This window comes from Battus philenor, unplaced genomic scaffold, assembly GCF_028537555.1.
Source record: "Battus philenor isolate CCGP_79_NKW_IND1 unplaced genomic scaffold, ilBatPhil1.0.hap1 SCAF_8, whole genome shotgun sequence".
Classification (NCBI taxonomy): domain Eukaryota; kingdom Metazoa; phylum Arthropoda; class Insecta; order Lepidoptera; family Papilionidae; genus Battus; species Battus philenor.
The window spans coordinates 9363494-9435582 of NW_027181748.1; the positions used below are offsets into that span (position 1 = coordinate 9363494).

A 72089-nucleotide genomic window follows, 5' to 3' on the forward strand; every position below is an offset into this window, starting at 1 on the left:
AATCATCGTTAATAAATCCCTCGTTACTTCACAAATTGTGATTTATATATAATGATCAATACCTGATTTTATTAAATTTTTCCAATATTCCATTAATAAAACAACATTTGTTAAGCAATTTATTTTCAATTACGTTTTTTAGAATATTCACACCTTAAATTAGTTCTCATATTAATGTAACATTAAACAAAAAAATTATTTCGTAATAATCGAAATTAAAAAATTCTCTTGTAAAGATATCATAGAAATTGTTGTTTCGAGTAGTTTTTTTCAAGTTTGCTAAGGTAAGAATGGGGAATGAAAGGTTGAATTATATTATTTCCCATCAAGTCTTCCACAGTATACTTCAACGATAAAAAATATGATTGATAAAAACCAACCTAAAATCAATAACCCGATAGTACCGGCAAAATATTTTAAATTCATGGGTTCATACTGATGCGATACCTTGTCGAAAGATTGGCTTCTGAGATAGTCTGTGCGCCGATTGTAGACTTGTTCCAAGAAACCAGCCTCGACACAAATTTTTAGAACGCGACTAATTGGCTTAGCCAACGGTGAATGTTTAGCAAAGTAAATAACGGAAGGACTATTTACTATTTTCTGTGGAATTATTTGTAGTTTCCTTGTACCATTAAATTGTTTTAGGTACTCTAAAATCACCTCCTTATTGAAAGCCAAAACGAAATTTGACTCACCCTTCGTAATCTCGTCAAGGATGTCGAACGTATTGGAAAAGTTTATAGGCATCCAGTCGTCAAATATTTGACTGTCTTCGGAATAAAATGCTTTTAATGACTCTGGTCCGCCAATTGGAAATTTTTTGCTCAGTACATCATTAATACTTGTAAGTTTGTTCTCATAAGCCGAGTGCTTTAATGAGTCTTTTAGAGCAGCGAGGTAGCAGGATCTGATTATGAAACTAAACCAAATCCATAGATACACAAGAGCAATAAAATTCCTCTTGGATGGCATTCTTAAAACAGGCATTCCTAAAAAAATAGTCCACGAATAAAAAAATAAATTAATAGTAGGCGGAGAAGCGTTAAAGACTTTTCTGATGTTGTTCCATCTTCTGGTTTTCGTAAATGAATTCATAAAAATTATTACCATAAACATAAATATCAATATAAGCCGCGGGTAAAATTTTAAAGGGCGCAAAAGTTTTTCCCAAGCTGGCTTTAGTAGCGGTAATTTCGCAGACCACACGATGTCCATTGTATTATAAGTAAAAGAGATCTGAAAATTGCCATAGATATCAGACGTCAGGGGAATAGAACACATTGAAGCTGCAGAGCGGTTGTTATATACATCTCCGAGAGAACCAGTCCAATTAAAATTTTCATATGCACCCCATTCTGCTCCTTCAGTTGGTGTCACAATAACCAACGAGGCATTTAATATGTCTGTTAAAAGAGTTAACATTTCGCCGTCGATTCCGCTCGGACTTCCAGTTGAATTGTTCAAAAGCATAAATGGCGGCTGTTCAAATGTAGATACAGTTAGTGGACATCGTTGGAAATTGGCTAGTTGTTCCCTGAATATAGACTTGTAGCACAAGCCATCTTTGCAGCTTCTTTCAAATTCTATTTCATATGGCTCATGGCCTGGGCATTGTTCAGGTCGCATAAACCAATATGAATAAATGCGTACACTGTTTTCGGCATCTCCTTTTAGAAAAACAATATTAGGGATGTACAATCTTGATAATGTTAAAAAAACTTGCTTTTCATCACAAAGTTCGTCTTCCGTTGAAACACAAATAATAATAAACTTTCCAGATCTATCAGACATCGACTCCATGAGCAATTTCAACGTGTCAGATATTTCAGAAGCTTGTTGTCCAAATAAAATGAATTGTGACGTGTGAAACTGTACACGACGAGACGATAAATATTTACTTTGTTTCAAAATTACTGATTGATTGTACTTGTTCAAAAAGGCATTAACGACATACGGTGTCTGGATGTTGAATATCACTAGTGTTACGAAACGCCATTCGAAATTATAGTACCCAATTTTAGCGGCTATTTCTCCGAGTTTCATCAAAATAAATGGTACTTCGTCTATGGTAATGTTGGTACTGTTCATTTCTATAAAGTTACTCATTTCGCTTTTCACCAATGCCAACAATCAAATATTCGTATATTCATAGAAATGTACTTAGTGCTAATAGCAGTTTGCCGTGTTAAATATTTCAGCGTAGTTGTTTTTAAAATTTAATGTTATTGAATACATAATGAGACTAATCACTTAAGAACCGATTTAAGCGTATTAATAATCATTGGAATTACAAATCATTTCAAATAGAAAGAAAACGTATCATAATATGTTAAATATTTAATGGATTCAGGCGTTACATTGCGGAAGTCCATCCTAAATAAGAAAGGACCAATATCTAGCCACCTCCGCACATGCAGTGGTTGTCGTGCATGAAAGTGCACCGCCCGCCAGCCCGCTCGTAAATGCGCATGCGACAGACAATGCCAACCACACAACCGCCACCGCAAATTCACTCAACACGTGTTTCACCCCTCCACGGGGCATCTTCAGGAGTTGTGCCTCGTAACCTGTTGCTTCTGCCAATGCTTGCAACCGTTTCTTATACAGTGCGGAAGTTGCCTAACTTCAGTTTTTTACACTATAACTGTGCGGTGCCTTGCATGACGCAGAACGATGCACCCACCTTTAAAGCGGCTTCCGTCGGTGTAAAACTAATCAAATCGCAATGTATTTTTCCGAATTGATGTTTTTCTGGATGCATGTCGCTTTCAGTTCCTGTTGGAAATGTATAAATATAGAAAAGGCGTATAACTAACCATTTTTATCATTACTTTCTTAGTAGAAGAAATATACCGAACCAATCTTGTTAGTTTTGGGTTTTCCGAAGTAATTGCTATAATTGCCGTAAAAATCACGTCACGAATTAATCAGGAATAATTTAAGGACATGCCAAATGACCAGATAAATAGACAGTTCAAAAACATGTAGTCGTAAGACAAACAAAAAAATCAACCTATAAGCGAACAGAACTGATCCTGTAAATGACAAAATGTGCGTTTTAAACTTAGTCAGACCAAAGCAATATTTTTTTTTCTTTTTTATGCAGATTGCATTATAGTTCCCTCTTCCGATACTGTTGATTCGAGCAGAATAAACAATTATCTCATAAGACTCATTGTAAGTAAATACATTTTCGTAACGTTACTATTTAAGGATTTATTTTCAAGAATAATTGCATTTATTTTGCGCTTGTGAATAATCATATAGTTTTTTTTATTAATGAATCTATATCCCATAGACGTCCGTGCCTTTCTTTTTGCAATCAGTGTTAATATTTCCCTTGTTTGGTCTTATTCTTGCTTATTTACTTGAATTAGAGCTAAGTTACTCAAGTCTCTTCCTAAACTATTTCCTAACTTGAAGTTTAAACTAAAGCAATATTTATTTTTATCCGCTTTTAAATATAATTTGGTGATATTGTATTTTATTATTACAACACCCAGGCAATGTCTACGTTTTAACATTACAGTTCGTGCGACCACCTCATCCCTATTCCATATTGCCATCTTCAGGTTGTATACCAGATCTGTGGGGTAGTTGCCGATTTCAACACATTGATGAATCTTGCGTTTCAACTTGAGTCACATCCGTGTAATAAAAGCACGAATTCGTTTGACGATGTGTTACAGCTGATGTGTCTGTTGTTCGAAGAACAATGATGACTGCTACTATCTGATTATTAAAGATGATGGCTAATAATTACCTGCTGGTAATTAACAATAAGGAGACCTTACATTCTAGCTGCTGTCACTGGTATTCATCAAGGATTCATTTAAACTATAAGTACGAAAAACTACATATACTTCAAGTTTTTACTTTATTAATGAACACACAGTACTACATCGCATAAGACATTGAAAGATTGTACTTAACAAGTAATTCTTCACAAACTAATATCTAAATAACTGGCTTTTTATAAAACATTTTTTCTTAAATCGAGGCCAAAAGTATGCGTAGAACAATGGCTTTGATTTTATTTAGAAATGCGAGATCTTCCCCAGTATAATTCTAAAATAAAAAACACAGAGGATATAGTCCATCCACCGATTATAATAGCATAACAACCCGTATAATGGACCAAATTGATTGCTTTCTTTATACTACCTGATCTAGTTGTATATCTAAACTTTGTGTAATTTTTGTATAGTTTAGAAGTAAAACCAGCTTCAATAAGTTGTGTTAGAATCGCATTGATCGATGCAACTAGTGGTGAAAATTTTTTGAAAAATATCACAGTTGGACTACTGATTACTTTCTGCGGAAGCATATGTAAATCCAAGCTGTGCTTTTTTTGGAATATCTTGGACGTTTCAAAATTCATCCCTATAACAAATTTCTGTCCCTGCGAAACGTTAATCATCGCCGAAAATATTTCATTGCTCTCCAAATTAATCCATCGATCGTATATTGCAGGCTCGTCAATGTAATAATCTTTAAGCGCCGGTCCACCTCCGATTTCATAATTTGCTGCAATCGCGTCTTCTATACTTTGTAGGTCTGAGTAATACACGTTTGTTTTAAGTGCTCTTATAAGAAAAACAGTGTAAAAGGTTCGTACTAAGAAACAATACCAAATCCAAAATAAAACAACGTGTAAAAATGCACTTTTCGAAGGAAGCTTGGTCGATGGCAAACCCATACATAATTCCCATGAATAGAAAACGAGACTTCGTCGAGGATGGAGCATATTCGAGGTACGCAATAGGGACTTCCAACAAGTACTCTTTATAATAACGTTTAATAAAACAACCATTAGGAATGAGATTGCAAGAGCTATTCGTACTTCAAATTCAAACGGACGAATCAATTTTAAAGATGGTGACTCCATAGTAGAAGGATGAGTGACCCACACTACGCTCACGGTATTGTAGTCCATAGACATTTGAAAATTAGTGAATCTGCTGAGAGTGATGCTCGCCGACGTCATAGAGAAGTTTGCTAGCCCGTAATACACGTCCGCAAGTGATCCGGACCACGTTCCATCGTCTTCCAGTTTACCCCATCCAAAGCCACGATGCGGAGTCATTAACACAAGGCTTGCATTTAATTTCTCTATTATGAGACGCAGTAAGTCTCCATCGGCTCCTGACGGAACGCCGTCTGTGATTATCATGTAAGGGGTTTGCGTAAACGTCGAGACTGTTATTGGACAAGTTTGTAAATTTCTTAACTTTAAAGGAAACATTTCCAAACACTTTCCATATTTATAACACGACCGCTTCTCTTCTAATTTTACCGGTAACACATTCAAACAGTCATATTTCTGGTTAAAATAACTGTAGACAACTGGTTTATTTGACGATATTTCGGTCTTGAGGAAAACTACATTAACGATTTTGTAATTCCACAACATGTTAACAACTTCTGCTTCATGACATTGGTGTCTCGACAGACAAATAACGATGTATTTTCCATTATTATCAAATTGATATTTTTTCATCCATTCTAACATTTGGGCTACGTTTGATACATCGGTCCCAAAAAGTACATATTGGTGAGTGATGTCGGCAATTCGAGTATTAAATCGTCCATAGCCTACGATTAAACTTTTTCCAAAAGCCCTCGCAAAGAAGTCAACGCCACAAAAAACGCTCGTGTTATAAAATAGATATGTAATAAAGCGCCATTCGAAATTATTTAGAGCTATTATTGCAGCTCTTTTCGCCAATTTTTCGATGTTTGAAACGTTTGAAAGCATTAGTAGTTCATTATGTATACTTTTGTTGAACGACATGACGCCCGTGTGAAAGTAAAAGCGATTGAATATTATGTACGCTGATGCTACAGATTGCGGCGACGTAATCTCGGGTTTACATCAAATATAATGGTGCAAATGGATTATACAATGAATCATAATTGCCTCGTAAAAAAATAAACATTTATCGTTGGCTGTTCTTCTTTGAGGTGAATTCCATCACGCAAACATACATATCTCACACGAAAGTTACTAGCCATTACTGAGACTTGATTGATTATTACTCAACAATAGATATTTTTGAACAACAATCGCCCGTAATGGAAATCTGGGTAGGAAGCGTATATCCTACGGCTTAAATGATGAAAGTCAAATAGTTACTGTCAAAAGGTTAAAAGAAAACTATACGGTTAGCTGAAAAAAATTATATTTTATGAGAAATTATAATTTACAATATTACATACAGGCATCCATCGTCAGTCGAAACTTAAGCTAAATTTTCACAATCTCACGCAAAAGGTAAAGCAACGTTAGACTATAATATAGTTTTAGCATTATTTTGTCTGTCCACCGTAAAAAAAAAACAGATAATCACACCAGTACACGAAAATTCAGTCCATTATGGAAGTAATCCGCGGCGCACGCAAATGGCGGGAGGCGAGCGGCGGGCGGCCCTCGGTCGCGTCCGTAGACGGAATGTCGCCCACCTAGCTATGTAGTGATCACCCACACTTAATACTTTAAAATATTGAAAACTATAAGATCAGTCTGTACATTACTATTAGTTACAAAGGCATTTAAATATATTCGCTTTGGCAAATGAGAGCGACGGCTTCGGCCGCCGCCCGCGCTGTGCCGACCAGTGGCCGCCCGCAGCCCGCCGCAGTCGGATGTGCGTGCGTAAGCCGGACTTCGAATCAAACAATATCGCTGTACAATTGCACAAACCAAGTATAGTTCTATGTACAGGGCATACACAGAGATTGCAAGTCAATGGGTAACATCACTAGAAATATTCCAATATTGTGCGCTAAGTTTCAAATTCACAATATTTTGAGCATTTCAGACAGCTGTATCTTAATTAAAAGCAAATAGTTTTGCTATTGACAGTGTCGGCTGCTATGGTATGCATGATTCTCCAAATCGAAACTCTTAAACGGTAAATAGAAAATCAAGTTACAACAACAAATAAGTTAATACAATAATAAGTTATTTCTTTAAAATAGAAACTTTGTTTCTTATTATACATAAAATAATTAAACAATAACACGAAGCAACACACTAAATTAAGCATAGTATAAAAAAAATCTCTAAAATCTGGGAGGTCGTATCCATATATATATTTGTGCTTCAATTGTAGTCAGGTAGGAGTGCCAATAGCAAAACTTGGCACTGAGCTGTCGGCTCGATCCACTCAGCACATTTAGACCCAAATGTACAATATATTACATTCCTGTGTTAAAAGCATTTGTGCAACAAACTTCAGTATCGGTTTTTACATTTCACATTCCGCTTTACTGGATTCCTAGTAAAAAAAGTTCATATCAAATGCATCAAAAATGTTTCTTACACAACTAACATAGTAGTCAACTATACTGATATAATGCTAGTTGAATGTTACTTTTGTACGAATAATATTAGGAAGAAACCAAATATACCAGACAACTGCGTACACAAAGCCTACAGGTAAACATAAAAAGGTCCTGCGTGAAGTCAACTCGTGTAGTCGTTACAACGTCGTTAATAACAGCTATATGATCACATAATCAAGTAACAAAATTCCACTGTACAAAAGTAATGCAGTCAATAATGAAATACAATAAATCCTCCAAGCTAACATAACATACGGTAGTTCAGAAGTCGGGCGGTAGAAAGACGACCGAGGTGCGGTAGAAGATTCCAGTACTGAAGTGTTCCTAGCGTAAGTCACTCGCTGAACTATAAACACATTCGCCCCTCTCTGGTTCATCAACAGAGAAATCTAATAAACGTACGCCTCATATATCATCAACTGCGATAAATGATCAGTAAAAAATTAAATCATTTCAATGAAATTACACATAAACATTTACTTATTATAAAATGGGGTGTAAATATAGTCTTCAAATGTTAATGATTTCTGCGAGTTTGATTTATGCCATACTAAGTAACTATAGACATATATTGGCCCCAAACAGAAGTATCATACGTATGACATCCCTCGGTCGTCCCTCCAAGGCGTCCTAACTCCGAGGACCGGCAGCAAACATCTCATAATTTAAATAAATACGTAACAGTAACACTGAAGCATCCCGAAGACAAAGCCGAAAGTCCCGTCTCGACCCACAGAGATGACGTGGAACATGCGTAAGTTCATAGGACTAGTTTGTTCAAATCCGTCTGGATATAAATGTATACTAAATGTAGAAAGATATTATGGCAACAAACTTTACAAAAATCCTAAAAACAATGACTATAAGCAGCTCGCGGTCAGCCCAAGACTCCCGCGACTTTTAAAAATGCACAATTTAATAATTCACCGATACAGACACATACACAAGTCGTGAATAACCTCATCATAAAAAACATGTCAAAAAAGGAGACGCGTCCGCTCGGATCGAGAACGAATGATGTCCGGAGGAGTGCGGGCATCGCGTCCGACTCGAGATACTTGTGGGTTAAATGACTTACAAGCTAACCTTACTTTCTCATAAATTTATAGATGAATAGGTTTGTCCATTCGATCTCAGTTCGCGAATTTACACTTTGTTGTGAAGTGATGATGTTTGTGTTATACACAATCACAGATCTGTGTCAGCCGGACGCGTCGGCACCGCTTACACCAGGTTGTACTCCTTCAGGTTGGACTGCAGGATCGTGTCCTTCACTGCGGCGAACACGAACCGGATATTTTCAGTGTCTGCAATTAAAAAAAACTCAAACGTAAAATCAATCTCCAAATTAAAATCGTGTTTTTGTCTTTATATTTTATTTTTCTTTTTTATATATTTCATTTCCAGCCCCACCTTCAATTACGTTTGCGGTAGCCGGCCGTAAAAATATAAAAATCAATTATTTGGGACCCTCTTACTGAAAATCCTCACTGTTGTTCGACTTAAGCTATGTTGCAGTTAGTAGCTGTGTAAAGATTCCCATTTTTGGTACTCTTATATCATGCCTGCACTTAGCCTACAATAAATCTTCCCTCTTTCTTTCAAACTTAATATCTAATGCGCAGAGTATTACCTTAGTTCTAAAAAATAAGGACTAGTCTTTGAGGCAAGTAAATGTAATAACAAATTAAAAAAAAATGGTAAATTTGAATCTTGAAAAATTTCTTATGTATGATACATAGTAGTAGTAGTAGTTAAAATTTATCAATATGTAATATATTTAATGTTTCAGTATCGAAACCATTCAACTGTTTGATGTTTTAATGTATTGAAAATTTTTGATGTAAACATTTTATCATTATATTATATCGTGGAATGTCTGATGCTGGACATAGACCTGAATCCAGTGTTTTCCGACGACCTTAGAAGGGCAGATTACCCTCCTGTCCATCTTTTATAAAAAAAAATGTTAATATTAACGCTACTGACTCCAATGATCTACATTTAATATATGAATTTATTTTTATACGAACGTGTAATAAACTATACATTAGTTGAATACAAAGACTAAAAGCATTCCGAGTTATTACTTCTAAGTAAACATATTATAAATAGGTTATTCTTTACATATATGTTAATACTTTAAGTTACTCTAAAAATATAATGTCACGTTAGTCTATTATACATGGTGATTGGTTATAGGTGTAAAAATTTAAAAGAAGTGAATGTATAGTTCATTTGCAGTCAATTAATATATAGCAAACCATATCCAAAAATAAATGTTTTCAGAAATAAATAACGTCATATTAATATAGTAAGAAAAAGCGTTTTTAAAATTTAGATTATTTACTTTTAAATGTTATATAAAATCGGTCCCTGCAAACTTTGTACTGTCAGAAGTTATTACCTTGTCGCATTGAAATAGTGTCACTTTATGCATATTTATGGTAATTGGAAAAGATGTAAAAGCTTATTATAACTAATCATTTCATTCCGTATAAAAATGTTTAGATTTTTAACTACAAGAAACTCCTTTAAATGTTTCTAATCGTATTAAGTCGAAAAATTTGTACTCGGAAATGTACTGTACTCTTTTGAAATATGTACTTAATGTAACGATATCGAAGAGAGAATGCAGATAACACTTACTACAAAGTGGATATATATGGCATAGAGTGTGATTAAGTCGCCATAATAATACGTTAATAACTAATTGAGATTTAAAACAGTCGCTTAACAAACATCGTAGGAAATACTAGGTTCGGGTCTATCAGATAGTAATTCTGTTTACATGTCATGTTTACATATTATATATTGTCTGTGTCAATAAAACAAATAATATTCATATTCTGTATTTAGTGTTATTTACAAAATGCGTTTTAGGGTTTTTAGTAAAAGATGCATTATAACAAGGAAGTATTGATTAAACCTTACGAGTGATTAAAACGATGATCTACGATAAATATAAATAAATGGTGGCGGAGGGCACACGGCGGTAGTTATTACAAAACAGGGTCAAGAACACAAAAGTTTGAAATTTCATGTGTTTATGTAGAATATTTTTTTCATTTAAGCCTTTTAATTTATTTTCGTCAACGTATTGCGGCTATTGGAGATTTTACCGTAAACTGCTTATTTTACGCAAAATTTGAATTCTGGAAACAGTTGTGAGTTCAGAATTTTCTACTGTTAATCTTGTTTCGATGACTACGATATAATTTATATCTTATAGACTACGATGTAAGAACAAACAGCCTTCGTTATAGCTATATTTTTAAATCAATTATGATTTTACTTACAAGTAAGCAACAAAATATAGAAAATAGGTATTAATTAAAATAAAACTGTTAATGAGATAATATTAACATTATTTTTTGAGTCAACAAAGAAAGTTTAGAGTCACTTTTCTAAAAACGAAACGCTTTATATGTGCTTTTTTGGAGTGTTTACGTTTAGAAACCTAGAAAGTACAAGTTTACAGTACAGTTTTTTTGGTTTCTGACAAACCGTGATGGTTATTATGCCAGTGAGGTGAACGATGCTTAATGTGTACTAATATTTTCTAGACATTTTCCTTTTCGAAATGCAAAACTGATTCTTAACCTTACTTATCGATACAAAAGAAAATTACAAAAACCACAAAAGAAAGGAAAATAAAACATGCATGCAACTATACATAAATTTTATTGACAAATTAATACATATAAAAAAATATTATGCTAAATTAAATTCTTTCAAAGCCGACTGCATAATTGTATCCTTTACCGCACAGAACACTAATTTTATGTTTTCAGTGTCTTTAAAATGATCCAAAGCAGCATGCAAAAATAAAAATAAATAGTAGATCTTGTTACATGCGGAATTAGTAAGTTAAACATGCACTGGAAAGCGATATAAAACTTATAGGTGTTGCAAACTTAAAAACTAAAAAAAGGTTACTGCCTGTTTGAAATTAAAATGCAGAAAAAAATACACTAAAAGTCATCTACACAGACATATTCAATGCTAAAAACATCTAAGCGATTTACGTAAAGCATAGTAACAGACAGTTTAGCAATACTACGGAACAATGGCCACACCACACTACAAAAAACACGCAATATTTTAAAAAAGCATACTATTACACTTAACAAAAGTCAAATGCCAAATCACCTGTCAAACTGATGGATTGATACTTAAACAAAAAAAGTTAAAAATATGAAAAAGAATTCTGCTAATTTCAGCTTATCCTAGTAGATTTGATTAAATTGTACTCTTTGTTTAGTTAATACCGGTAGCCGCAAGGACAAAATTGTAAAAACCACTAGAAATTAATCTTGCCTCAAACCAAAATTCAATGGACTGTTATTACATGTTCATGAAACCATTTTAAAATGATTAACAAATATTGCACGACCTATATTAAACCTCATAAAATACGAAAGATTAAACAAAAAAATAAACGGCCATTTTAAATCTTTCCACATAAGAATGTATTGCTTCCGAAACACCTGTACCGCGCCTTAGGAATGCGTGCAGCCTGACGGGAGAAGAATATTGGCCGCTTCTTTCCGTTAGTCCGGTGTCAACATTCGCATTAGTGACGCTCATGCTCTTTTATCTCTGCTTTCATCTTTCCTAAGGCGTGGTACATTAGTTTCACAAGCACTAAAGCAAAGCTTTTAAATATTATAATAAGGGCAGCTCTAGGAACTGCACCGATATTCCGATTACACTGAACCATAGAGTCGTGGGTCAGTCCGCCCACTCCTGTCAAATTGGAAAGCTAGACGCGTATAGACAGGTGAAGCATCCGATGATATATAGTGACTTAGGTATTCTAAAGTAAGTCTTAACTAAGAGCATTCAACGCTCTGGTATCTTAAAACATTTAACGCTATATGAAAAATCGAGTATTTTCATTCAGGCCACGCGGTTCACCTGCGAACCATCTCTCAGAGAAGCATTTAAACTATGGGGGCCACCCTTGAGACACGTCTAGGTTTCATATTGAAGTAAACCACGTGGCCTTGTTGCCCAACTGCGGATGTCGCAGCTTTCAAAACTAATAAAGTTTTGGGTTTAGGCTTTATGATATATCATTATTTTATATTACATAATATATTATATCATTAACATATATACTTTAAAATGTAAATCTGAATAAAGAAAAACATTGATTTCCTGATTTTGTTTTTATCAGTGGGTAAAACGTGAAGCAAACAACGTGTTACTCCCAAAGAAACTGGTTCGATTATATTATCAACGAGAAAAAAAAAGATTTTCAGTAAGAAAGGAACTAATATATATCTACTTCCGCTATGCAGCAGTAGTCGTGCAATGAAGTGCACCGCCCACCAGCCCGCTGATATATGCGGCAAACAATGCGAATTACACAACTACCACCGTTTATTCACTATAGTAAATATTAGTCCCTTCCTTGCTTAGGATGGACTTCCGCAAAGTAACGCCGAATCTATTAGAAGATTCTCCTCAATCTGGAGGAGGCTTTATATTCAAGAACAATGTGGATAAATTGATAAACAAGTACTCACCTGTCGCACAAGTAAAGTGCGAATAGATAATTTTCTCCGCATCTGGGTTGAGATCGACAAACATCCGCAGGATGAACTCGCGCGCGGTGCTTGCGTCGCGTTGAGGACCTGAACGTTATTAGTGTACACTCACTAACTACACTTGTTCTAGCATGGTCTTCATTGGTTTATAAAGCTTTTCTCACATCTTAACATTATCCAACTATATATTAATAGAGTTGTTAAAAAGATAACCAAAATACTTAATAAAACCGAAGCCACACAAAGATATTACAAATACTAAACAGAAGATCAGTCAGGAATGTTTAAAAATCTGGTGAAAGGATTATGTGTACAAACCAAGTTTTACATGTATCAAAAATATTAGACTGCTTTATAAACCAATGAAAACTGATATCTAGCTTATGTTTCTAGCTTACTAAATAATATTATTACTAGCCAAAAATCACACAATCGAGCATAAATTGTACGTTTTAGAATTCAACCTGTCGCTGTTGTGAAATGAGAGTAACAGGATCTGTCTGGGTCGGGGTTCTCTTTCAGATATTTCTGTAAGATATACTCTCTTGCTGGAATCGGGTCGCATTTCGGGCCTATTGATTATTAAAAACATTTAATTAAAAACATACGCGATACTTTCGTAGTGTGCTTCTGTCACAGCATTTAGTGCTTCTAACCCATCTCAGTTACTATACCAGACCTCATAATTGACATTGAAAAGAAAGTATACTATGGGTGTACAGTTTCACTTTACATAGTAAAAGTAGCCTAGAGTTCATCCTCAATCAAGTTTTGTCGCTAACATTGTAAACCTTTTAAAATTTCGGGAAAAATTAAGAAACTTAATATAATTAATATTACAAACCGTCGTATTCCGGAAAATAGTCAACCAGATGTGAATACATTATCTTCTCTTCAAGCAAATCCTTCTTGTTCAAGAACAAGATCACCGACGAGTGCTGGAACCACGGGTAGGTAATGATGGTTTTGAATAACGCCTTCGATTCTTCCATTCGATTCTGAAATTAAATTTGATATTTAATTACTTTACCAATACGTGTATTAATAATAACAATCGTGGAAAAGAAACTCTTGAGACTTGTAGTGTTCTATGCAAAGGCGATAGTACCACTAAATATAAACAACTAAGAATTCATTTGCATAATTCCTTTAACCGACATAAAAGTCTGTAAACTAGTAAGTCGTTGATAAAGTCAATTATGACAGTTAAATTTTTTTATTGACTATAGGCCTCTTTTTGACTTCTGTCTCGCCTGATGTTAATCACTTAACAACTTATTTGACAAGATCTACGATGCTACATGCTTGCCTAGAAGAAATCTATCCACTCTTGAAGACTGCTAGGTAGTAATTAGCTGGAAACTACAACGCCATTAGGTTTTTCCATACCTTGGCTTTTCGCACTACAAAAGTATTATCAAAACGCTTAGTCAATCCGTGCGTCTTGTTGTCCGATGGTAGTAAAGAGATGGGGGAATTCATTAATGTAAATCCGCTGCAAAATACAGTCTGTAGATTAACGATAAATTGGCAACTTTTAGTCCAAGCTACAATCTCTAACGCTAATAGATTAGCTTTCTTTGCTTAATTACAATTGACATGACATCACTTCCGTTCACGACACCCCTTCACAGAAATCGTGTAACGGCCCAATTCTGTTCACTTTATCCCCAAAAGAATTTATTTGAGTGTAAATAAATCTCGGAACATTAAACGAGTTTTATTACTAAAAAAATAATTAGTTTTTAATTATTATTTAATAGGACGTTCACTGTTGGACATTGGCCTCTTTCTCGATTACCAATAACACCGATTTTAAGCGGCCTGCACATAGCATCTATAAACGACCTTAACAAGATTGTCTGTGCACATCTTAGTAAACACCTTAGCTGCGCTTTCCAGTCTGTTATTTCTACTCCAGAACGTTAACGCTTTAATGGCTATTGGTTTTGAGCGTGTGGCGTGCATATCGCGCGCCACTCAAACACGCGTTGCTAGCAACGAGCTCTTACCCACGTGTCCGTCGATTGCATCGCGGCGGCGGCGGCAATGAAACGGATAAATGACAGATGGCGCCACAGTAGACGCAACAAAAGTTTGCATCGCGCTGTTGAGAGTCTCCGCGCTCATTATAAGTGCTAGCGGAGGTGCGGTCAACATTGACAAGAAGCTACAGAAGAACAAGAAGCTACAGTACTACGACCACTCCTACACTGGTGACCCCGAGTAAGGACAACGAGAAGCACCTTCTGGACCCAGCTGGTAACCACACTCGGAAGACGCGCAGATAAACCACAATATGAGTTAACCTAGTAACGACGACCGCAAAATCGCCGAGGTGTTACGCGTTGGCGTAAGAGTGCCCCCATTTTGACCTGAAGAGCCTGCCCTATGGTTCTCACAGCTGGAGTGCCAATTCAGCCTGTCTGGCATCAGTACCGACGAAACCAAATTTAATTACTTGGTAGCACAACTGGACCACCAAGTCGCCGAAGTGAAAGACATAATTATTCGTCCTCCAGACAAGACAGATAGGACACCCTCACGATTCCTACGCCACTTGGAGGATTTAGCAGGCCCATCAGTACCTTCGCATATTGTAAAATCAATATGGTCTAACGGTCTACCTCAAAACATACAAACAGTGATTGCTTCACAAATAGACCTTTCTTTAGAAAAGCTGGGGGAGCTAGCGGACAAAGTGTACGAAATCGCCCCTACCACACCGCAGATCTCCATGGCGACTACTTCTTCTGGCAACGCTTCGTCTTCAACGCTGGAGGAGCTTACCAGACAAATCAGTGAGCTAACTAGACAAGTAGCCGCCCTTACATCTCTCTACAACGGCAGAGATGGCGCTCGCTCACAATCTAAATACGAGAAGAACCGCTCCCGAAGTCGTTCGACGCCACGACAACCACCGCCAGACCACCCATACTGTTTCTACCACTACACTTATGGCTCCAAAGCGATTAAATGCAGACAACCCTGCACAGGGTTCCAGGCGGGAAACGAACAGGGCTGTCGGAAGTAGCGGCCAACGACTGCCCGCCATCCACAGGCCGTCTTTTCATTACCGACCGTGTGTCAAAAATGCAGTTCCTGGTAGACACTGGCTCAGACTTGTGCGTTTTTCCACGTTTAGCCGTCAAAACGCCCTGCACTCAATCCAAGTACGATCTCATCGCAGCCAACGGCAGTATTATTCACACCTACGGCCCTATTCACCTGCATCTCAAACTCGGTCTTCGTCGCGACTTTTCATGGAGTTTTACGGTAGCTGATGTGTCTAAGCCCATCATTGGCGTAGATCTCCCTAGCTACTACAACTTGCTAGTCGACTGCAGAAACCAGCGTCTGGTTGATGGTATTACTACTCTACATGTAGCCGCAATTTCAGAAAACGCAAAAACTACCGACGACATCTCTTCCATCAAAGCCTTTAGCGGAGATACAGAGTTCCACGAGATTCTACGCGAGTTCCCCGAAATTACGAGGCCTGCAGGCATGCGTGGTGCTTCGAAACATTCCACGATGCACTACATCAAAACCACTCCAGGTCAGCTGGTTTCTTGTAAGCCACGACGCCCAGATCCAGCTCGTTCTCAGGCAGCCAAAAAGGAGTTTGAGGAAATGTTGGCAGCCGGTACAGCTCGGCGCTCAGAGAGTCCATGGTCTTCTTGCTCTTCACCTGGTAAAAAAGAAAGATGACAGCTGGAGACCTTGCGGCGACTACAGAGCACTTAACGCCAGGACTATACCTGACCGATACCCTATCCGACATATTCAAGATTTTGCCCACCAGCTGTCAGGATGCTCCATCTTCTCCACGGTTGATCTCGTGAAAGCGTACAACCAAATCGCTTTAAATCCCGAAGACATCCCGAAAACAGCGATCACGACACCATTCGGAATGTTTGAGTTCCCGTTCATGACCTTCGGACTTCGAAACGCGGCTCAAACATTCCAACGCTTCATCGACGAAGTACTATCAGGCCTGGATTTCTACTACGGGTACGTTGATGACATTATCCTGTTCTCTCCTGACAGAGAAAACACAAACAGCACCTACGCCAGCTCTTCGATCGACTTAAACAATATGGCGTACTAATCAACACGTCAAAATGCGTAGTTGGACAGGAGGTCGTCAAATTTTTGGGTTATGAGGTATCTGGTGCTGGAAGTAAACCTTTGGATGAGAAAGTACAAGCTATAAGAGAGTTCCCCGTTCCCCAAACTGTAAAAGAGCTGCGTCGTTTTCTAGGGATACTAAATTTCTACCGCAGATTTATCCCTAAGGCTGCCCCCCAACACCAAGCGCCTTTCAATTCAGTACTACAGGGACCTAAAATTAAAGGCTCTCATCCAGTAGACATGACACCGGAGCTTCTAAAAGCTTTTGAAGACTGCAAAACTTCGCTTTCCAACGCTGCACTTCTTGCTCACCCAGATTACTTGTCAGAATTAGCGATTGTCACCGACGCTTCAGACACGGCTATTGGAGCAGTGTTATAACAACGAAAGAACAACATCTGGCAACCTCTAGCGTTCTTCTCCCGTAAACTATCGCAGAAAAAGTACAGCTCTTACGACAGAGAACTTCTAGCGGTCTACGAGGCCATAAAATACTTCAGACACATGGTGGAAACCGCGACATTTACCATCTATACGGATTATAAACCGCTAACTTTTGCCTTTGCTACCAGCAAACAGCATTGTTCGCCAAGACAGTTTCGATACTTAGATTTTATATCCCAATTCACGACAGACATTAAGTACATACCCGGATCAGACAACGTAGTAGCGGACGCTCTTTCACGTGTGGAGGAACTCGCGGTGGCACTTGACTACGACAAGCTTGCAATATCTCAGGACGATGATCCAGAACTGCAAAATCTGCTTCTGTGTGGCTCGGCCTTGCAACTCGAAAAAATGTCTACGGTACACAGCAACTTACCCATCTTCTGTGATACTTCCGTCCATCCACCGCGACCATACATCACGCCAAACTTCAGACGCGAAGCCTTCAACGTAGTCCACAACTGAAATCATCCTGGAATTTCAGCTACAGCACGGCTGGTCGCACAAAAATTTGTGTGGCCAGGGATACGGAAAGACTGTAGAGAGTGGTCTCGGCAATGCGTGAAATGCCAAACAAGTAAAGTTACCCGTCACACCCGTTCTCCGCTCTCCTCCTTCCTTACCCCATCTGTGAGGTTCTCCCACATCCACATCGACCTCGTAGGATCCTTACCGGTATCTTCATCTTACAGATATTGCCTCAATGTCATTGACAGATTTACACGATGGCCTGAGGCTATTCCACTGCAAGACATCACTGCAGAAACCTGCGCAGCTGCACTCGTGTCCGGCTGGATAGCCCGATTTGGGTGTCCAGCGCGAGTGACTACCGACCGTGGTCGCCAATTTGAGGGCCACCTCTTCATGGCTCTTACTACTATGATTGGCGCTCGACATCTTCACACCACTGCTTATCACCCAGCTGCTAACGGCATTGTGGAGCGCCTGCACCGCCAGGTGAAGGCAGCCATAATGTGCCACGACACATCGAGGTGGACTGAATCAGTTCCACTCGTACTCATGGGGATCCGGAGTTCTACGTCTACGGCGAGCCACTTCAACTGCCTGGCCAGTTCCTCGCTCCGGTGGACGACTACACTACAGCTGACGTTACCCAGTACGCAACAAGACTTCGAGCACACATGGCGAACTTGTCCCCGAAACACTCGTCTTGGCACACCAAAGTGCCATTTTACATACCACGTGATCTTAATACAACTTCTCACGTCTTTCTCCGTTAAGATCATGTACGTGGTGCTCTCGAACCACCATATGCCGGTTCTTTCAAGGTCTTAGAAAGACACCCAAAATTCTTCACAATAGAATTACGGGGCAAGCCCTCTACTGTCTCAGTCGACAGACTGAAACCTGCCTATCTGACTAGGGATGTTCAAGTCCCTAATCAGGTCATCCCTCTAATCCCCGAGTCGACTAATTTAACCGCTACAGCCACTTCAACCACTTCAACTGCTTCTACCTCAGACGGAGACAAGAGGACCCGGAGCGGCAGAAGAGTAAGGTTACCAAATTGTTATCGACCGTAGTTACGGTCTGGGCGGGGAAGTGATGTGGCGTGCATATCGCGCGCCACTCAAACACGCGTTGCCTAGCAACGAGCTCTTACCCACGTCTCCGTCGATCGCATCGCGGCGGCGGCGGCAATGAAACGGATAAATGAAAGATGGGGCCACAGTAGACGCAATCGCATCGCGCTGTTGAGAGTCTCCGCGCTCATTATAAGTGCTAGCGGAGGTGCGGTCAACATTAACAAGAAGCTACAGAAGAACAAGAAGCTACAGTACTACGACCACTCCTACAAGCGCTATGTGGTCTTCCCACTACAAGTTGCCAATCTGCTGGACTATGTTGTTTATTTAAATTCGTCTACGGATTTCCTCATTTTTAATTCGAACAAAGTTTATTACTTCAATATTATTATTTAACTATACATAATAGAACTTTATGTAAAATTTGTTTAACTATCCTATTATTCTGTCATATTGTAGAAGTAAATTTGCAACAACGACAGTGTATAGTTTCGCATTACATATTTTTATGCGTAGGAATTTGATTGATACTTTTTATTAGCCGCATGTTACAAAAGTGCCACCTAATGAGACTATATCCATTAATTTATACCTTCAACTCTATTTAAAAATTACAACTTATCATATACAAATTACCTAATAATGTGATACAAAATATTATATAACATATTTACGTTATGAATAATAACATTTTCATGTTGGCGTAAGTAAAAGTAATTTTCTCAATTATTTTACAATTGAAGTGACATAAGGCGTACATTACGGACAGTCACGAAGGTCCGTCCCCGCCTGATCTAATTAATGACGTCACCACACGATATTCAAGGCGCTCCACAACGGTGAATTTACGAATAACATACGAGCCACTCCTTCCGTAACATTATATTAAATTAAAATTGTCATTAACTAAATCTACAAATACTTAACACGATATAAATTTTTGTAACAAAAATTGTCTGTAGCCTAATTATTGAAAGTATTTTATAAAGCGATGATGGTTACAGGTGTAAAACTTTAAAGGAGGAGTCGGAAATAAAAATAGCGTAATTCAAATATAGTAAGAAAAAGAGTTTTCATTCCGGATTACTAAAAAATAATATAAAGCTATTAACTATTTGCCCTTGCAGACTACCTTCTCAAGTTATTGGCCTGTCCATTCCAATAGATTTTCAGAGTGATCACTTTATACATAGTGATTGAAAATGTATGAAATATATAAAAGCTTTATAGCTTTTTGCTGGCAAATGAACAAACAATAATTGTATATATTATATAAAAGAAAATGTCATTGCAAGGAATAAAACAAACCGATTGCAGTATGTAAACAAATAACCATGCTTAAGGCCAGGTGCATGTCTCTAGGTTCTTTCAACGTATTGTTCGCACAAAAAATCTACCCGTATTATTTATTCGTTATAACAATAAATTATCAGCATTTAATTTGAGATTTTCTTTTAAATTTACCCTGGCGAATAGTTATGAATAAACTTCATTGTTAGAAAGTAATTTGAAATACTGTATCAGTTCATTATTAATCAAGAAATAATAAAATCCAAAATAATGATGATTTTTTTTTAGATATTCAGGATTATTTTTAACTATCCTTAACTACAACTGTCACTACATAGAGAAGACACTGTGCACCAAAGAATTGAGTTAAGAAGAGAGTCAAGAAGTTGACTAAGTTTTAATAATTTTTTGGTCTTGAAGAAAAATTTTAAGGTACAATTATTGTTTTAATTATTTGTGCATTAAGCCATGTTAAATATGTACACAAAGCGTGCAGAAAAAATGGCGATTGGGGCCTCAAGGTTTTGGAGTGAAAAACAAACTGACAAGCACAATGTACCCTACATTCGACCCTCAAAGAGGTCAGATGACTTTGTTAAGATTGTGGAAAGACGCTGAATACTGGTATATGATTTCAATAGGTTCTATTGGTGGATACATGTACGACAGAGTAAGTTTTAAGGCAGAAACGATGATGATGACGAAAGAAAAGTGGTTTTCATGAGAAGTAACTTCATAACATTGCTCAACCGTTCACGTGCCGAGTTAATTGCATTGTAGGAATAGCATAGTTGGTTTATGGAAGCTCCCTAACAATTCATTTGAGCCACCTTCACCAATCAAACTTTTGAATGATCCTACTTAAGTTGCTATAGAAGCTCTTTCAGAAATAAGCTAACGTATAAAAATGTAACATTTTTTAGAGACTTTAATATCGTAAGTGATTGGAGTGAATTGTGTTCATCGTATAAACTTTAGTACTTTTTGAAATTAGACATTATACTAAGTAAAACTAGAACTTAAGTAATCATTAGATTGAAAACCTTAGTATCGGGCTCAATGATTAATAACTTGCGAAAATAAATATAAAATATTCAGATGTAATTAATTAGGTATGCCATTTAATTTATCTGTAGAAAACTGTTTACTTTTTTGGCATAATGTAACGATGTTTAATCGTTACCAGCTAGATTTAATTTTAAAATGAGCCGGAAGCGGTCAGCGTAAAAGTCTTTAGAATAACTAATCACGACGGTTACTTAGGTAGCTTCGGCTCTAGCCTATATACCATATTCCATGGCTAGCCCCCCAGCTTTACGTCGCTTAGGCGTTCAGTCCAAGGAGTAACTCGGCACTAGGGCTGCCCGAGAGAATTTATACTTGAATTGTAATTTGATTTATGTTTAGCATGGAATTTTGATTTAGGGATATTTGATAGGGGCACAACTACAGTCAATCATATTTTTCTCTATATAAACGACGCTTATAAAGCAATATTGTTTACGTTATAAAAGAAAAAGTTTCGTCGTTCCGTAAGTAAAACTAACGATTTCAAATTACAAATTTAAATAATAACGAAATATTTTCCAAAGTATTACACTGCAAAATGAAATTTTTCCTCCCTTTCTTTTTTATTTTTAAAAGAACCAAATGACACCCACAACTTGTGTAATATTATTTTCTTTAAAAAATGATTTGCCTAATCATAGGTGTATTGTATTGCATTTACTGTTTATTATGTATATTGATAACTAGTATACTACTATATATGTTAGATAGTGCAACTACAGTGTTTCTTTAAACACTTTAAACTTTATATTATTATTGATCATTATATTTGAAAACCCGACATGTATTTTTTTATATATATGTATGTATATATACATATATATATAAATATATGTATATGTATATATACACACATACATATGTATATATATACATTATATTAGCGTACAGCCTTAGACAGTAAAAAAGGAAACAAATATAAAAAAAATAAAGAATTAAAAATGGCTATATCATTACAGTCATTCAAGCCAAAAAAAGGTTTTCATAACCTTTTCTATATAAATAGAACAAATTGTATAGTTTTCATGTAATAGAATTTTTAATTAAGTAACAGTAAGGTTAAGTTATATAAATAGGAGTTGATATAGAAACTGCAGAGTCCACAGCAAATGCTGTTTGGACTGGAGGTTTTGGTGTATGCTAAATCACTAGGTGCGTTAAGTCAGTGATTGAAGGATCTCTTTGGGCATATTAAAACTGCTTAAAATATGACTACAGACTAAAAAGATTACAAGCACATTAATAGATGGAATGCTCCCGTAAGTATATTCCCTAAAGGTATAAAAATATTATAGTTACAATTACTCACCTCATTTTCGGATTCAAATAAAATTTGATCATATTCACTAAGAGCTACTAAGAATATGATAGACGTGACGTTTTCAAAACAGTGGATCCACTTCCTTCTCTCGGATCTTTGGCCCCCAACGTCTACCATCCTGTTGGGTAGTCAAAAGATTAATATAGAAAAAAAATGTTAGTTCCTAAAGAGATATTTGGTAATATTAAATCTTTAGTAATATATACAACAATGAAAACTAATTGATTAGCAGCAAATGTTTTTAATTTGGATATTTATATAAATAATTGATGTTCTAATTTGTTATAAATAGGCATTTGAAATCATTATGTTATCATTTCATTCCACAGATGAGTGGTTTTTAAACCAAATTAAGTTTTTTTTGAGGAAACATTTATTTTGAGTAGTCTAGTATTATTCAAATTAGCATATTAATAATAAATTTGAGTGGGTCTCTTAATAAATTATTATTAAAAATATAGGAAAACTTTAATTTGGTTGTGTAGGTTGTATTTGATTTAGGCATGTTTAAATCATTACATTTAACATTTATAGTAAAAAAAATATTATTTTTTAAATCAAGTTCCAAATGCAATTTTCTATTTTTAGTCTTCTACAGACATAATGTAACTAACAACATTTTCTGTATACATATAAAGATAAATTGTTCTGAAGCTTTATACTTAGTGCTTGAAAACCAATAAAACATGCTTTAAAATGCAGGTGCGGAATACTAAAATATTTGAATTTTACTATTATTAATTTTATTAATTAATTAATCTTAAAAAGCACTATATATATATATATATATATATATATATATATATATATATATATATATATATATATATATATAAAGACAGTCATAAAACAAACATTCTTGCATTTGTTAAAGATGAATTAGTATTGTCAAATAGTGGATAAAAGGAGCACAAAAGCTTTTACAGGCATTATAAGCAATTTTTATTTTTAGTGAAATAAACAAAAGAAAAAGGAAAAGCTAAGCAAGTGATTATAACTGAGAAATGTTAAATTACATTTGTATGTATCATTGTCATATTTCACAATGCAGCAAAACTACATACAAGTTTCTAAGCAAACATGAAGTTAACAACATCTCATGCCACACGGGCGGACACACAGAAATGGTTATAGGAAATACTACAATGATTGTATGGTTATTATAACAAGTGTTAAATGAAGTTTTTGACCTTTTTATGTCAATAATTTCCGAGTATTCTCACCGTTGTCACCTTAAACATTAAGAATATCTTCCGAATTACAAAGCATTGACATAAAGATATTTTATGACGCTTATTTTTAGTATTGACATCTAGCTTGAAGCTGCCTGGTTAGTACCCTAAAGTGATACATACCTAATAATGGGTTGTTTGGGTGTCAACGGAACGCGACTCTTGCGATCTACCAAAGCACGTATTCCACTACATGGTTTCCCTACTCTGTAAACATACCTAAATATGATTCCATCAAGATCGAAAGGATACTCAAGTATACCGGTTGTTGGTTGTCGAGCGCGCAGGATATCCTGTTCTGTAGGCAGATAGTCGTCTTTCTCGATCCTTTCGAGATCGCTTAAATAGCTGCAATTTATTTTAAGCAACTCAAAGCCCAATTTACGCATGCAATTTTAAAAGAATTATAAACTCCCGTTACATACTTATAAATTAAAAAAAAAAACAACATCAAACGACAATATGGACACTTAGATCCGTGGTGATAAATTTGCAATGATGTTGCTTATAATCAAGTAATTTTATTTGTATGAATTTATTACCACGGAATAAGCAAAGATAGAACATAAGACCCAATTAACAAGTACCCTTACATAAATAACATGCAAATTGAAGCGAAGCATTCGCCGTCTAATCGCCATGCAAACGCATTATTTTTTACCTAAATCGAATCTCTTCCAAGTCAAAGGGGTACTCAATGATACCCGTTGTAGGTACTCTCACGCGTAGGATGTCTTGTTCGGTAGGTAAGTAATTTGGTGCCGCCACGCGGTCAATCTCCTGCAGGTAGCTATAGAAATTTTCTTCTTTAACAACTACAACTTGTTATTGTTAAGATCCATTTAACATGCATTTTTGATATTTTCGGTTAATCCATTTTTAACAAGTCTTTATATCATGCTATTTCTTTCTAAATATTCTTAATAAAACATTGGTGTACATTTAAACTTGTTTTTGAGCCTTTATTTATTTGTGTTACCTTTCTTTGAACAATTTTTTGTGGAATGTTAAAATTTCATATATACAAGAGTCTAGTAAAACAACAGTCGTCGCAAAAACTGGTCATCGCCTACATGGTAATTGAAAAAAGTTAAGCTAGTATCTTCAAGGGATGAAAGCCATTGTAAACCAGTTTACAATAAATTTGTGTATAGTCATACTACGAAGGATAATAGTTTATATGTTTTATTTATTTTCTACATGAGACTTTTATGTTGTATTCTAAGCCTAAAAAAATACTTTTCAAACGTGTGCCAAAACAATTTTATAGCCATTCGCTATTTTTTTTTGGAATTGCGTAAAAACAGGTTTGACCGTTTTCATGTATTTATAACTGACAACTTTTTTATTATAAAAATATGTGTAACTACAACAGCTATCTAGAAATTAGCTTCGCTTTCAAAATATGCCATTGGGTTAGACGCTTCTCGGACAATAATTCATAAGTAAATTATTAAATTGGTATTTCTCATTAACTTTAGATGTGTAAACATTATAACAAACTAAATAATATAAAGCAGTTTAAATTGTTTTAAAATAGTTTTTGATTTTAGTTTATTTGGACTAAGATGTTTATGAAGTCATAAAAAAATTAGTTCTATAATAATATTTTAAAGTTTTGTTACCAATAACAATATTATATATCCAATAGTAGAGTAAGCTACAGATTTTGGGGGGAAAAAAATGTCGCGATCTTTTTCATGAAAAACTATCAGTTTTTGGAAACGCTATTAATGAGCATGGAATAGTAAAGGGCCATAGAGTTTATTAGGATATAATGCCTCGTTACCAGCCCGCATTACTATATGAATAGAATCTCAGGCTCGGATTAGTAAATCGTATGTTTTTAATACTATTGTTACTAATACTATATATTACAGTTTCACTTAAATTAAAATTATATTTTGATCGCCACGCCTGAAACCCATGCCTTACAGAGGGCGTCTATTTGTGTGAATATTTTGATAAAAAAGTTTTAAAAAATATCTATGGGTCCGTCGTAAACCTCGATTTCTCAGCATTGAAATATTACAAATCAAAATGAATACTGAAACAGCTTCACTAGCAAAGTCTAAAAATAACTGAGACATGTATTGTTTTATCTCTACATAATAAACTTCCTTTCCTAGTATTATTTACGCTATCATTTTTATTTATAACACTCACTATTTGGCTGAGTCAGTCAGTTGGTATTCTCGCCTGCGATCGTAGCACTCTTGAATTCCCGAATCAGCCCAAAGGGCCTTTATGGCCTCCACATAAGGGCTCTCAAAGGTTGTCACACTCTCAAAGTCGATTGATGATATCAACTCCGCCTTTTCCTGAAAGTTTTAAAATAATTACGGATAAAACGCATGTTTTACAAAATTGCAATGGACACCAAAATTCCAAAATTTAACGAGTTAGTTGTTACATGTCAATTTATTTAGTTATACTTCCTGTTTTGATAACAACGCGGAAGTTTGAACGCCAAATGTTATATTTAGACAACATTACTCATCTCATATTTTATAAAAACTTCTAGTAACATTTGCGTAAAACTGTTTTTTGAAGAACTGCCTAATAACTACCATTTTTAAATATTAAACATGACATTATTTCGTCACTTTTTACACGTCAAATCTTTCCAGAGAGTAATACGTCTTTGTGGACTTAATTTTTTTAATTAACAATTTATAAAAACGAACACAGGTTTCATATAGAAAAATTACAAGTGAATGCAAACAACAATTGATAATTTACAATGTGAAATAAAACTTACTACGTTGGACGGATTTCCGTATTGTATTTTGAGTAGATCCATAGCGCGTATCATACTCTGCATGGCCATGAAGATGTTCTGATACACGAGCTTGATGAAACCGCGTTTGTCATCGTCGCTATAACCCGAGCCGTGGATAATTCTCATCTGCTTGATGAATGTCGACTTGCCCGACTCGCCAGTACCTGTTGTTATTATTTTCAACGTCATACTATAGTGCATATTTTGAATTTACGACAAAAATATTTGTTCTAATATGCACAAAAATGAAGTGCTATCATTTAATATTAATACAATTTCAGCCTTTTATTAAGAAAACAGAATGATTATAAATGTACAATATTAACTTTTGAATATTTTTGACTAAGATTTTAGTTCAAAAATTTGTTAACGTTTCTTGTAAAAAATTTATTATAGAAACTATTCTGAAAACCTAATTATATTAAATTTAATTGTATTCACATAATGACATTTGTATTAGAAAAAAATTAAAATGTTACATTTTTAACCTGGTTAGCAAATATATAGTTGGATAGAAGACTCAATTGCCCTTTACTTTGACCTAGAGTAAGTGAAGCCTTTAGTTGGCTTATGGCTTGAAGACCACTAATAGGATTGCCATGAACCTTTAAACAACTCATTGGTTGTAAATAAACCTTGATAATGGACTTCACAAAGCATAATTATATTACTACAATGCACTTACATAAGTCTCTGTTTCCTCAATATTCTTAATTGAAACATTTTAATTTTTTTTTAAGTTTTAATTGCAAGCAAATGTTAAGGTATTAAAAACATATAGGAATGTTCGTCAATGAGCACTCTAATAATTCCATTATATAGTTAAAAAAGGTAAATAAGCTAATATGTATAAATATATTATGTTTACCATGACTAAAACTTTGTCTTTACTTCAACATTATTACCTGTTCTTTTAATGCATATTGTAAAATAATAATACAATCTTAACCATATATCATATTAGAATAAATATACAACACATTATATGTACATGCTTGGAAGAGGAGGAAAATTGGACACTATCAATTCAGGTGATGTTGATCAAAAAATAGCAAAAAAAAATCCATAACTTTTCAGTTACTTTAATTCAAATAATATGAGTTTGTTAATGAGATCCTAAACCGACCTATAATGTTGCTAAAACCTTTGAAATATTGTCATTTTGTGTAAATAACAATTAGGTTTTATGATAAAGAATGCACAATATATTATTTTATTTATATAAGAGAAATGTGCATGGTTAAATATTAAAAAAAAATATTATTCTTCAAAAAAATCAACTTTAAAAGATATAAACTCATTTTATACATATTCAGGTGGATTATTTAGGCAATGATAAAAAGACTGACACAAAGAAAGTCTTGCTATAAACATTGTATGAATTATAACATCCCAAAAGTGAAAGTAATATTGTGAGGTAATATATTACCCTAGGATATTAATTGCGAAAGATAAGTGATGCCTATCAAGACAGTCACGAGTCTATCAGTCTACGCTTGAGAGGAGGCCAATATCCTAACAAAGGCAACATACAAAATGGCTAAAAATGTATTATTATATAAAATGAATTATTTGAAAAAAGTGTTATTTGTTAACTATGGAATTTGCTGAAAATATGTAAATTAATTTTTATATTCAGCCAATTTCAAAAGAGCTAATACACTCATACTCAAATTGCAGATATTTTTTTTTATTAATGACTTATTAATAGTATTTAATGCATAGAAAGTTTCACCAAAGAAATTATAGATTACTTCGCCACATTGTCTGTGAACAAAATAATATTGGTAGGATTGTTGCAGTCAAAAAAAAATGTAGTTAAATACTAAGTTATTGGGGGAAACTTTTCATTACTCTTATGAGTTTCCTAAGAATAGTTGTACAACAACCTGTAGTATGAACAATGCAATGAGAACTTTTTAGTGACACAACCTTAAGTCATGAGGAGAACAATTATAAAATAAAATGATTGCATCAATAGGTGGAAGCAATTTTATGTATACTACTAATTATTACAACTTCACTAGTTCTAAGTTTATATTGTACAATAATTTCTAGTTATAAAGTATACACACAATGATCATACAGAGAATGAGGGTTCAGATGAAACATGTTTTATCTCTGTCCAATATTGCTTAATAAAAATGTATATATAATTGATTTTATTTGTATGGTCATATTCATGAAAGTTTATTTATCATAAAATTTTGTTTACTTTTTATAATATTTTATTGATATAACTGAATGAAATCAATTTATTAAAATATGTACAAATCAATTTTGCTATTTTTATTGTGCTTGGGTATATATGTGAAATTATGATAAGATAGTTATAAATACAATTTATTGTTATATATTTACACTTATTTATTTATGCCCATAATGGATATAGCAGCTTTGTCATGGTGTCATACCATCTTTTAAAAATAAATAACTTAAAAATCGGAATTGGCACAGTAAAAGTGTGTAACTTTGTAAATCACATAAAATGCTATTAATATGGATAATAAACGAGATATTCATGGCATTACCTTTCAAAATAAATGCAACAATTTTATAGTATACTCTATTCAATATTTTCTTATTAATAAAATATAGTAAAAAGATTGATTGAATGAACAACACATATTATGTGAATGTTTTTACGTATTAATAAGTATGTATGAATGCATAAAAGACATTTCAGTTAAGCTATGATAGGTTAGTCAATTGATTTGTTTATTAAATATATACATACTTGGAATCTCCTTAATTTGTATATTGTTTATGATTTATTTTAAGCACTCTATATACCTAAATTGATAGTGCTTTTACTGTGACATTCTTCATGTATTCATGCAGTTATAATTTTTAAATGTTTGAATAGCACTAGTCATTTTTAATTTTCATATTAATAATTAATAAGTAGTAAGCATAAGTTTTATAAATCATTTAACAAAACTAATTTTTTTTGAACTTTTTGCCATGTTCGTCCTGCATAGTTTTAGGTATGTTAATACTAAGCAAACCATTTTTAGGATTTAGTGCCGAACAATACCAAGTACTATATCTAATGAAGGTTTATGAAGTATCACAAAATCTATTTGACAGCATACAGTATCTAGTGGATTTAGGATATGTATATCACAATCTGTTTTTTTTTTATTATAAAGCTAATAAAACAATACATATATATGCATTAAGATTTTGTTAGGGCTGTTACTTGATTTATATGTAATTTAATAACAATTTATTTAGAAAAATGTACTGACATCTCCTAAAGAGATATATTCAATTCTAAATGTTAGCAAAAAATAAATAATTACTTAAGGTAGAGTTGTGAATCATAGCTTGTATGTGAAAATATATACAAATCTATGAAATGGAAACAAAATTAAATTAAATTTATCTAATAACCAAAATAATATTAGAAAACTTAAAAAAGTAGATATATATTATTATGCATATTTAATTTATTTTACTATAATATACTCCAAAGACAAATCTGTTATATTTAAAGGATACAAGGTCTTAGATATTTTATGTAATTAAAACAAATTCTGACACTAACCTAAAAAATAAAGCAAAGAGAAAATATATGCCTTTATTTATCTTAACATAAACAGAAACTCACCAAGCAAAAGCAATTTGAGTTCTCTTCTGGCATCGCGTTTGTCCTTTCGGAGTTGCCGCTCTATCTCCTGGTTGATTCTTTTCTGTTCTTTGGCTTCTTCTGATATGCAGCAGTCCATGTTTCCTCAAAGCGGAGGGCCGCGGGTCGTCCTCGCGCGCGGAGCCCTGTCCTTTCGGCAGGCCTTTTAACCGAGGCACACCAATCCTAAAAATTACATATTATTACACTCACTAAATCACGGTCTAAAAATCCTCTTTGTCGTAAACACATTCGCTCACAATATCACGTACCAACACGAAGGCGCGTGAACAATCATCCGAACTAAAAACTAACACTAAAACCGACAATCCGGTCACTGGGTGTGGTGACTTATGATCGGTCATATACATATACGCTTCTGTCAACTGCCGACATAAACACTTCGAAATCCGTTTATATACGAGCGTGGAACCTTGTGAAGCTATCGCATAATCTTATTAATGTAACTAGATTCAAGAAACCTATGGCTACTCTCCGCACGTGTGTATTAATATGATTAAAACTGTGAGCAAAGAGCGGATTGACGATACCTAGGTAATCTACTGATAACTAGAACGGCCTATGTCTAGGTTACGATGTTACTTCCCAAGGCATTTTGATTAATAAAAGACTCGAGACACATTTTTTTACACATTACGTACCCGAATATATATCCATAGGGCACGATCAAGTATTCCACTTCAATTTATTGCACTAACCACGATTTTAATCACTCAAGTCATACAACGTCCGCCTCTCTCAATATGGCGCTGGGAGATTTTGGGCGATGGGAGTTCTGCGCGTGCGTCGTGCGCTTACTAGCGAATAAAAAACATTGTATGGAAATTTGATCAAAGTATATAACAATTAAATAAATAAATGATTATAAGTAACTACATATACATAACAATTAGTCGAATATGAAAATTAGTATTTTAATTTCCATTTCATAATCATCAAATTAATAATAATATGACAGCAAAACTGTCAGTAGAAATAAATGTCAATGCGATCATCGTTCAATTCGATCAACTTTATTTGTGTCAGCTGGTTATTTTAATTAACCTTTTCTCCATGATCAAATGAAAAGCTAATATAATATTTTAATACGATGAATGAGGTTATTATTATATGAATGTGTAAAGAATTTTGTTTAAAAGTTGATATTGACAATGTTTTGAACTATACAGATTAATTATATATATTTAGTGAATACCAAAATTGATTACTAATTTTTTTTATCTTTGCTCGAAATACTTATAACAAACGATTTAGTTTTCTTGAATATGTTTTATTAATGGTTAAAAAGTATGAAAAGAGCATTATTTTCTTTTCATTGTGAATAAAATTATTCATATTCTTAAAACACCTTTCAAAATATCTATTAAATTAAAAATCGTATATTTTTGAAAGGTTAAAATGTTTTACATGGCCATAGACAATAATATTAATAACAAAATGATTATCACATGTTTTATAAATTACTTTATTAAATGAATTAACCGATAATTTTAAAAATGTGTTTTGTAGAGATTTTAAAGATCTCATGATTATTAAAATAGATTTAACGTAGTTCTATTATTATAAATGTTATGGCATAATAATGTTTACACGTATTTTGAGACAGTTCTTTTATTTAAACTCTACTTATAGTGTCGAAAACGCACGAGGTAAAAACATTGTAATCTAATGGGAGCGGTAACACTGATGATGATCTTTATTAATTTTTTGCTATGTGCTATTTTTTTAATTACGTACTATTTGAACTAGAAGTGTAGAACCTTGGCGACTTAGATTACTATTGACAAACTGAAAACTAGGAAGGAAGACTTATAATGTTAGCGTAATATTCATCACTACACAATGTCGTGTCGTATAGCAGTCCCAGACGTAGGGATTAACCTTGACAGGAAACTCTTGTTACTATGGTTTGAATATTGTACTGTTTATATGTAAAACATACTACAAAAATTGATAACGTTTCTAGGCAAATAATAAAAGAATGGCAATGGCGTTTAATAAAGATATAATGAAATAATATTTTTACAATCGTTGCTCTTTAGGCTGTTAAAGCTTTCTGTATAGGTAAAAGTTATTAAAACCCAAGCTGAAATAATATAGGCAATGTATTTGATACTTATAGTTATTTTAGTAGTAAATTAGTTGCTAGTAAGAATAATGAAAATCAGCCAATACGAAAAACAGGCAACGAATAATTTAATTATAGTTTTCAGGTTTCATAGTACCTCAAAAATTTTGTATTCCGAGAGCAATGAATACATATTTGTGATTATTTTTAGGAAAAAATAATATTGCAACTAAATATTTAGTAGACAAATATTTATTCATGCAAAGACCAAGCTTTATTGTTACTTGCTACAAGACGTTAGCTAAAATTAGGTTATGAGCTGCACTAGTGTGCTCTCTACTCTTCCGAAGTGTTTCTGTACTTTTGGCAGACTACCTTGAGCACATGGAGTTTACTCTGACCCTGACGGTCAAGTATGGAAACTACCTTGTCTAAGGCTATCACACAACCGGCGAGTAGCGAACCTGTCAATTTTTTTTAGGATTCATTTTAAGGAATGCGCTGTGGAATTTCAAGACCTTCATACAACCATCTCCGTTTCTCTATAGGATGAGTAAGAAGTTGGCACACACGACTACTATACTGTGAAGTTTCTTTGGAGGTGTTTTCCTGTGGAGGTGTCTTTCTTTGGAGGTGTGTCTCCTATCTCCTCAGACATGTGTATTTATAGTTAATGCGTTTCTTTTTCTACCCTTTATATTCAAATAGTTTTTTTTCGCTTACAATTTTACAATGTTTTAATATTTTTTAAGTTTTTCCAGTTACACTGGTACTTTAAAGATCTGCTTTTGAAACCAATTTCTTTGTAACGTTTGTAATATGATTAAGTTTTAAGTCGCCTTTTGGTATTCTTGTTGAAAAACCGATTTTGCATTTATTTATTTTTTATGAAACAGGTTTAATTGTACAGATCTAATATTTTATACGTTGTAATCTTTTATACATTATTTATTAACATAAATATATTTTTATTACACAAACGTACATGTATATAGTATATGTATGTGTGTGTATGTAATAAATATACATAAATACATAGGAGGATGAATATACAAAAAGAAAGAAAAAATAGGTTTCTTCAGCATTTTATTATGTTGAGTATTTGCAAAGTACTAAATAAACTTTTGCATACATAAAGTTGACTATAAACTCTAATCTATGAGATTCATGTACCGTTTTAAAAAAACTAAAAGGAAGTTGTCTTTGTAACATTGTTAACCATCCGAGACACTTTGAGCTGCAAATTCATTCAATTAATGAAAAACATTAATGCTTACAAAATGTTCTGAGCAAATATTACATTAACAAAAGGTGAGATTTAAAAACTTACGTCTTATTATTTTGAAAATACAATGTTTTATATTTCGTGGGTTATTTTTTTAACAACAAAGTTGTAAGCACGAGTCCTTTTTAATTTGATTTGTTTATTAATTAGGGGTTTTGACCATGTCCCATAATTTAAGTTCAATTACATATAATATTTACAAAAATAAAATTATTTATCTGTAACCACCAAAAATTCTTCTTCCGTACATTGGTGCATCAGTATAGCATTGGTTTCGTTAGTAAATCCACAGTTTTTGCACATTTCATAACAATATTGTAGGTATCTTCCACTACATTGCAAATTATACAGTTGGGCAAGGTAACTTTTTTCATCATGAAGACAATGCTATTTAATGGAGTATAATCAGATGTTTTTTGTCGGCAATGAAAATAATTTCTGCTGAGTGATATGTGTTCCTCAAACCATAGCGACTAAGGCAGGCACGGTTGTATCGTTTCATAACACATGCTTTTTACGAAGTATCTTTTATCATAGTACTCATCCCATGTCTTGTAACAATCTTTTTTTGTTTTAGTGAACAGTTATACCTGTCTTCGTCGCTAACTGCTTCCTACAAGTCGATCAACTTCCACATTTCCTGCTCTTCCAACATTTGAAGGTACTCACTGTATCACAAAATTTTTATTCACGGCTATGAGTTTAACCATAGCATCGTAATAGCATATCCCAATAGAACGCCTCTAATATTGCAATGAATCAAATGGGTAATTTTAGGATCTGTAGCTATTCCAAATATATTTAAATTTTTACTTTGAATATAAGAAAGAGCTTCTAAAATAGCAATAATTTCTGTGTAAATAACGGAAATATTACTTTCAATACGGACTTTGATGGATTCATTAGTTTACTAGTTTAGACGCTGTGCTACTAGTTTTCCTTCCGTAAACAATACATAATATTCGTTATAATAATTTTGTATCATATTATGCCATATTAATTGGAGTTGTATATTGTTATATTTTCATTTCGCTTTATCGACCGCACACATATTATCTTAGGGATTTTGAGACAACTCTATATTAGTGACCCATGTATCTAGGCCAAAAATTTCTAATTGTGTACTGCAGTGTATAGGTATCGATTTGTACCACTGTACGTCAGTAACAATAGCGGTTTCTTTTTACGTCTCCAAATTAAAGAATTACTGAAAACAGAAAGTTCATCCAAACAATTTAGTAGAGAATCAAAAATAAAAGATCTATCTTCAAGGCGAAATTTCCCTGCTAGGTATTTTCTTCTTATAGACAGTGGTTGTAGCTTTAGTTCTGATTACAAAGTATAAAAAGGTATGCATTTTGTAAATCCTCCGATTATTCCTAGGTAAATATTCGGTACTATATTTAGTTTTGATAAGGGTGTACTCAACTATTACCATATGGGAAACTTTCGTAGTGAAATTTATTCTGTGCATTTGATATAAAAATATGTCGTAGATGCAAAGAATGGGCACCCCATCTAGATATTTTACCTTAACCTTGTTAGCATGTTTACCACATCTCAGATTTCACTCAAACCATAATCCGAAATATTTAACACGATCAATAACTTGCTAAGATAGATTATTCATTTTAACATTTATATTTTACTTTCGTAAAAGCCCGACTTATTTATTCCATATTATTCCTTGAGCGCAGGTACAATTTTTATCCGTTAAGGAATCCTTAATGTTTAAAAAAAAATGTTTTATAAATTAAATTAACTGGCAATTAATTCCATCATAATTATTGCCGTTCATATCTGATGGTTATCCAGGTTTTTATACTTTTGTACTGTTTCTATCGATGTATTTGGAGGTACCCAGCCACCGAAGGCTTTCTCGAACTCTTGGGCGACAGCAATGGTTAAATGATCATTGTGTTTATTTGCAACGATCTGCATTCCAACAGGCATCCCATTTTCACTGAAGCCTAAGGGACACGCGGTAACTGGTAATCCTAATGCGTTAAAAATTGTTAAGTATCCAAAATTTAAAAATTTGTAGAATATCCTGTAATGCACATGGGCTGGACCGGGAAACGTAGGGTAGAACAAAACTGCATTATCAGACAGCGATTCCTGTAAAGAAATGTTTAAAATTCAAAGATTATGTTTAGGAAATATTTACCAATAAATTACATTATTATTTTTATATTCATAAAGTATCATGTTGATTTTCACGTGAAAATTGAAGATTTATTCAAAATTTGTGAATTGTCGTTTAAAGAGTAATTACTCAGTTTCTTGTCAGATTTTTCCAGATAGATCAATAACACTATGTATAAATACATATTTCAAGGCATATCATGTTAATATCTCGACTTCTAGTAGCTACTTAATTTCTAATAGAGAAAGAATAAATATTTGTCTCGTTGTTTTATTGTTTGATGTTAACTTCATCTGTGTATAATATCAATAATCAAGGTTATTGCAGGTAATTTTGCTTCAGGTATTATCAAAGCGATTTAATGAGAATGTCTTAAAATTTACATACCAGGACATTGTATTATTAAAAAGTGACACTTACTTGAAAATCATTTTTAATTCTCTCAAACAATGCCACCAATTTCTTGTAACATTCAGTGGGTAAGGCGTCAAAGAATTTCTTCGCCGGACCGTAAGCAACACACGTGAAGTTGTGTCTCGAAAATCCTAATAATTTCTTTACGACTTCCGGCCACGTTGATATCCAGAACTCTCGTCTTTCTGGATCGGTATAAATATTCCGTACATGGTCTATTTTAAATAGAACTCTAAGACTTATCTCCCACATATGTTCTATGTCTTTTATTTTCAGCTGTAAATTTAATACAGAATACAATTGTTATATTTTTATTCAATTGTAAACATTAATACCTAGCTCAATTAAATGTAAAAAAAAGTTTTCACCTAACTATTAGCCATATATTCACATGAATAACTCAGAAATACAAAACATAGCATACCTACGTAAAATAATTGCATACATTTACTAGATACGCCGAAGCGAACCATAGAGATGTTTCCTAGCAAGTGATATAGATTAAGTAAATGTAAGTAAATGGCTAAATTTCTCAAAAGAATTTTATAACTGTGAAGTACCTTTTATTATCGATTTGTACGCAGGAAACTTAAACTGATGTTAGAAGTTAGAACTTTTTGAAATAGTTTTTTAGGCTGACATTGGTGTATATACTGCGAAGGGCAGGCATATGATAAGTAGTTAGTAATATATAAGTATAAGTAAGTGTTATAAGTTTTAATACTAGCAGTTACACATTTTTTAAAAAAAATACGGCAATAACAATTTTACAGAACCTTATATAGAGGATGTCCAATATTTAGACCTCGTGCGAGTTTTTACATATGTAGACAGACAATAGCGATATACTTTTTGATTTAATCAACATATATAGTTATTAAATTTTGATACAGATTCATCGTCGCTGTCGTCGTTTCAGCCTATAGATGTCCACTGTAGGGCATAGGCCTCTGCCTACGATATTAATGGAAAGATATGCCATAATCGCTTTGCTTGGCAGGCGAATTGGCGATCGCAGTTTAGTATTATGGAACGCAGAGGAAGCTGCTGCCCATCCTCTGGAAATTTCTTTGTGACCAGAGCAAACCCATATAATTAATACGCAGTGTCAATAATATAAGATTCGCGACCTACAATCAGAAGTCTCAGTCATTATCGATCACGGACTAACATTGCTCAATATAATACAGATTACCCTAAAACATTTTTCTTCAGTCTTCTTTGTGCGAGTTTTTATTCGTTTCACATTTTATTTTTAATTTTTTTGCTTACGAAGGTATTTAAATGTTTTTATACATATTTATGTACATTCATATAACATATATGTATATATATAAAATATTTATTATGTATATAAATATATGTATATATAATATTGTTATAATGTGTATCTGACTATAGTCCCGAGCGTCCACAGCTAAAGAAACGACGTCACTAAAACTCATGATAAACTGCAACGTAATTGCAAAAAGCTAACTCTATTGACGTCTTAAAATGTACATTTCAATATGATTAAACGCAGTTTTTATAGCATGCTTTTTATACGGTTCTGCATGGCACAAACAATAGGTTTCTCAATGATCTGCAGAAATTATAATAATAACCATAATGTTTGTAATTTTAAATGTGGTTTATTTATACTTCCCAAACCATGTATTCGTATTTTTTATCTGAAATAACTAAAAATAATTCAACTCTTCAAATTTACATTACAATATTATGTACAACGTTTCTCGTGATGATTATTGTTTGAATATCATTATGGTCAGACAGTTGATTAAAGTCAAATTACGACCACTAGATGAACTGTCAACATAATTGACGTCAATTATATAAAATTTTGTATTTATGAATTATTTTTGTAAAGATGATTTTAATTTCATATGAAATAATTCAAAAATCTCTAATCACACATTTAGGAATACCGTACATACATTGTACATGTCATTATATGGCATGTAATTAAAAATTATTACCTCTTCAACTTCAATGTTGTATGTATGTTTTATGTAGCTTCTGGCTTTGTCCATTGCTTTTTTGATTTCTGGACCTATTTTGTCTGTGACATCACTTCCTTCTCCTTCCATGTAGTAAAACTTAATTTTCTTGAATTCGATCTGTAATATTTTCAAATATATTGAAGACATAGATTTGTAAGTAGCTTAAATAAAATAATGAATAATTTATTGTGCAACGATTCTTATTTTAATAGCATATAAAATTCTGATTATAAAATTTTAATTAAATATCATAATTAATGGGATTTCTTTACGAGATCGGATCAAGAATGAGGAGTTCCGTAGACGAACGAAACTAACCGACTTAGCCTAGCGGGTTGTCAAGTTCAATTGGCTGTGGGCACACCACATAAAGTTGGACTCATGCTATTTACTGCCGATCCCATTCGTAATCTATCGGATGGGCCTGTGTCTAGCTATAGCTGAAATGATGTCGATGGTACTGGATGAATACAATTAGATTATTCCATAGTTGATATTCAATAGTTCTTTATAAATTTCTATATATGAGATTCTATAAACTGCCCCTGTTTAAGGTCAGATTTTTTTTGAACGGTTATTCTAGATTTTCTTTCAATAAACTGGAAACGGTTAAGGATGTAAATATATTACTTACGGGCTTATCAAAAGGAATTTCAGGAGAGTTGACTTGTTTCAAAACTTTTAAAACTAAAGGCAGATCTTCAGCATATCTTGTTATTGGACCAAGTGCGAAATATTCCTCAAACGTGGGATCCAGACAATCAGGCATATGCCCTTTAAATAGAAATATACTAATTAAATACAGTTTTAAATTTTTGTTATACGGGTAAATGTTTGGTGATTTCTTTCTCTTATAGATGAGCGCAATTCATCTAATTAAATTTAAGCTGATTATTACTTCATAAGTTGAAGAACTAGGTAGCCAAAATACAGTAATTTGTTACCTTCTATTGACAGATATCTTGGCGTAGGTTTATGACCAAAGATTCCTGTAAACATCGGAGGAAGTCGTAATGATCCCGCAATGTCAGAACCTACTCCGATAATAGACGCCGCTGATGAAATGAGTGCCACCTGGAAGAAAAAATATATTGAAAAAAAGTTTAGAACTTTCCCTAAAGTAAGTAGAAAGAAACGAATGATGAATGGTGTCAGACGCAACATGTTTTTAGTGTAAATATAGGGGACAATAACATACATATATATATATATATATATATACATATATATATGTATGTATGTATGTATATATTAGTATTGCGATGTGTCGACCGACAACGTAATCAAGGTCGCAGGAAGTCGTTGGATGTGGGAAGCGCGTGACCGGTCATAGTGGTGATCTTTGGGGGAAGCCTATGCCTTACAATGGGCGTCTATCGATTGACATGATCATAATAATAATTGAAGCATGAATTTATAGAGAACACCACTTTATTAAATAAATAGCAGATAATACCACTCTATATAATAGGTAATTTGTACTTTAACAAATTAATTTTGCACTCTATATAATGAATAAAGCACTAGGTCGACAGATGGCGTTTGTCAGCGGAAACGTCCTTGTAAAGCCATAAAGTGAAGATTTGAATGAAGTTTTATTGTCACCTTCAGATTTATGATATCGGAATCATTTGATGCTTAAATATATTTTACATGTTTTTAAATTTTTTACTGTAACTCACTTCACCACCCGAAGATCCACCAGTTGTACATTTTAAATTATATGGATTAAGTGTCAATCCTGATACGTTGTTGTAAGTCTCCCAGTTCATACAGAGTTGTGGTGTATTTGTCACTGCTATGGGAATAGCACCAGCTGCTTTGAGTAATTTGACGATCTCGGCGTCTTTCTTAGCTGGATTCCTGTAGTCATACACAGTGCCCGCATCATTACTCATACCTGAAAATAGAAAACATATTTATGGATTACATAAATTATAGATAAATATCTGAAATTAGGACAGTAGGGCGAAGTATTGGCTTTAATACATTTCATATTGATGAATATTTTTAGTCTAGATAACAAAAATGTTATTTTCATACAAATACATAATAATTGAAAATCAAGTCTTCGTATGTATGTATGTAAATAAAAAGATTGCTAGTTTCGAATACCACTCTTTTAGACTTTTAGTTTGATTATAAATAATCATGTTTTGGCTGTGCTCACATAATAGGTTGTTACTAGAACTTGTTATTTTGTTTTTGTTGTATACTACATTTTAGTCATTGCTTATTGTTCACAAATTAGAGACTTCCGTTACGCTTTGTCGTTAAAATCTTAAAATGCCATGTTTAGCATCAATTGTGCTTTTTGTGTTAATACGATATTCTGTGTTAAAAATAACGCACCTTCAAATTAAAAAAAAATAAAACGTGGAATGCAAGCATCGTATTCTATAAAGTATTTTATTTCATAATAAAACTTAATAATGAGATCATTTACATTTGATGAATAACATAATTAATCGCAATAAACAACACAATAATTTGTAATTAACTTCTGACGACTTTCTACGTGTTATTGAAAGGAAAATGCGATATAACTAATTAATTATCGCATCACTTGACGATTGTTATTTCAATTAATAGTAATTGCGTGTATAGACACGCTCTATAATTTAATTAATACGAATATATATTTGTCTTACATTGTTAAATTACTATTAACAATATAATTGCAGTAAAAAACATGTCGAAGGTATATATTTTTTGATCTGGAAACCAGGGTTTATGCTGCTATCATTGCCGTGTTTCTTCGTGTCTTCTTTCTGTTGTTTCTGTTAAAGTCGACGCTAATAGCCTAGTTTTGTCGAAATAAGTTCGTGTAGTCAGTTCTATTGATGTTTTTGTTTAATATGTTTTATTTCTTGTGATCTATCTAAAAGAACAACCGTTAAAGACACATACATATTGCGTCTGTCTGTCTGTTGAATTAGGTGGACTGTTTCTTTGGAGCTTAGGTTCGGGGATAAGGATGCCGCCATGCTCTCGTTTGGGCGGGTCTTTGATATAAGAGCTACTTTTTACTACTTTTCAGCATTTCGATTCGAGGTTGCTCGAAAGGGCCGAACCACGGGTCGATGAGTTGTTTTTAACGGTTAGATATTACGGTATCGTTACGAGAAGAGCGTAACTTTTGCTGTAGAGCGGAAGCCCTATCCTTCTTCACGCGTAAAAGACATAAAAATGTTAAACCACCTTTTTCTCAGAGGAGGTAAAGCTCTAGTACATGTTGTCTATTAAGTTATAAATATATATAATATTTCTTGTATCATACATATTTCTTAAATCATATATAATCTCTTTTTTATAATAATATAATATGTCTTTCTTTAAAATTTTATTTGAAGAATCTTTGGAAAGTTGTATTAATGATTATTTTCCTTTCAATAGAATTTTTCTATATATTGATTACACTCTGTAATCCTTGTTGTTATTAATTTATTTAAAACCTTGCTTGGCGTCTAAATCTTTCTAAATTTTAAATATACTTTATATTTATTGTGCTTGTTCTTGAGGTTTGAATTTGAACAACTTTTTTGGTAGAGTATAAAAGTATGTTTTGAATGAACTGTGCGTTTTTATTTCCTCGACATTTTTTTTTAATATTGTTGTATTTTATATTTTATACGATTAATCAAATAATTTAAAAGGTTGTTTACTTATGTTTTCTAATAAGGATAGGGGGAGGTGGTGTAGCCCAGCGATCATCTGTTCTGCGCGCAGTGTAAACGCCTAGACTGGAGTGTAGCGATGGTCATCTGCTCACAAGTTGGACAGATGACTTAGTTAATGTCACCAGAAAATAGCGGACGCGTGCGTGCCGCATTACACTTAGTTCTATTGTAAGTCTATAGGGGAAGCTTATATCCAGTAATGAACGTCCTATGGCTAAAATGATGACGATGATAATATAGATATCTTAGAAACCTTAGTAGTCAATAAAAAGCATATTGTAAATTTTACCTTCGACTGCAATACTTTCTTTGACTGTTATGGGTAAGCCCAGGAGAGGATAATTAGCCGCCAAAGTTTCTGTAGATCCAGTATAGGCTTCAAGCATTTTGTCTACAAGCCGTGCATCTCTCAAAGCCAATTCGTATCGTGGTTCAACGATTGCATTCAAAAAATGGTTTACTTCTCTACACCTTTCGATGTAAGCCATTACCAGTTGCTCTGATTTAAGCTGAAAATATACATGACAAATTACTTAATAATTTTTGTGAGTAGTCATTTATTTCTACACTTTTATTAAGTTTCAATAAAAGTCTTCATATTATTTCACTTTATAGCGTTGATGGGGAAGTTTTTTTTATATATAGTTTTTTTTAAACAAGTATTTGATTAAAGTAATATTCAAGATAAATAGTTTCTAAAATAAGATTGTGACCATTTTTTGTCGTCAATATTAATAACAAGAACTATTTTTTTTTAAACGTGATTCAAGATATGATAAAATAAAACGCAGATAACCTGCTTTTTACAGACTGAAATACCTATTATTGAGCTGTTGATTTTTTCTATTGATGATATCGCAATTATTACTTATTTGATTGCCTTTCGCGATTATAATATTTTGTTGTATACATTATTGGTTCTTTAATCAAAAACAGAGGTGGACATTTTGAATTAAATTTTGACTTAAATTAAGCTTATTTATTCTGGAAAAAAATGCCTTAGTATTATAGGTAGTTAAACATGTGACAATATATAAGGACAGTTTACAAATTAAATAAAGAAACATAAAGATACGCACGCAATGCGTGTTTTCATGGCACAGCAGACACGTGTTCAACATTATGTTTTCCTGATAATTATTATTACTATGTTATTATAATCTGGAACGATACAAAATCTATGCAATTGCAAACGTAATTTGAGCTCGTTTAAATAAGATGACACATCCAGTTAACTTTGTAATGTCATTTACAACAGCCCGTGTTTAAATTGAAACACAACTGTCTGTCACCAATGATTTTGCCCTACGCAAGGTAAAACTTATCATGTGCATTCGACATTAAATACTATGTATATTGTAGAAAATTCTCGATGTACCGTAGAATGAAATATGTATTAAAATACAGGAAATATTTTAGCTCACTTGTCTGTTTCTTATCATTTTAGACAGTGAAGTGGCGGATTTGAAAAGTAATGGATTTGTGGGCGGTGGACATGATCCATTTCTTCTTTTGTTTACAATCCAAGTAATTGGTATCACTATAAGAGCCAGCAGTGACACAAGAAACCGTAGAAAACGTCTAAGTAACCATGGCATCATGACTGTCTGAAACAAAAAATAAAATATTATGTTATAATCGTTGGCTTAGATAAGCCTTTAATATCGAATCAATATATTTAATAACCTAGAGATTTACCTCTAATATTCCGGACTACATTCTTCACTTTTTTAAAGAATAGAAATATTAATAAAATTGTAATGAGACTTTTAAAATAACAATTTTTTATTTCCACAGAAACAAACATTATTAAATTATACAAAACTAAAATAGAGGGTTGCGATGCAAATAGCTTTAAAATTAATTAATGATTTTCAATTATTATTGAATCGCAATTTAACAGTAATCATACATGTATATGTATGTATGTATTTGTATATACACATATACATATCTTTATATATATAAATCGTGTGTCACTTTCCATCAGGTGACCGCCTTACTGAGTCTATCACTTTATTTTGTCATAGACAAATACTGTTCACCAAGTTTGAGGATGAAGAGTGGTAAAGGCGCTTAGCTTTAATCCAAAACAATGAATTTAAAAAAAATAACTATATATAAGGCTCTCTTAGAAAATCTTGAAATCGTTACATTATTTATTACATCGAATAAGTAGACCTCCAAGTTGTTATGTTGCTTAAACAGGCGTTCCATGGTGTACAAGGTGCGAAGGACTCCTAGAGACCACTTCGACTGTCACTCGTATTTGGCTTAGCATATAAGGTCGTTTTTTGTAGGATTTTAATTTAACATTACTATCACTTCGGTGATCGTTGGCGCTGGGGAAAGGAACGACGGAAGAAACTCCAATAATGCTTCTGTCGTTAATAGGGAATAGTCTGATACGTGGCGATAGGTGTAAGTCATCTTTACCGGTGAGACGAAAAATAATCATTTTGTTAATTACCACCAGTAGATTGCTTAGTATAAAGGACGTTCAGTTCCTTATTAGACACATGTATGGACTATAAATGAGTTTTCTGGCAAGCGCAAGTACAACACTATTTTGCAATAAATCCTTTATAATACATAAAAGTAACCGGTACTTGGCAAATTTTACCCTGGTCTCAGTTATCCTTTGACTTTTAATTATGTTTATTTGTCGCATTGTAAATGTCACATACGTGGAAGACGTGTGTTTCGTTTAAATACAAATACTACGTAGAAAACATGTCCTATTAAAATCATAGCGATTAATTTTAGGTTAAAATCCTATAGTGATTATTATTTTTCATTAATATTAGCAACTTTATTAGTATGTCATATTAGCTTAGTAAGCAATTACCCTATTTGTCGAAGCGTTTATGCCCTCTTCATGGCGAGTAACAAGATTTGCATATTTGTTCAGAACCGGATCTTTGCCTAGAATATTTTTTTATACTTCAAATATCGTAAAGTACAAACGCAAATAAATCCTTCGAACTATCTTAAGTTAAATGATTATGAACAGATAATTAAAAACAAGAGCTAACAAAAGTGATAAATTGTGTTCATATCTGGCACGGCTTTTTGCTTCTTTTGGTTTTAATATTTTTAAATGCTCTGTGAATAAAACCATATTAACGCTCAGTAATATGAATCAAAATTAAAAAAAAACTAGCCACAATAATATCTCATAAGAAGTAGTTAAAATATTCTACCTGATACTTTATTAACGTTAACGTTACGAATATAAAGTTTGTCAATATTATTTTTAATACTTGTTTCATAGTTGTTTCAGCCCATAGACGCCTACTGCAAAGCTTAGGCCTCTCTCAAAGATATCTATGGGAGGATATACCATAATCGCCACGCTTGACAGGTGGGTTGGCGATCGTAGTGTGGTATTATGGTACGCAGCGGACGCTGTTGCTAATTCCCTAGAAACTTGCTTGTAAGCAGTGGCAATTTCATATAACCATACTACGGTCGTAAGTCTAGTCTAAGTCCAGTCTCTTTCGCTGGGCTACCACTGCTCCCATCACTTGCCTGTCACCAATATTTGTATATTACAGCAGAATTCACCATCTACTCACAAAGTACGAATAATGCAAGTCTTGAAGAAAAAATAAATAAATTGGCGGCTCATCACGTGTGAAGCTGACTGTTAAAAGTATCCACCTGAACTCACGGATTAAAGTCTTTCGATAGTTTTAGTAAAAAACCCTCACCGATACTTCGATACTACTAGAAATAATTCGTGCACCACTGGTTAATGCAAAAGATGTGTAAAAGAGAGTCATTTTGTATATAAACGATACATAAAGTAGTTTATTCTTACTTTTCCTTCTTATATAATTTTAGTGTCTTTTTGAAAGGTTTAATTTGTGACCACATTAAATATAGTTTTTATACTCCGTAATGAAAATTTTACATGGGTTATATCTATTTTAAGCTTCGATGACGGTTTAGTGATGTGAGTTATAGGGAAGGTAAAGTATTTATCAATTTTAGATATGATATAAACAATAAATGCGTAAATATTTTGAATATAAACATATTTATGTTAATAATTATGAATAAGTATTTATATATAAATATTAGCTGTCCCATGCCCGCATCGCGTGGCCTGTACTGTCTTATGTGGTTAAAATTTCATAAAATCCATCCGTATTACTTATAAATAGGCAAAAAAATTTTTTGTCTTAATTTTATCAATACAGCAAAAATGAAACTTTTTTATGAAAAGCCCCCTTAAACTGCTTGTTTGTGGAATTTCGTAAAATATCCTGATTGTACGACCGTGTTAACCAAATTTCCCAGGTGTACTTTTCTTTGCCTACTTTATCACTCAATTTCGTCTAGACTTTGATTTATGAGACAATATTATTGGTAAGTTATAAATAAGACACTTTAAACCGGTACCTTAAGAACGTTATGATTTTATTTGATTTTGATCAAAATCGAGTGACCTATCCTAATATTGACAACTCATTTCTCTTTTTACCCTTGCAATATCTTGAATTTCCTTTCTTGCTTTTTCTTTGTACAATCGCTCACTTCCATCGCCTCCTTTTCAAGATCCTACCTTTACACTTTCGTTCATTTTTTGTTTATTTATACTTTTTACATTTATTTGCCTTAGATTAACATTTATTTTTTTTTATTTTCAAGTTATCTTTATCACAGTTTAATTTTAGTCTTTTAAAATTATCATATTTACTATCACTTTTTTTCCTTTTCTATTTAATTTAAGTTATTTGTACTATGCCCTTCATTTCTTGGGTTTTATCGTCATAGAAGATCTGACGACTTTCCTTAATGCTTACTAGAGAGGCGACATAATAGCGTATAATAATGGTTACATATTCGATTTATTCTATAACAGTGTAAAATAAATCTTAATTAATTAGTAACATGGTAATCGATAATTTTTGTAACAATAATTAATATTCTTTTTATAATTACACGCTAATTGTTGTTGGGTTGTTGTTGGGCGCTTATACGATTTTTCAAAAAAATAACATTTTTACATGTTTATCGCACAATGAAATTAAAATAGATCATGAATAAAAAGACAGGAGTGTCCAACAAAGCCTCAGGATTGTATGAAATATTCCTAATTTAAACGTTATTGAAATTGAAGAAAAATGTAAACACTGTTATACTAATTTACCTTATACTTTTTGACACTATTGAGAATCTTTATGAATATGTAGTATATACATCATTCATTCCCTATCCTTTCATAACTCTTTGGTTAACAAGTAAATAAAAATAAAGCACAATGATAATAGTTCTAGGATAAAACATCAATACCTTTCTTGCGGCTATGGCAAAGTAAACATTAACAAAGTTATATAGTAAGCTTTGTAATTTTACATTCGCCTTCGATAGACATGGCGGGTACCACAGGATATAATTGTTCATTAACACTTCTGCAATAACGAAACTTTGATATACACTCGCGCTCAGAATTATTAATATAATTCGCGTTATAACATTTACGCCTGCATTAAAAAACGCAACACACACGTTTACTATTGAGTTTCTCATGATTCTCTGATAAAATTACAAGTTGTAGTAAACTCATCGATAACGTATCGAGACATTAGGCTAAGCGGCTCGAGTTGACTGCGATGTACAATGATTTAATTACACACAAAGACAAACGATCACAAAGACGGCGGCATATATTATTATCGGGACTGACGTGGAGCATATTATTCATCATTGTACCCACAAACAGCTGTTACTGTGACTTGTTAATACAAATTCAACTATTTGCGCTACTTGTTAAGACAGCTAATTGCTTAAAAAGTTATACGCAAAAAAAATTATAACTGTTAGAACACATATGCTTAGATAGAATAGGATTCCTGTAATTAATAGACGCAATATAATCTAGACGGACGAAGAGGTCTCCTTATCAGGGATCAGACTAGATAGACAGGAAATCACAACGGTAAACTGTCCAGTGGTGTTCTGAATGTTTGTTTTCTCTAACGAATCAAGCATATATGTATATATGAGCAAATTGAGTTCCAGGTCACTTCCTTTTTTAATTGCGAGGTATTTAATCATAGCACGTCATTGGCACAGACATGTTTCCACTGTAAATCAATGCAGACGTTTAATATGCAGTCGTAACAATGGTGTACTTTATATTTTTATACTTGTATATTAATTTATTTGTTTATAAAAGGTACCAAAAAAAGACAAAGAAAGAAATTAATAACTAGTAATCTTAAACCAAGTATGCTGTTTATTTACTTTACTTAAAAAATTCGTTTGGTTATCTTTGTGCTTACTGTCAATGAACTCCTGATTATGCGTTTTAAAATAATTTCGAAATATTAAGGACAGTGGTGAGGGTTTATTTGTTTATATTAAAACCGGACATTACGGCGATCTTTGTAGGAGGCCTATATACTATGTCATATCTTCTATGCCTTGAAGTTTACGACTATCAGCCGATAATGATAAAAAAACATATTTGAAAGTTGCATATTTTTTCACAGTATCATTTAACTTCGATCTCTTCTAACTATGTATTTTCATTTATGATTCGTTTTTCTGTAAAAAAAATGTTGAAAATAATATTAGACAGTAATAGATATGAATTTATAACTATGCAAGTTCCGTAATACATCATATCATATCATTTATTATTGGTAGATTTTTACGTATTTAAGTATAAATTTTTTTTAATCTTATTATATTGTTTTAAAAAGTATAATAAATTATCCTTATTATTATTCTTTGAATAATTACTCAATTTGTCTGACTTTTTTAAGATTTTGTTGAATGAAAAGTATGTATATTATTAAACTTATAAATTAATTTGAATTTTGTCACGAAAATCGCGTGGTTGTAATAGCATCTACTAATCACACTAAAATGTTTTTTTTTTTAAATATCAATGTCTTGGGATGATGAATGTAATTTTTAGATACTTAAAATTAAAAAGAAACCTTTTTACACTTGCACTTTATTTACGATAGTCAAATATACGTCGCGCTTTTAAAATATGCTTTATATAAATTTGAAATAGAAAAATGGAAGTCATAGACATATATTACTTTTAGTTTTTACACATCAAACAGAAGTACAAACTGTGGAAATAAAAATAAAGATATTCATTTAGAACTTTGCCATAGCAGGTACATTACAGCGTATATTGATTAAAGATGAAAAAAATGTTAAAGATAAGGAGCGTATTCTTTAGAAAGTTAAGAATAACGGTAAATATGTGTAAAATGGTAGATAAATAAGAATGTTACCTGCCCTGCGTACTACCTAGATCTAATTTAATACTCAAATAGATGTTACGCAGCGTTTGTACGGATTGAGTTTATTGCACAAACTCCTCTAACAGGGGTGGCTGTGGTAAGCAGAGTGCATTGAATACTATTTAACATATTTTAACAAACATTGTCCAAATTTGAAATTAAAATTGTGAAGATCATTGCATCGTTTTATTTTTAACTAAAATAACCAAGATAAAAACATTTTTTAAATCTTTTACAATAACGATTTGAAGTAATTATTAATATTTTTATATAACTTTTGAAGAATATTTTGACGATGTTAAAAAGTGATGCTCTGCAAAAGACAATTATAAAAATGTTCTGATTTATCAAAGATATAGGTAGGTACACTTTTAGGACTGTTTCGTATAATGTTTTCTGGACAATTTACAAATTCATAAATTTCGATATTTTGACATGTCCTGATAATGTGCATATAATAAAGAAAAGGTGCTAAGTTATAATAAAATCTAAACAACTAGTTTTTGATATCTGATGTCTAGTGGGTTATTGACCAATCAAGAAGTAAGCAAGAATTTTTAATTAAAATTCTTGCTTATATTTTTAGTGTACTATACAACACAGATTGATCATTCAAACATTTTTTATTTAAAATGTCTTATAATTGATTAATAATAGAATTAATCTAAAAAACAAAACCTAGCAGTTTTTTAACATCTTTTGTTAGACGCATAAGACCTGGATAAATTTCACAATCTTTTCTAATAATAGTGTTCAATTTAGAGTAGTAGTTCGTAGTTAAGTAGTAAAACTACGTTAGATGGGAGTAAGAGACAAATATAACTATAACACAAAATCGAATTGTTCCTGGGAAATTGTGACAGCCTTAAAAACAAGTTTGTCTATAGTTAAGTTAGTCTTGCACCACTGGTCACCGTTTCTTTACCGACACAGCTCGCTTGCTCGAACGTTGGCTCCTATCGCAACTCGTCTATTGCTTGTTGATGTTTTTCGTAACTCGACATCGTTTGACCAATGTTAGGATTTACGGTTGAAGTGATACTAATTAAAGATTTCTTAGGCCATATCACATAAATTTATAATAAAAGTGTTATATTTCTGATATTAGAGCTGATATTAAAATTAATTTAGGGTTTAGTTGATTGTTATGCTAATTTATTAAACTCTTTGACAACTCAATTCTTATTTTCTTGAAAATCTGATTTATTTACACAAAACTAAACTAACTTAATATCTGTTTATACCATACGAATGTTGGTGCTTGACAAGCTGAGTAGACGTGTTGAACCTGTTGCTTGGAACCTCGGTACCCACGAACCAATCAGATCTTCACTTAGAGAATCACGTAACCGTTGATTATTGTATCGAGAGTAAAACTGTCGCTGCGAAATTGCATACTAATAACTGCCCTTTTTAAATAGGCTTCGTTAGAGAATGTGCGTTGTTCTCTCGTCTTATGCAACATCACGACTAAAAAAAACGCACGAATAGCAAACCAAGCTCTGCCCATTTCTTGCTCCTTCGCCTTATGTTTAAAGAAAAATTTGAATTTGAAATCCGAATTTTGCCACACCCTGTATTGATACAGTCAAAATAACAGGAGGAAAACTATGATTACTCTTAAATATATTTATTATATTTGTATGCCAATAATTAATTTATTATAATTTTCAGTAAACGTAGAGTAAATAAATCAATGTCTTTATAAACCTTTTTATTTGATAATCTTTGTTTTACTTCTTTTCTTTTGTTATATCATTATTTGTTAATTATATCATCTACCCTCATTACACCCTTTGCACCTTCTAAAAGGTTAACTGGCAAAGAATGCATACTGAATTATGTTCACCTTTACACTTTGTATAAAAAGTGAACAAATAAATATTTTCTATAAATATTGCTTTTATACTTAAATTTATATGTTTGTTTGATAAAAGAAAATTCAATTGTAATTGATCCTAGGCCGCTGCATTAATTATAATTAAACCTGATAAAAGACTTGATACCTTATAATCATCTAAATGTTGCTTGTACAATTCTGAGCTACAGTATAAGGTAATATGATTAAAAATATTAACATTCATTGTGATATTTTTTAAATATCGCTTCAATAAATTCAAAAGTATTCAACGTATAGTTGGAAAATGTTACTAACTGTAAAATGTATCTACTTATAATTTATTGTTTTATGATATATTTGAAAAAAGAATTAAACTTTCGACATTGTATTTTGTTGTTTAATGTAAAGATGTATTAATAATAATAAAATGTGTTAAAGTACAATATGCACAAATTAATGTGTAGTCTGACAATTTTATTTATATTTTAATCGTAGTAAAACTTATTTTGAAATATAAGTATAAGGGTTGTCATTTTCATTATTTTAATAGGATGTCCACTGCTGAACAAAGATCTTCCCTATAGATTTCTATTGTGGACAGCTTGGAAGCGGCTTACATCCGATGTCCGACGACCTTACAAGGCCGTTTGTTCACCTTACGGGTAAACGCCCTGCGGCGCCCGTGGTCTTCACTTCACGACCTTAAGGTCCATGCGGCCATCCTTTCTATGTGCTATGTAATCTACCCATTATCAACATGCCTGTCCACTGGGCTGTCAATTACTTTCTTTCGTTTACAAATCTCCTCAATTGTGATACGATCTTATAGTGATATCCCGAGGATAGCGCTTTCCGCGCTATATATATAGAGAAAAGTGAATGCACTGTGACACACTTTATTTATCTAATTGACTTCTAACAAGACTGTCATTGAATGTTTTAAGTAATTTGACATTTCTAACTACATAAATAAATCTTCGTTATACATTACAGAATTTACTTTTTTACTTTACATTAAAACAACATTATTTTCTGACAAGCTCAGCGCAGTACTTTCATCCTTAAGGTGGACAGGCGACATTGTTAAGTTCGCTGGAAGATACAGCAGGTTGTTTACAACCGATTTTATTGGAAATCTAAAAAGATGGTCTACGTTCAGCAGAGGATGCTACACAAGGTACTTCGTTGCCAAGCTTACTCACGCATACCTACAACGATAGCTGTCAAATGTAAGCCAAAAAATAAACAGCGGCAGTTATAGCGAGACACTATGCCTGAAGACAAAGGTGTTTAACCAGTGTACGTTGCCGGTTAACCATTGTATCCGAGACTTTGTTGCTTACGATAAGCCTGATAAGAAGGTTCAAGATTACCCAGAGAGCAATGGATGGGGCTATGTTCAGAGCCTCGCTGCGAGATCCAATCAGAAATAGGGAGGTTCGCTAAGAAATCAAGGTCGCCGACGTGGCTCGTAGCATTGTTTATCTATGACAAGAGCGATGTCTTTGGGCCGTAAACGAAATGTGAATAGAGGCCCGCCATTAAGTGCACCGACGACAGTTGACGTCGCGGGAAGTCACTGGAAGTTGGCAGCGCAAGATCTATCATTGTGGCGCTCTTTGGGGGACGTATATGTCTTTCATTGAGCGTCTATCGGTTGATATGATGGTGATAATAAAAATGAAGATATTTAAACGTAAATTATTAGATCTAATCGTAAATAATTGATCAATATATCTAAATTGAATTTATTTTAATTAAATACCCTTTATTGTACACGTAATAGGAACAAAAAAAGAGTTATAATAATTAAAAAAGTACAACGGGCGGTCTTATCACTCAAAGCAATTTCTAAAAGACAACCATAGTACAGAGACGGTAGAGAAGGACTAGTAGCGTGTAGCCGACGTGTACAATGCACTAGATAGTTTAAAACATCATAAATATGTAATGTACTCAAAAACATAAATACATTTATGTAAATGTTTACTTATTTGCATATATTTAGGTACCTGCTTTTATTTACGTATACTTTTAACATAAAGCATATTAAATTGCAATACATTAAAACCAAATCGTTGTGTTCAGTGTTTCCATAGCAATGTTTAAGAAATGATTGCGATTACGTATGTATTTTTTATTTTAATTTTGCTATCAAACTGTTACTAATATAAAATTTTAAAAATATAATAATTTTGACGAAGTTCGCGCAATGTGAAGTTAAAAAAAAATTGCTCAAACTTTATAGTATAACTATAATACCAAATTCATTATTATACTCTATCTATCTCTGTTCATTATTCATATTATTAAGTATTATTTATATATATTATTACTGATAAACATTTGTAAGTCATCGACCTCATAAATTTGCATTACAGGCATTTTGTAATCAAACAGAAGAACATAATTTTTTTCGTAATTAACAATGACCAATCTTTAACGCCCTCGCTGTGGTTTTATTTGAAAATATTTCCAGTATGGTCGATAAGTTGATCAAAAATCAGTTGTTCTAAAATAGCATATACTATTCCTGGATTTATATTGTGAAACCCAAGGTTGTATTGTAAAAATATGCAAAAATTTAAAAAAAAATTGTGCATTATGTTCAATTAACAATGTTTTTTTCGAAACGAAAAACTGTTTTTATATTACACTTAACACTTATCTCTTATTTTTAAATTCTTGTCGTTCTCTAAACGTGGCCAGTACGTGTCTACGCAATCTGGTTGTCGGCTAATATCAAGTAAAACGTGATATGTACACATTACCGAAGCGCTAATATCTTTGAGTACATTTGTGATGCGTGTGTGTATTGTGATTTATCGTATAATTTTAATTTAATCTTACCGGAATTACTTAACGCTACGCTTAAACGGAAACTTTTTTATGCTAATTTCGATGGAATCTCTTGCATATATCTACTTTTATGCCTGCGAGCCTATCACTGTTGACGTCCGTCGCGGCTAGACTAAAATCTCCTTTTCACCCCATGCCAGGCATGCAAAAGACAATAACTCGCGCCTGATACATTTTAATACGACCTTTTTTTAGCGCTTTCCCATTTTTACGCCACCGTGAAACTTTGTAAAACGCGGATAAATTGCACTTATTTTACGGAGGAATAGTGGGATCCATCGGATTCGAGTCAGGCTTATTCGGGGCATTTTGAGTGGAGGGTCTATAAGGAATAAAGCTTATACTAAATTGTCCCGTACCATTTCCTGGCGTTCACAAGTCCGAGGGAAACCGATACGCCCTTGCATTACAAATGGTATTGAGTAAGCTATGCCATGCCGTTATATATAATGATTTATTTGAACATGCTTGAAATATTCTCTGGTCAGGTCATATTTACTTTACTTTTTAATTTATTTTTTCTTGTATTTAAAAATTAATTCATACCTATATAGAAGTTTCGAAATATACTATAAAATATATTTCCATTCTGTATTGGTCATATGTAACCAGTATTATGTACTATCAAAGATTAAGGTTTTGAAGAAATTAAAATTAAAGAATTTTATGTTTAGTAGCCCGTCAAGCTTTTTTCCTATCCAAAAAGATTCAGCATAATTTTAGTTTTTGTTCTGACAAATTTTATTCGATAAGTTTGTGCGATAATATTGTTACTTTAATTGAAAATAGTTACACTGATAATGGGGCATTTTAAGCATTATGTGCGTCTATGTGATGATTCGCAATGTTAAACGGCACCGGTAGACAAGAGAGTATGTAAAAGATGCAAAGGACAAAGTTGCAAAATAGTAACCATCAGGCGGGGACGAAAGTTTGCGATGCTCCCTGGAAAACTCGTTTAGATTTCTCAGAGTATGAATGAAGATAAAGGAAATTTGCCAAGTGACGACTAGCTCCGAAACTATTAGGAGGAAACTTAAAGTGGGTAATTTATGTATTTATATTACCAGGCATTTGATTTGGCACATCGGGAAGAAGAGTAATATTTATAAAAATATATTTAGGTCTGATTTGTAATGCGTTGTATCTATCGCATAGTTCCCCGACAATTTATTAATTGCGATCACGTAAAAAAAACGAACTAAGCCGAAGATTCAGCTTTGATCTTTCGCACCGAAATGTATTTGTGTGTGTATACAAAAATTATAGCACTTTCGGTTAAGAAAATGTACAAAGAATATACAGCCACTTATCATTACGAGTAGGATGCATAAATCTTCATCACTACCCTCCTGCCATGTGGTATAAAATAATGTAAGATCTAAATACACTTTATTCCCTACTTGATTACTATAAAAATCGTCAACAATCAACAACGATTGATTACTGTAAAAATGGCCATCAATTCAACGTATACAATAAAAAACAATTACGAAACACGTAAAGCATTGCGGCGAATTACGTTATTATAATGTATTCAAGTAGTCATTCGTACTTGCAATCGATTCGGATGGCATTGTTCTTTAATCAAAACGTCTTACGCAAATTTCAATCCACAAAAAGTAAAAAGATTCATAGTCTTCAAGGACCACAAAAAATAATAATCACAAAATGTTTTTTTTTTTATTGAAATCGCAGTCAACAGTGTTTTGTCAACTACAAATTAATCTGAGGACTGATTGACTTGATTTTTACATGTGTCATTTTATTGTCAATAGAATATGAAGAGGGCTATGCTCGGGTTGTCTCTATGAGATCAAGAGAAAAGAGAAGAAAGAGGATATTCTTAGAAGAACGATATCAAACAACATGTCATAGCGGATCGGCAAGGTGTAGTGCTAGTAGGCGGAAAACAGCGCACAAAATAGATGGCTGCCGGTGTCATAAGGCTCTTCTCTCTCTATATATATATAAGGGGACCGGAAAGTAATGTCGCTTTCTTAAATTAAATTCACACGACTACGACTTTTAACAAATTTTTATTTCTAATCAATAATATATTCACCTTCGTTATCAACAACTTTTTTCCATCTAGTATACAAATTTTTTATGCCGTAGCAGCAAAAATTAATTGTGTTAATATGGTTTTTCAATACATTTCAATTATGTTTTTACATAGCTCTTTCGGGTGACAAGTTTGACAGTCTCTGACCTACGACAAGACGAGCAGTACTGGATTACTAATCGCATCGACGAACGTAAATTAAAGAGAAACCAGCTGTACAGCAACTGTGTCGAGGTATACGCGCTACTTAGACTTTCTATTCCATACAAAGCATTTGCTTGCGGCCTAAAGGAGCATAGTCATCGGCTCACTGACTGGTAAACTACATCTCTGATTTTTTTGATAAAATTTGATTATTACTGTACGTATTGAATCAAAGTGTCGTAAATGTAACGAAACTAAGAGATAATTGCTACGTTCAAGTATAGCCAAATCCTATTGAAAACGACACCTAAAATACTCCCTTGAAACCGGCATGTATCGTTGTTTACTCACTATTGTTTGACGTCAGAAATTACTGTAGAGATACTTACTTCGCCTGCCGCTAAATTGATTTTAGTTTAAAAATCACGATGATTGACGAATAGCAATAGTATTGAGTTCCGCTATATTTGTAAAATACGTTATAAAATTTTTAAAATGAATCAATCGTAGTGATTACATGTCTATTGAAAGTGGTTATTAGATGATTGCTACAGCACTAGCCTATTTCTGTAGAGCGAAACTACGTTCCGCTTTGAAAGGCGCCTTAAACAGAGGAATTGTTAGGGTAATTAAACATACCATCTTACTATTAGTACGACTTGCATGTCTTTGTGCGATGGAGAAAAAACAGCTCTATATCGTCGTGTTACAAGTAAAATTTTGGCCTATCGTTGCCGATATTACAAATTGTTTTTAATGAAACGAGAAATAATTATTTATGTAATTAATAGATAAATGTAATTTTTTACATCATTTACGATCAAATTTAGTAATGACCATCATAATTTCAGCTGTGTGCTGTCCCACTGTTGAACATAGATTATCTAAGCCTACCCAACAAATACCAATAGGAATTTCGACGAAATTAACAAAATTTGATAATACCAGCACTTATTTTTTTATCTCTATATAGGGATACAGTAATTAAATATTTTTTGTGTAACCTGAATAAAACAGGAGTTCATATTATATTAGTCTAATTCCAATGTTTCGTATTATGAAAACTTGCGAAATTTAGCTTCACCAATTACAATTTCGTAAAAGTTATATACGTAGCACTAACTTGACACGCTTCAAATCAATACTACAATAGTACTGGTATATACTGTGTATTGGAGACGTGTTGACTCTAACTGAGACGACCTCTTCCAAAATATCTATTTCATAGATTTCCAACAGGACCGGTGAGAAGCGGCCAATATCAAGCGACGACCTTATCAAGGTCGTCTGACCACCTTTGGACGACTTAGGACGTCTCCTACGCAGCGCTTGCCTGTCCCTCGTCTTCACTCCAGAACCTCAAGATTGCTGCGGCGAACTGTCACTCAATTCGATAATAGTTTAAACTACCAGTTAATAATAATCCTGATAATCCTACAATAACAATCAATGGAGAAGAGGTTTTTCTCTCCGATTACCTCCACGAAGAAATTGTTAATATGTTTTTGTGATGACTTAAACCGAAGATTCTTCTCTTTCGTCATGTTGCTTGGCAACTACGACTAACCTGGAGCCCTCTAGCTTGGTTACAGTTAAGGTTTACTGCCTCTAGTAATAGCACACTTCAAATTGGGTGAAGCTGCTAAAAGCACTAGCCAATTCGAAAAACCTTACTAAGGTTATTATATACTCTCTTCACTTATATTTTCGATCTGTGAAACTCAATAAAAATGTCAACTAATGTACATTTAAAAGATTAAAGTTTAATATAAACATTCGAAAATATATTTGGATGTAGTACTGAACAATCACCATAAGAAAAAACTTATGTGTTTACCAAAAAAATGTTTCAGATGCATGTAAAGAAATTGTAAACACTGCAAAATACTTATAAGTGCTATTTCAATTTTAAACTGATGTTTCATATTATAATCGCAAATCAATAGTTTAATTAAAAACGACAAAACTAATACGAATTTTATAAAGTTATTGATAAGAGTAAGATTTGTTTTCGCAGCTCTGTTTCTTAATTACTTTCTTTCTAACCCTGATAGTTAATAAATATTTGTAAGTGTTGATGGTGTAATATTGTATAAAATTGTTGTGTACATATATGTAATACTATATAAATTATATTTAAATAATGTTGATATATACATAGTATTGTGATACTATATGTATTATATACATAAATATTATGACAACAATTTTTAACACACGACACTTTCAATTTTATATAAAACATAAATCAATAAGGAAATTGTCAATATTCTTAATTGTGTTACCAGATATATCGCTTTAAATTATTATATTTGATACATTGGATCGATTTTTATATGAAATGAAAAAAATCATAATAAAGGAATATATATAATAATTAATAAATATTATTTAATTTACAATTAAATATTACATTTTGTATTAAAAATATTTGAAGTAAAATTTATTACTCACAACTTAAAAGTCTTCCTCTCCTTTTTTCATAGGTAAAATTAAAAACAGAGGACGTGTTATTGGCAGGGATGTTTGGGCAGGAATGTGTCGTTTTCGTGTAAAGGAATACAAACGAAAACGCGCGCCACCGACGCCGGTGCGGTGAAGACTTGACTTCGCGCCAAAACGACGCGCTAGCGACGCCTACAGTAAATTCAAACACTAGACTAAGCTTTACAGTTAAGTTCATAAGAAACCTTTAAAAACGCAACTGTCATTTTATTTAACTCTCATTATTAACGTATACTATGCGCAAAGAAAGGCTGAGCTTTTGACAAAGTTTATTAAACAACCATGATAAAAATATAGCTAAATACTGGCAAACAGGTTAAATGAATTCGTTCGTTTGTTTTTATATTACATTGAGATTTTAGTAATTAATTCGAAATAGTAAATTATAACATACACTTTGTAAACGAAATCATCACGTAATACTAGTATATCATGTAAAAATTTACCATTGAACATAAAGATTGGGATCATATATATATACGCCAATACAGTTCCTCTACGATATAGACTAAGTTTTAGTTTAGCGAGGCTTTTAAATACTAACATATCCGTATATTATTAATCATAACTTAATATTGTTGTTCCTAATAATTAAAAAAGACATTAGATTAAATATATTATCTACGGTAGTAGTATTAACAGTACAGTAGTGACAACAATAATACCCTGAGAACTTACAAATATACTTCGTTATTCCATATAAATAGCTGTATGTAAACAATTGAATCAAAACAAAATACACATTAACCAAGACACCAATCGCTCAGCGATGAAATGTATATCATTTCCTTTTGCAACAACTGGGTCAAATAATTGATAATATTTATCGCTAGTATATTATTTTGCGTCCGTGTCTGTGATTGCTCACGTATTTGTAAATTTTATAATATCTTTGATTTTAGTGCAATCTGCTGGTTTCAAACAAAACTAAATGTAATATTTCTTGCAATAGTGATACTACATGGTCATAGATTGCGCTGTTTCAACTAAAGAATTTTGATACAATTTTTTATTAGTACTAGTTTATTTTATGATGAAATAATTAAGGAATATTTTTATTCACTTTTAATGTAATGATAATAACACAAAACATAACGGATTGTATAAAATGAGCAAAAATTGAAAAATTATTTTTTTCGCTAGATGGCGTAACTTTAGCCAGAAATTGACATATTTTAATTAAGAAACATTATTTGCATAACAAAATTTTAAATAAGCTATTTACTACGTACGTACTCTTAATTTTGATGTTGTATAATTGTTAAACTTAACATTATTTTAATTAAGGGCGTTTTCATGAGGTGCCAAATGAAATAAATATTACAATTATTTTAATAACAATTTGTCATGGAATCGAAAAAATAAAAGTATTGATACCTATATATTAAGAAAAAAAGATGAAATAAAAATCAGTTAATGACAAAAAGCGGGCTTGCCGTGAGCGCGAGTGGTTGCGCCTCGCGACATGTAACCATAAATCAGATGGGGGCGCCACCCTCGCCACCCTGCTACGGGTAAGTGTGATCTTTCTCTAGATCCTATATTTTTATAACTGGCGACATCCACACAACTTTTCACGAAGTAATATCGAACAGAATTCGTGAATGTGATGTTATTCTTTTTTCTTATCTATAAAGAAAACAAATAAATAATATTAGTATCATTCATAATAGCTGACATAATGTCGATGAATATATTGTCTTCCCATGTTTTGTAAATTATTTGATATGTTTTGTTATATCATCAAACTATTTAATAAACGGTCATTTAATTTTGTTCAAACATTCTACCAAATTTTATGTAAAGTTGTTATTTATACAATAAGAATATGATGAAATATTGTTGGCACAATCTATGCGCGAGCGGTTGAAAAATGTGGACGAAATGGCGTTCCTAAGTTAAGATGAACATCAAGTAAGAACTGAGACGCAAGCACATGGCTTGATGGTGATCATTGTATATTTATGTGCCAGTAGTTTTCAACAATATACTTAAGGCATTATTATACTATACTTACCTTCATATATAATTTGCACCATTTCAGCCGAAGGTAGTCTAATGCTGGACACAGGCTTACTCCGGAAACCGCTTACAATGAGCGGCTTCGGAGGACCATTTGTCATTGGGGCCGAAAGCTTCTCGAGTGGCGACCACATGCCGGTAGAAACGGAGTGGCTGGGCCCACCAGGTAAACCAAAGACAAAGTTCACGTTGCGTGAAGTCATGGATCAAGATGCGTCATCGTGGCGATCTTATTTTTGCAGAGGCTTATTATGCCTTACAATGGGCGTCTATCGACTGAAAATAAGAATAAGTAGTATTTTAAAAAAGTTTGTCTTTTATTAAAATTCAAAAATTGGTCATCAATTGTGACGATAAATTAATTTATAGATGATGGCATATGACCATAAAGAGAATGTACCGACTTTAAAATAGTATTGTTTATATCTGTTGTTGTACACAAAAATGATATATATATATTAATATATTATAATTAAATATTATTTCAGGCACCAGCAAACGAAGCTTACGACGTCCATCCATAAGGACGAAGGCCGCTTCCAACCGGTGTTATTGTAAATCTATGAGAAAGGCGTGAGGCGAAGCACTGCTTGATAGTGAACGATATTCGGCTGAAATGATGATGTTGAAATAATATTCTTTTGAGTTATATCTAATGTAATAATGATTTAAATAAAACGTTAACCTTTTTTTGTTTTACCTGTGGGAAATCCTTCTGTGGTGATCAAAAGGACAAAGATGTTTTTTTGGATTAAAACCTGAAGTTGTTGCTGTATTCGCTGGTATAAGGTAAAGAACGCTTTTGAAATATTAACAGTGACGTTATCACTAGTCACCCAAGCAATTGCTTCTCAGAGGAAACAAACACCCCTCTCCCCTTGTATGCAAAGCTGCGCCGGAACATATTCTTCTACGTACAAAGTTTCTCACTACTCTCTTCTTAAAATCCGATGCACTCTCGTCATTGATTTGTTAAAGATAACGAGCACACTGATGACGCTATCTGGACTTGATGGATTAAATAATTTATTTATTTATTATACCACATCAACAACGTTACCATAAACACATAAATAAACTTTACGGTTAATGTTAAAAATAGTGTAAGCGTTAAGGACAGATGTGCTGCACAGTATATTTAACTAAGGTACAACAAAAGTTTATTTTTGTATACTTTATAACAATCGTCGTAATTTTAGCTCATGGATGCCCATTGCAAGGCACCGGCCGCCCTCAAAGAAATTTATGGGGGGATATACTATAATCGCCACAGTTGGCAGGTGGATTAGCGATTGCCGTGTGGCGTTATGAGTACGCGTGTGAGCAGTGGCATTCTTATATAATTGATGCCAAATGTGAATTATATACAAGAATGTATTTCGGGAATCGAACCCTCGACCTAGGATCGTAAGTCTAAGTCCCCTACCTCTAGACTATCACTATTCTACTCTATGACTATGTCATAGTCATCATCATGATTTCTGACGTTTCAAGTTCATTACTGAACACAGGCCTTCCTCGTGTATTTGCATCAGGACCGGTAGGAAGCGGTCGGAAACTCAACGTCTTCCGATATTAATGACCTTTTCCGTATGTCCATCTTGTGAATGGCTGTCCTAAGCTACGCTTCCAGGTCCGTAGTTTGCACTCCTAAATCTAATGGGCCCAGCGGCCATCTGAGGCTCTATATAATGATAATAAGAAAGGCAAAATATATAGTAGCTTTATAAACTATGTAACAGCCAGGTGAATTTTTTGTTAATGGGTAAATTTCATTTTGATGAAGTATCGGAACATCTCTTCTTGCGAAAGAAACCAAATCAGCTTGCACTGCTCCACGTGACCAGGCTACGTAGTAGAAACCGGGACAAGGCAATAACTTGTGTTGGTGGAAGACTAAACTGAAAGAGTTTATTAAATTTGTTAATACAACTCGACATTCAGGATATTCACTGTAAATATGAAACTACATCTTGGTCTTTAGGTAAACAATACTTCTGGGATGGATATTTACTGGATAAGCATAACTGGATGCATAAGCATAACTGATTAAGATAAAAGTAAATATCCATGTTTCTCTGGTTCTCGTGAAAGCTGTGAAATCTCTGCACTTAGTCTAACTTTGATATATATAAATATTTTTTAAAATAATGATTGCGTATAGATGGTATTTTCATTTTATCACAAACTGAATTCCGCGAAAACAACTGACAATCAAAATTTTTGCAATTGTTTTATTTGCTCTCCAGCCGACTCTTTCGAGGGTTTTTAACTTTTTATGTCGCTGACGTAACATCTGAATAATTTTAAACACTTAATAAAATTATGAAGTTTGGAGTCGCTTTTTTATTTGAATAAATATCAAAAATTTATTATAAATATATTGTTTTGTTTTATGAACATTTGAAAGAGTTTTTTAAGTTTTTACGACTACAGATGAATATTTAGACATTTATATATTTATCTAACTTTAATATTCTTTCATCATCATTGTTTCAGCGTTTGGACGTCCACTGCTGTAGATACCCGCCTATCTCCAGCAGTGGACTGCTGTCTATTGTCTCTTGTATTTCCAAAAGGACCGGTTGGAGGCGAATTGCACCCAGCGATACCGACGACTTTAGCAAGTTTGTTTGTCCATCTTTTTGGTGGTAGAACGTCCAAAGCTGCGCTCCGTAAAGATTAACCGTAACGAGATATGTGAATTCTTTGAAGAACTGTATTCTACAGCTGTAGTTATATTTCAAGAACATTATGTAAGTTAAGTGCCTGTGTATTATTAGTTCAAAATAAATTTATTGTGACAAGCATAACTTTCCTTCAAGTAATTATTGAATACAACACTAATAACAAGTAAACTTCAGGTACAGTTTTCCTTTTGGAAATTCTACAACCAAGTCAATTTCTCACTTAACCTTCTTTTCAAGGCTTGGTCTTTTGTTAACTTTATTGTCTATTTTTCGAAAATTTTAGTGTAGTATTATAATATATATAATATCTTAAATAAAATATGTGTGTGTGATTATGGAGGTAAAGCTTTTACTTATGATGATTGTAATATTACCTTTCGGCCCATTAATTAATTTTTAAATATTTTTTATACGTCGTCATAAAAAAAAGTGCAAAATCGAGACTTCATGGATAAATTGTATTATCTGTGACTATTTACTTTATTATAATCTTTTTAATTAACAATTAGTCTAATTTATTTTTATAATTTTATTACTTTTCTTAAAAGTCCTCTCATTCAAATGTTTGTAAAGATATAAGTAAAGATGTCCTTAAACCATATATGTTTCTTACTAATGTATTATATGGTTACTCGTTGTAGTGTAGATTGAAAAATCTAGCCCAATCAAACATTTGAAAGACAATAGAATCTCTGTTATTTACTTGTTTGATTATATCTTTAGCTTTACACTACGCAGCTTTAGCAGCGATCGCCGACTAAGTACCTGAAAAGGTGTCAATGGAGGTTCATATCAAAAATGTAATAAATATCACACAACGAAATAAAGATTTCAACTCTATGCCAGTTGTCAAAAGAGCTTTTTTTAAAACGTATCTGTTTTTCCGGATAAGTAAAAATTTGTTCGTTCCGTTACGATATTCTTCAAGAAACAAGGGTTTTCCTCTATGGGTCACCCAGGGGAGTGGAGGGTAGTGGAAAGGATTCCATCTAAATCTCCCGATAGGGTGTTTCTGAGGTAAATTACTGAGGAGGTGTTTTCGGGACAAACTCTTCTCATACATTTTTGTTGTAATGCTTACGTTTATTAAATTTGAAAATATAAAATGAATATTTTTAAATGATTTAACGTAGTTCAATTTCGTTTGGTTTTAATTTTTTTTTATTACAGCGCGCGAAACGGATGGTCGCTGGAGCTTTAAAATTCCGAAGACTACGGACTGGCAAGCGCAGGTTACGATGTCTGCTCAATAACTGGACAGAGGATCTTACCGAGGTCGTTAGAAGACGCTGGATGCAGAACACTTCCAGCCGATTACATTAGAAGTCTATGGGGGACACCAGCAGAGGACGTCATATGGCTGAAACAATGATAAAACCTTTTAAATTTTGTTATAAAACTAGTTTATTCACACATCACCTGTTTATTTCAATAAGTTTCCGTTTTCACTATATTTGCACAAGGAGGAGAATACTACACGACAAACTTAAATCTGCAGACTTTATAACGTAAAGTTCTGAAAATCTAAACATTGAGTTTATTCAGTAGCCGCTTAATTTTTTCATGTTTTGCCGCCTTTTTTCCGCGCCCAAAGTTTTTCAATATGTCGCCCGTAAGAGCCGCGCTGCCACCATTAACCACCGACACTTCACTGTCGCTATAAACTCACAAATCATGAAATGTGCCATCACGCGAGGCGTACACAATTTTAATCCTAAATTCTAACAGAATAAAGTCCTTTACTCTCTTTAGTTTGTAATGTTGATTAACGGGAAGAGGACGCAATGCGGAACGAATTATTTTGAACCTTAATCGTATAAATAGTGAATTTATTTTTAATTAGTTGTCTTGAAAAATTGCGAAACGAACAAAGAGAGAGAGAAATGAGGCCAACATTCGTTAATAATGTAATGTATATTTATTCGTCTACATTACTCCGCCGTTTAATGTTGATGTCAGATTGCTTTAAATAGGTTATTATGACAATTCGTTTTTTCCCCTAACCACAAAATATAAAACTTATACTGTAATATTAAAAAAAATATTTACGAAATATCCTGTTTCCCTATTATATTTATTTATGCATAAATCTATAAAGGCCGCTTTGCGATTTACGTTATGGTTCTATAGACAGATATCGGTTTCAGTTAAGCGTATCAATTGAAACCGTTGTCGTGAAAGTTTGCAGTTTACATTAATAAAAATGTTTGTTTAAAATGTATTAAAAGTAAGTTTATTAACTGGTTGTATTATTTCCTAAAATCTGTTTTTCTGCGGCCTAATTTATATGGCATCGGGTAGTCCGCATCTAATCAATACACTGGCTTGGTGCGACGGGCGCGACGCGATCGGTACATTTCGGACATGCTCGGTGAGTCTCGCGGGCGTTCGTAGGCGCTCGTGGGCGTTCGGAACAGCCCGCGCGCCCTCGGTGACATTCGGTTATTCCCGCTTCAATCGTAATTCCATTTTCCGCCCGCCTTGGCAAATTGAAATGTCGTAACTCTTGGGGGAATATCGGCTTTCTGCTCAAGAAAAATATTCTGCTATGGCATTGTAACGACACTTGTGATATTATGGAATATTTCCAGTCTATCATACAATTCGGGGTGAGTCCCCTATAATTGTTATAATCGTGAATCTGCCCGCCACTTGGCCGCCCGTTTTCAAGATGGAGGTGTTACGCCCCCGTCTCTTTCATTGTTAGTTGGCGCCAAATTTTTTCTATGAAATAAGCCTTCTAGATATTTTGAATAAATGCATTGTAAAAATATAATCTGTTTTTCAAAGTCACTTTTATTATAGAAAAGTTATTTTGTAGGTACGTCTTAATGCGCTCATTTGCGCGGGAATTTCGAAACATATTTTTTTGGTATAAAGTTAAATAACTTAAGCGAAAATTTTATAATAAAATAAAGCAGCAACTAGGATGACATGATTCAGATTTCTAGGAAGAAAGTACGTACATATTACAATCTTAAAGTACAGACGTTTCTCGAAATTAAATTCTCGCATGACAATAACTAGGCGGTCGATTATCGTTTAGCAGTGATTGTGTTTGGACTTTCATTCTTTTAGCGTTTTGAGAAACGAATTTGATAGGCTATAAATAGATAGGTAATTATCCACAGTTATGCCTCGTCTTTGTAAATACATTGAATTTATGAAGATAGATTAAGCGCCTCCATAACACTTTTAAAATGACTGTTACTACATGCAATATGCATCTCTATCCCAAATGAAACGCATCTATTATTCCAAAGGAATCGCATATATCGCAATGCGGCGATGTTTTATTCCAGGACATGTTTAAGCATTCAGATTTAAGCCTTTGTGTTATACATTGTCTTCAATATAATATTTCAATACCAATAATTTTAAGTATTTACAGTACAATAAAAATGAACTTGTATTTTATGTAAAGTATTCGCTTTTAAAATAATGTGCTACAAAGTATTAAAATTTCAATACTTTTTAGAATGAAAGAATGATATTAGATAAAATTGCGGAATATCCTTATATACAAAAGCGTTTTCATAAACGCATGTAAATAATTTATTAACTTATTTATGTAATCCTGAGCAATCTTCTGGTTAAATATAGTACAAATTACAGTATTAAGTTCGTTAACTTTATAATTAAGTTTTAGATCAAAATGAGTTTAGGTTTTTTGTTAGGAAATTTTGTGTTTTTTTTTTAAGATCGAAAGTTTAGTACTTGAGGTGATCATGCTGCTGCATTGTATTTTTTCTTCTATATTTAAATATGTCAATTAATATATATCAAAACGAATTCAAAACTTGATTTCTTTATAATACCGGGACAGAAAAACTTATTATTGTGTAATAAATGGATAATCCAAAAAAAAATACTGCCTTGTATTTGGAACAAGCAATTTCAGGGGTTATATTAGTAAGAGGCCCAGTAGGTCAGATAAATTGAACCCTCCGTGGCGTTGTGTTCACACGTAAATAACATGTAGAGTTTGGGCGGGGGCGATGGGCGGCCCAGTCGTACCCCCATCTTCCACCAACGGAATTCAACGCTTCAAAACTCTGTTGTTATTCAAATAAAAACTTTATTCCTGTAACTTAAGAGTCAATAATCTTTATTCACCTGCAACTACATCATTGTCCTAATAACAGATGATTTTTCCAAGCTTTCAGCCAGAAAGCAATTTCTCGGTATATTTGCGACCTTATTTTAATGTAGTACGGAATATGAGTTTAGTAAATGAGTGAAAACAATATTTGTATCAGAATAAGAATGAATTTCATCGAACACGCAATAGGAGTACAGTAAATTTTTGCCACGGTTTGTTAGTCTTTAATGTTTTATAGTTTAAGTTGTTTTCTCGCACGATGATAATGTTTCAATCTTAAATAACGCTTATGATTTTCATAACACGTACATGAATTTTCTGAGTAGAGTTTTTTAAAAACTATAAATTCAATAGCTATTCAAGTTTAATCTAAATGACTAATTACGAATCTACGTCTTATCATGTGTAATCTGTATCCTGGCGCCATAAGAACTTGTAAACTTACGGAACCGCCAAGGACGGGAAGGTTGACACCGAAGGCGAATGTAAATAACAATGTGGTGTATTTGATATTGGCCCATAGATAGGTTTAAAAAGTACTAGCCAGCTTACTAACCTTATTTTACAAGAATTGTCCTCGTTGAAAGAAGATATTGAGGCTGTCGGCTGGAGGCGCAGAGGGTTGAGAAAGGGTGGGGAAGGAAGACAGGGTCAGAGGGTGCGCGCGTTTTGAATTAATAATGTTGATATCAGCTCGCTATTCGATTAATTTCATTATTTGTCTAGTGTTCGAATCTTGGCGGCTACTAATATGACTATTTATAGGATTTTGAGTTGATTAGGATTATATGTTTTATTTTTATAAGGTTTTTTTCCTTCTTCAATATCAGATATTTTGAGCTGGTTTTCCGTTTGCCGTTGCTTTGATAGTTAGTTGCCTACACTATGTTAGCCTTAGAACGCTCCCGATATAAGATGCAATAATTCATTAGCGTCAGTAATTTCCGTAGTCTTTAAATTTACAAGAAAGGAATTTTGCTCTAGGTTTTTTCCGAAAAATTAATACAGAAACAAACCAAAGGGAGGCAAAACTAATATATTTATATTTATTCATTTATTTATTTATAATATAAATAGACTGTCAGTATACTTATTTATTCATACTACCACTTGTGTTCGTTACGAGAAGAAGAGCACAGGAGCCCATTTTGTTAGAATCTAGAACTAAATTCAACTCTTCTTCGAGGACATATGTCAACTTATATTATATAACTTTAGGTGATCGGAAGAAGCTGCATGCAGGCTGCTTCCACCCGGTCCCATTGTAAATCTATGGCAGAGGCCACGTCTAGCAGTGAACTTCCTGCAGCCGGAATGGTGATGATGATTATCAGTATAACGATAAAACTGTCAAGATGTGAACTTATTTATCATTTAATAATGTTAAAATGCATTGAATATCAATAAGACACTAACATTATAAGGATAGTATCTTATATTGCAGAAATTCTTAATGGAAATAAAGTGGTTATCTTCAAGAAGTGTGATTTACGTGGCAAATAACAATAGAAATATAACGATATTTGGGTTGTGGTTATAGAAAAGAATTAATTAATGTTCAATTACAGAAGATAATAAACTCGCATTAAGCGATACTTTAGGAGAATTCGGGCACGTTGGGGGGTAGGCGCTGTCACCCTGTGGGGGTGTTTTAACCTTTCCTTAACTTCCACAAGTGAGATTGGGTACGTAAATATATAGAGCAACTTTAATTAAGACGGCTGCTTGTTTTGCTGGCGTGCATTGTTTATAAGGAATGCTTCGTCGGAACCAAGGTTGTGTTTAGCGCGTAAGAATGCCTCTCACGTGTGATATGTTTGATGGCGTGATTTAATGCTGTTAAAAACAACTAATATAACGCTAATTGCTCGCCTAGAGCGCAAATGTTATTTAAGGTCTAAAACAAATAAGCCATTAACGACAATAAACATTTGGAATTAATATTCACATTACTTAACATTTTATTTTGATAATAACTCTATATTAAGAGTAATGAAAATTTTTTTGTAAAATCCATTTAGCTGGTGTTAGATTTCTTACTCAAGCGCAAGGTGACATGTTTCAATTTAAATTCGCTTTTTTGCAGTAGTATAGTTGTAAACGTCTTTTGTATTCATGTAAGAAGTTACAATTTTATTTAAACATCAACAATGCAGACTGTAAAAGAGAGGGAACTAAAACGCATCGATGTCTGAAAATGAGGTACGGAAGTGTATTGCGGATGTCATGGACTCAGCTCCTCTTTTAGGCAATTATTCTCTAAAATTCTTATACACGTGATTTCTCTACAAGATCTAGGTGATAAAGAATAAGAAGATTTGTAGACGAACGGAAGGTATCGACATAGCCTAGCGGATTAGTAAAATTGAATAAGAAACGGCCGCTGTGGCCTTAAAGCGATGGAATGGAGACTACCCTCAAACAAGCGCAGGACTTTCGCTCACAAATAGACTGACGACCTTCCTAAGGTAATTGGAAGATACTGGATGCAACCCGCTTCCAACCGGTCTTATTGCAAATCTTTGAGGAAGTTCCGTGTATAGCAGTAGACGTCCGCTGCTTAAATGATGATAATGATGATGAAATTATTAAAACATTTTGGTCACGTGGATAACGTGAAAAAGAAATAATGGATAACGTGCAAAAGAAAGATTCTATGGAGAGGTAAGTTGTCGAGGGTAGAGTGAAAGTGTCAAGATCCAGAAATCATTCACTCTTGACATGCATAGATGAGTTGGTGAGGGCTCATACCAAAATGGCCCTGAAGGTATGCGTGGAAAGTGCCTCAGAAAGGTGCGAGGGTAGTGGGAGACAATCAAAAGGGCTGTGCAAATTGACAAGGGTCCATGATCATGATAACGCTGCTCTAAAAACATACGGCTTAGGAAAAGAGCCCGTCTGAGCATTGAGTGGTAAACTTCTGTATACCACAAACTCATGTGCTTTCAACATTACGTCCCTCTTTACAAGAAAATGACAATGGCTATAATTATTCATTAGCAAGTGGCAGAGACAAGTACACCAAGTTTTGAAATTAAAAATACTGTGCAGCGCGTATTTGAATATGGAATGTTACATTAAATGTTCATTTTCGTTTTGAGAAAAATGTCAGAAGAGACTAATATAGGCTCCCTTATTAAACAGTAAAATTAAACTAAACAATAATATTAAACTTAAAGCTTTGATTTAATTAAAATCCTTCATACTTTTTTGGTACTTTAACAGCTTTTTGTTCTATGAACTGCTTAAATGCTTATATTTCATGATGCCAACCTTAATCTTCTTTTTGACATTTAAAAGGAGATTAAGGTTGTCTTGATGGTCCATCACACCCTCCCTCTAAAAAACAGCTTCTTGCAAAGTAGACTACAAAATGCCACTAAATTAGAGCACATCTCTATTTTGTGGCATTTTTATACCAATGTGTTTTGGTTATGTAACATATAAACCGCTAATATAATGCTAATTAAAAGTCACTTATTATGTGTTATAAATTCACAACCCTTTATGTTGATTAGGCTAAATCGTAAGGGAAATATGTCAGTCGCATAAACGTAAAAGTAAAACCAAAGACTGAAACGAATCAGCACAAAGTTGTTGAAGTACCAAGCTTTCGTTACGTCAACAAACTTTAATTTGACTGTGAGATTTAATGACTTTTGTCCATTAAGAAAAAGTGCAATAAAATATATTTTACAGCTCTTAGTAATCCCTGTGCCAATCTAAGGCGTCGCTAGAAACGTTTCTCCGCTGCTGTCTCGTGAATAAATTATAATGATAAGGCCATGCCTACGCAATATTGAAGACGTTTTGATCATTAACCGGGTCCGCCTCGCTTCGACCGCTCGCTTTCGGGAAATTTTTCCCGGCCGGGTATCCACAATGATTCCCCTTTTTGCCTCCCTGTTCTCACCCCAAGGCCGTGGCCTTTACAAGAACACTTGAACTTCTTTTATCTTTGGTTTGTCGACAAACGCAAAACGTCGGCACAATTTTGCAACGCCATTATACAAGTGTTATAAATATATATAAAAAGTAATATTTAGGACAGTAAATATCTGTTTGATGTTTGATTTTTACCTGAAACTTATAGAATAATTTACTACCGTCCGAAAGAGTGTGTTCTTCCTGGCCACTTCCATTTTTTAATCTATTATTTAAGTAAAAAATATAGTTGATATTTTAGTACAAAGCGAGAGCATTCGCGAATACATAATGTCGCCATGAAATCGATACACAAAAATAATAAAAAAAATATTTAAAGTAAGTCTTGAGGAAGACAATGTCACATCACAGATGTAGCAGAAATTTATTTTTACCTTTTTTTCATTATCTAGAAATACACTATCATAGTTTTTAAATAATTTAAGAGTTACAATTTTTATATTCCAATCTGTATACCTAATGTTGTGGTAATAATATATTCGACAATCGTTACATATTCAAAACGAATAAGATTATTTTTACTTGTGACCTTTTTAATATGAAAGTTGCGCATATTCTATAAACAAATGTGTTATAATTATACACATGTTATAATTGTACACATGAGTAGTAAAAGTCAACCCACGTACATTTAGCAGATTGAAAGACCGACGATGTCACGTTGTATCGACA

General features: G+C 33.2%; 4 protein-coding genes across 7 annotated transcripts; all 4 read right to left on the reverse strand.

Moving 5' to 3' along the window:
* Positions 1 to 315: 315 nt before the first annotated feature.
* Positions 316 to 2109, reverse strand: LOC137931837 (uncharacterized). The gene has a single exon (XM_068775348.1). It carries the CDS (start codon positions 2107 to 2109, stop codon positions 316 to 318), a length of 1794 nt encoding a protein of 597 aa, XP_068631449.1.
* A 1927-nt stretch (positions 2110 to 4036) lies between these two features.
* On the reverse strand, positions 4037 to 5797 carry LOC137931838 (uncharacterized). Its single transcript, XM_068775349.1, has one exon. The coding sequence runs from the start codon at positions 5795 to 5797 to the stop codon at positions 4037 to 4039; it is 1761 nt and encodes a 586-aa protein (XP_068631450.1).
* A 377-nt stretch (positions 5798 to 6174) lies between these two features.
* On the reverse strand, positions 6175 to 31422 carry LOC137931886 (guanine nucleotide-binding protein G(q) subunit alpha). 2 transcript variants are annotated; one of them, XM_068775407.1, is made up of 9 exons: positions 31020 to 31422; positions 30340 to 30543; positions 26706 to 26890; positions 26111 to 26265; positions 24164 to 24292; positions 22701 to 22830; positions 13750 to 13903; positions 12885 to 12992; positions 6175 to 8657 (listed from the first exon to the last, which is right to left on the reverse strand). In XM_068775407.1, the coding sequence occupies exons 2-9, from the start codon at positions 30455 to 30457 to the stop codon at positions 8575 to 8577; spliced, it is 1062 nt and encodes a 353-aa protein (XP_068631508.1). In that variant the 5' UTR covers positions 30458 to 30543; positions 31020 to 31422; the 3' UTR covers positions 6175 to 8574. The 2 variants fall into 2 exon arrangements, with proteins under 2 accessions (XP_068631508.1, XP_068631507.1); XM_068775406.1 differs by lacking the exon at positions 24164 to 24292 and adding an exon at positions 24606 to 24734 and having other exon boundaries at positions 31020 to 31421.
* Positions 31423 to 33523: 2101 nt separating this feature from the next.
* Positions 33524 to 58682, reverse strand: LOC137931530 (fatty-acid amide hydrolase 2-B-like). 3 transcript variants are annotated; one of them, XR_011109047.1, is made up of 10 exons: positions 47273 to 47620; positions 43396 to 43578; positions 42261 to 42480; positions 39974 to 40191; positions 39236 to 39365; positions 38926 to 39065; positions 38268 to 38408; positions 36298 to 36567; positions 33777 to 35849; positions 33524 to 33683 (listed from the first exon to the last, which is right to left on the reverse strand). XR_011109047.1 is itself a non-coding variant. In XM_068774953.1 (9 exons), the coding sequence occupies exons 2-9, from the start codon at positions 43570 to 43572 to the stop codon at positions 35526 to 35528; spliced, it is 1620 nt and encodes a 539-aa protein (XP_068631054.1). In that variant the 5' UTR covers positions 43573 to 43578; positions 58608 to 58682; the 3' UTR covers positions 33524 to 35525. The 3 variants fall into 3 exon arrangements, 2 of the variants coding, with proteins under 2 accessions (XP_068631054.1, XP_068631053.1); XM_068774953.1 differs by lacking the exon at positions 47273 to 47620 and adding an exon at positions 58608 to 58682 and having other exon boundaries at positions 33524 to 35849; XM_068774952.1 differs by having other exon boundaries at positions 33524 to 35849.
* Positions 58683 to 72089: the final 13407 nt, after the last annotated feature.

What these genes read in the sequence shown, in the direction of transcription:
- LOC137931838 (XM_068775349.1), bottom strand. Translation starts at nt 5,797, where the DNA reads ATGTCGTTCAACAAAAGTATACATAATGAACTACTAATGCTTTCAAAC.
- LOC137931886 (XM_068775407.1), bottom strand. Translation starts at nt 30,457, where the DNA reads ATGGACTGCTGCATATCAGAAGAAGCCAAAGAACAGAAAAGAATCAAC. An exon ending in ACGGAAATCCGTCCAACGTA is followed by an intron (nt 26,266 to 26,705) that starts GTAAGTTTTATT and finishes TAAAACTTTCAG; the next exon opens with GAAAAGGCGGAGTTGATATC. An exon ending in CTATTTTCCGGAATACGACG is followed by an intron (nt 12,993 to 13,749) that starts GTTTGTAATATT and finishes AATAACGTTCAG; the next exon opens with GTCCTCAACGCGACGCAAGC.
- LOC137931837 (XM_068775348.1), bottom strand. Translation starts at nt 2,109, where the DNA reads ATGAGTAACTTTATAGAAATGAACAGTACCAACATTACCATAGACGAA.
- LOC137931530 (XM_068774952.1), bottom strand. Translation starts at nt 47,509, where the DNA reads ATGAGAAACTCAATAGTAAACGTGTGTGTTGCGTTTTTTAATGCAGGC. An exon ending in GTGGATCTTCGGGTGGTGAA is followed by an intron (nt 39,366 to 39,973) that starts GTGAGTTACAGT and finishes TTTTTCTTCCAG; the next exon opens with GTGGCACTCATTTCATCAGC. An exon ending in ACAACATTGAAGTTGAAGAG is followed by an intron (nt 36,568 to 38,267) that starts GTAATAATTTTT and finishes TTAAATTTACAG; the next exon opens with CTGAAAATAAAAGACATAGA.